We start from the raw sequence: 72,089 nt of genomic DNA, 5'->3' as shown, positions 1-72,089 counted from the left end.
CAATGATGACCCCGAGACTTTTTACTGAAGCCACGGGGGAGGGAGGAGCACCGAGGTCTCCCGGCCAGAAATGCGGGCCCCAGTGAATAGAGCTCTTGCCGGGGAGAAGGAGTTCCTTCTTCCCGGGGTTGAGTTTGAGCTGGTTCTGGCTCATCCACTGGAGGATATGGGTCATGGCCGCCTGGAAGTTAGCGACGGCAGAAGAAGAGTCAAGAGGAAAGATGAGTTGCAGGTCGTCGGCGTAGTTGAATACGGTGATGTCCCACTGCCTCAGAGAAAAGAGAAGAGGTTGAAGATATAGATTGAAAAGAAGAGGGGATAAGGAAGAGCCCTGGGGGACCCCGCAAAGTGAACACTCCCTGGAAGACCTGAAAGTACCCAGGCTAAGAGTCTGAGACCTCCCGGACAAGAAGGATTTGACCCACGTGAGCGCCAGGCCCTGGATGCCGGCCTGCTCGACACGGTGGAGTAAGATGTTATGATCCACCGTGTCGAAGGCGGCCGACAGATCTAAAAGAACCAGGGCCTGGGGGGTGCCCCTGTCCACGCCAGCTCGAAGAGCATCAAGCACGGCCAGGATTACTGCCTCCGTGGAGTGTCCGGGTCTGAAGCCGGCCTGATTGCCTTCGAGGAAGTTGGAACTCTCGATGAACTTCGAGAGACAGGTGGTGACGTGGGCTTCCAGAATTTTGGCGAAGTAGGGCAGAAGAGAAATAGGCCGATAGTTCGCCAGGACCGTGGGGTCCGCTCCCGGTTTCTTCAATAAAGGCACTAGAACAGCAGCCTTGAAGGAGTTAGGTACGGAGCCGGACAAAAGAGAAGAGTTTAGCAAAGAAAGAGCATTGTCAGGGAGATGGAGACAGATGTCCCGTAGTACGGAAGGTGGACAACAGTCGTCCGGAGAGCCAGATTTAGCCCGAACGGCCAAGGTGGCCAGTGATTTTGAATCTAGAAGGGGAAAGTGTGTGAAAGTGAGGGCGTTGGGAGGGGGACAGGTGAAATTGGCGCCAGGAATGGTGACCAGAATAGTGTCCTTGATCAGGACAATTTTTTCCAGAAAGAAAGAGCTGAGGGCATTACAGGATTCCTGAGTCGGAGCCTGGGTAGGGAGCGTCCTAGGATCGGAGGAGAATTCTTCAAACACTCTGAAGATCTCCTTTTATTTGTAGGGGGCGGAGAGGATCCTATTAGAGACAAAGTTAGTTTTGGCCATAGCAATGGCTTTTTTGTATTTATTGCGAGCAGTAACGTAGATGTCTCTGCTCATCGAGCAATAGGTTCTTCTCCACTTACGCTCCAGCTGGCGTAGCTCCAAATGTTGGGTTTTAAGTTGATGATCAAACCATTTGTGGGAGTTGCTATGCCTTGAGCGGGGGAACTTCGTGAGCGGGGCAAAGATGTTACTGGCAGACGTAAGCCAAGCAGAGATATTACCATCTAGCTCATCAATACAAATGTCGCTAGGGAGAGAGGGGCAGGAACGGGACAGGTGAGAAAGAAAAGCAGAGGAGTCGACAGACCTCAACTTGCGGGCCACACCACCCTCTGAAGGGGGGGCTCTGATGTTATCACTGACCGAAATTGTAATATCGATCAGGAAGTGGTCAGACCACACACAAGGAGAGATCTGCGGACGAGAGGACTTCACCCCCATGGTCCATATATGGTCAAGAATATGGCCGGCGCTATGCGTGAGGAGATTGATAAGTTGGGTAAAATTAAGACTAGAGAGGGTCTCAAAGAGCTCAATAGCGTGCGGCCCGGCATCTTTGTGTTGGAACCAATAATTAAAATCGCCAAAGATGGCGACGCGAGAGGTAGATGTAATGAGATTGGCGAGCTGCTCAGTAAGGGAAGAAGGAAAGGAGGGCATAGGAGAGGGAGGGCGATAGAGAATTATGACCGTAACTGCGCCTACCTCGGTACCTAGGCTGAGAACCAGATTATCCACTTCAGGGAGGATCAAGGAGGTGGTGGCAATAATTTTAAGGTTCTTACGTATGACAGCCGCCACCCCGCCGCCGGACCGGCCCCCAGGACGGTTGGCATTCAGCAGATAGTAATTGGGGGGTAATGCCGCCAAGATATCCGGAAGGGAGTCATCGGTTAGCCAGGTTTCGGAAAGCAGAAGGACATCCGGGTTCTCAACCGAAAGTAGGAGAAAGATGTCGGTTTGATGTTTAACAAGGGAGCTTGTATTGAGATATAGAATCCGGATGTTGGATTTGCTAGGGATGGGGGAGGTGTGAGGTCCCGAGAGGAGAGGGGTGTTCCTTAAAAGTCCCAAGGCGGAAATAAGCGCTTTGACATCGGGCGGGGGGGAATACAAGTTACATTGTAAACTCGTTAATACACTGGGGGAGTAGGATATCCCAGCGGCAGAGTCCCTAGCCCCTGGGCCCGTCCGGCCGCGGACGGGCGCAGACGGGCTTAACTCTGGCGCAACTCCGGCGCATGTGGGACGTTTAAGTAGGCGGATGACGAGGGGGGTGGGCGGAGTCAGCAGGGCGGGTTGGGAGGTGATTTTAAAAGATTAGAATCAAGTCCACCGCTCGTAGTCAGCAGGACAAGGGAGCTAATCTGCTTACATTCAGCAGAGGAAGGCGCAAGGTATTTAAAATAGGACTGCAGTGACAGCCTCGCGCAAGCCCTCTGCCACAGAGCTACACGCCAGCACTGAGGAAGAAGGGGGAGAAGCCTAAGTAGGCGGATGACGAGGGGGGTGGGCGGAGTCAGCAGGGCGGGTTGGGAGGTGATTTTAAAAGATTAGAATCAAGTCCACCGCTCGTAGTCAGCGGGACAAGGGAGCTAATCTGCTTACATTCAGCAGAGGAAGGCGCAAGGTATTTAAAATAGGACTGCAGTGACAGCCTCGCACAAGCCCTCTGCCACAGAGCTACACGCCAGCACTGAGGAAGAAGGGGGAGAAGCCTAAGTAGGCGGATGACGAGGGGGGTGGGCGGAGTCAGCAGGGCGGGTTGGGAGGTGATTTTAAAAGATTAGAATCAAGTCCACCGCTCGTAGTCAGCGGGACAAGGGAGCTAATCTGCTTACATTCAGCAGAGGAAGGCGCAAGGTATTTAAAATAGGACTGCAGTGACAGCCTCGCGCAAGCCCTCTGCCACAGAGCTACACGCCAGCACTGAGGAAGATGGGGAAGAAGCCTAAGTAGGCGGATGACGAGGGGGGTGGGCGGAGTCAGCAGGGCGGGTTGGGAGGTGATTTTAAAAGATTAGAATCAAGTCCACCGCTCGTAGTCAGCGGGACAAGGGAGCTAATCTGCTTACATTCAGCAGAGGAAGGCGCAAGGTATTTAAAATAGGACTGCAGTGACAGCCTCGCGCAAGCCCTCTGCCACAGAGCTACACGCCAGCACTGAGGAAGAAGGGGGAGAAGCCTAAGTAGGCGGATGACGAGGGGGGTGGGCGGAGTCAGCAGGGCGGGTTGGGAGGTGATTTTAAAAGATTAGAATCAAGTCCACCGCTCGTAGTCAGCGGGACAAGGGAGCTAATCTGCTTACATTCAGCAGAGGAAGGCGCAAGGTATTTAAAATAGGACTGCAGTGACAGCCTCGCGCAAGCCCTCTGCCACAGAGCTACACGCCAATAGTAATTTTTACCCCTATGTTATCCAACACTTTCCCTACTGTTGCACTCTTTGGAGTGGGAATAGTAATTTTTACCTTCCCGGTATCCAATGCTTTCCCTACTGTTGTACTCATTGGAGTGGGAATAGTAAATTTTATGCCTATGCTACCCAACGTTTTCCCTACTGTTGCACTCACTGGAGTTGGAATAGTAATTTTTACCCCTACGCTATCCAACGCTTTCCTTACTGTTGCAGTTTCTGGAGTGGGAATAGTAATTTTTACACTCCCGTTATCCAACGCTTTTTCTACTGTTGCACTCACTGGAGTGGTAATAGTAATTTTTACCCCTACGCTATCCAACGCATTCCCTACTGTTGCACTCACTGGAGTGGGAAAAGTAATTTTTACCCCTACGCTATCCAACGCTTTACCTACTGTTGCACTCTCTGGAGTGGGAATAGTAATTTTTACCCTCCCGCTATCCAACGCTTTCCCTACTGTTGCACTCACTGGAGTGGTAATAGTAAATGTAACCCTCTCGCTATCCTATGGTAAATATATTGTATATTTTTTATTAATATTATGTTTATATATATATATGTGTGTGTGTATTAAAAAAATATTTGTATTTATATTAATTATTTATTAATTTTAAGTATTTTAAGTATGTATAAGTTAGTTATATTTATTATTTCATTAATTTAAAATTACTTTTAACTATTTTAAAAATTCGATATTTTGACTATCTATATTTTTGTAGGTCTATATTTTTGATTCGATATTTTTGTACTTACCTGTTTGAAGCTATGAAGTCGATATTTTGGCATTCTATATTTTTACTCGATTTTTTGTAGGTCTATATTTTTGCCATCGATATTGTTTCAGTGATCCGTTTCCAAGTTATCATGCAGGGACATCTTGCCAATACATATTTCATAAGAAGCAGGACATGAGGGGTCCTGAAGGGGCAGTGGAAAGAGCGAGCAGTGAGAGTTGTGCAGCAGGGCATGAAGTGGACCAGGGTCTGCTGGTGGTTAGCACCGGCAGGTCAAAAAGCAGAGGCACAGACGCGTTCCATCGAACTCTCCATATTTGCACTCACCCTCAGTGTGCAAATTAAATTCAACTCTGCAGCAGTACCACCTTCCCCTGCCTCAGATGCAACTGCAAAGAGACTCGTACTACGCCATTCCCAGTGTTGTCAGGTCAGAACTGAAGCATTATCATAATATTATGCAATGAGGTTGCAGTTGTTGCTCAAATAACTAAAGTAAATGAAAGCCATTGGCAAATTCATTAGTCCAGGCTTCTTGTAGGTGCGATGTTACTCGTTGTATCAGATAACTTTGATGTTGTGCAATGACAGAAGAAGGAAATCATTGTTTGTGTGGGATAATATGTCAATTGCAGCTGTACCGTGTAATTGAAGCAAACCTCAACCAATATGCATGTCTTTTCCCTTTTGCGCCAACCCCAGGTAAGAAATGAGAGTGGGTAGGCATACCAATGAGAGAGCTGCTTCTGACTTGACCTCATGGCTATTCCTGGCATTCCACCAACCCGCCTGTATAGTTCCCAATGCTTGTTCAATCACAGCAAAGAGGAACCTATCGAGATTTTAGCAATGAGATTGCTTGTGCAGGCTGTAAGGGAAAGCACAGAAGAGTTCAGCAATAGTTACAGCTCAGTATTTATATACAAGACTGACTTATATACCCCGCTGTGGTCTGTGAAACCTAAAGTCACCTGTCTCTCAAAGGATATAGAAATATTTGAAGGGGGGGTGTTCTTCAATGACATTTAAAGCTAGAAGAGGGGGACATGGATTAAATGCAAAGATAAAAAAGAAGCACAATAATTCACCAAGAATCTAGGGAAAGACTTGCGTTCTGCCTGCTGATAGGATATGAAATCACCTCAGTGTACAAAGTTGGATGTAGAAAAGGGTGGCGATTTTTGGTGCATGCATACTTTTGTAATTTGCATTATGTGCTCCTATTTATTGGACATTAGAACATTGAATATGTTGAGAACTCTATTGAAGGCACTAAAGTTGCTCAGGGCTATGAATGGCTGGTATAAGCCTTCTGCTCCAACATTCCAATGTTTGTCTTTCTGTTTCTCCCTTTTTAATTTAAAGCATTCTATCCTCGGTGGATGGAATGTTCTGATAGCCTTTTAGGATTTCTGCCTCGGGCAATACCTTTTGTTAATAGCCCTCACCCTCGTGATAGGCCCGAGCCACCGGTATAGCCCTCGCAGCTGGCCAAATGGCTATGATGTATGACACAAAAGCACGCACACTAAATATCATAAAATTCACCAAGTAGTACGCCTTCCTTGGCAGGTGTCATGGAAAAGAAATGCATGTCATATCTAATTAAACAAGCTATCCAAAGAGTGGGCAGAAAAAGTAGGCAATGCCCAAACAGACTTTTTTGGTGTCATTAAGCAGCCACAGAAGAAACGTTCACCTGAATGGGGGTCAAGAGCGACAAAAGCATATCTTTGAAAGGTGGAGAAGAAAATAAGCTAGAACAGAAATATATGTTAATAAAAGTACTGAAGAATCAGCTATTTTCACAAATGGAGGATCGTCTATTTTTCAAGCAGAGGATTTGGGACACTTGTTAGTATGTTTAGTCCAATAGAATGTTGTGGGACCATCTCATTTTAATCATTGCTCAAATAGAAAGAGTAATTCCACTGATAGGGCCCAAATAAGTGGTTTCTGCCTTGGTAGTACAATTACAATTTTATAACAGCCATTGCCCTAGGTCTTTAAAGATATTCAGAATTTCGAAATGCCCCTATTCCATGGGGCAGACTGTCATTGTAATCTTTCTTTGGCAAGAGCTTATAAAGTGACCATTTATTGAGGGCACATACGGATCTTCAAGGTGAGACTTTTGGAGCTTTTTGAATTGATATAAATAGTTTTTGCCCTGCAGCACTTACTGCATTCTGAGGAGCAGATGTATTAAAAGGTTGTGCAATGCAGCACAGCATGCAAAGTCGCTAGAAAGGGTACCCTTCCAGTACACAATTCAATGCTTAGACATACTTTAAATCTTTTCACACATTGTATGTATGCTGTACAATCCAGCACTCATGCAATTTGCAAAACTTTAGGGGTAATAAAATAATTTTTCCTCCCTAGCACCTGCATTGAAGAGGCCTTATTTTCTGGCATTAAGCCCTCTCAAGCATTGTTTGCAGATAGGGCTTTGCATCAGAAACCATGAATGGTAGTTGGGAATGCACCTACACCTCCCATGGGCCGCCCCTTTTACCCAAAGGAATGCAAAGCACTATATGGGGCCGATTCCGATCCTGGAAAAACGCTGTACAAATCGTGGTATGGAGTGTTTTCCCCATACAACTCGTACTTGTAAGGAGGCCCCTACAACCTAGGAAGTACGATGCATACAAATAGACGCACTCCATACAAATTGTAAAAAAGACCATACAACTTGTATATACAAGAGATTCCGATTCGGATTGCTCTGTACACGATGTTCCCATGTATTCCCGGCAGCAGTTTACAACCCGGCAAGTACGATTCGTACAAACAGACTCCATACAGCTCTTTTTTTACAAGAGCCAAAAAGTGCTGGAAAAACCTTGTACGCCCCGAAAACAGTACGAGACAGACCCCCTCATGTACGCGTCATACACCCCATGAATACAGGGGTACGGTGCGTATGTACGGTGCGTACGGATGGCACGGAAAGTGGGGTACGGTGCGTACATACACGATGAAGGGGTACTGGTCGTGTACGCACCGTACAAGCACCGTACCCCAAAATTGCATATGTACGCACCGTACCCCAAAATCGCGTATGTACGCACCGTACCCCAAAGTCGTGTATGTACGCACCGTACCCCAAAATCACGTATGTACGCACCGTACCCCAAAAACGCGTGCGTACGCACCGTACCCCAAATACACGATTTTGGGGTACGGTGCATACGTACGTGATTTTGGGTACGGTGTGTACATACGCGATTTTGGGGTACGGTGCATACGTACACGATTTTGGGGTACGGTGTGTACATACGCGATTTTGGGGTACGGTGCATACGTACGCGATTTTGGGGTACGGTGCATACGTACGTGATTTTGGGGTACGGTGCGTACATACGTGATTTTGGGGTACGGTGCGTACATACGAGATTTTGGGGTACGGTGCGTACGTACGCAATTTTGGGGTACGGTGGGTACATACGCGATTTTGGGGTACGGTGCTTGTACGGTGCGTACACGACCAGTACCCCAAAAATCGCGTACGTACTTTGTGTACATGCACGATGTTGGGGTACGCACCATACACACGCCTCGCATGTGGGGGGACCCCTGTACGCCTCATACCCCTATACGACCCGTACTCCGGTATGAGTCGTACCCCCAGAACGAGTCATACCAGGGTACGAGGCGTATAGGAGTTCGCTTTGTTGCCCGGTATGAGTCATTCCCCGTATACAGGCCATTTTCCATACAAATCGTATGCTGACAACCCGGTAACAATCGTACTTGACGGGTTGGACAGCCTTTTTACAAATTGTATGGTCTTTTTTACAAGTCCGTGTCGTACAGCTTTTCCCGATCCGATTTGTAAGGATCGGGCCGATCTGTATGTATTTTTCCCATACGAATCGTACTACACGGGTTGGAAGGGAATTTTACAATTTGTATGGAAAAAAATACAAATCCTATTTGTATGGAAAATAAAAATCCAGGATCAGAATTGGCCCCTGTGTTATTATAAGGCTATTTTAAAGCGCAAATATTTTTTTTCACTCAAAAGTAAAATATTTACGGACATTTTGTGATGCTTTCTGTCACATTACTTTGCCACAACATAAAGGCCCTGATTACGATGCCAAAGTCCGTTTCCGACAGCCCTTCAATGGTCGGATCACCATTGAAGGGCTGCATGAAAAAATCCCTATGGCGGTGCCCGAGCAGGCACCGTCCCATTGTAAGGGATTACATTTAGACTTAGAGCCGGACGGGCTCCTTATGCTTTACAGAAGCATTGGTCAGTCCCTCGGCATGCTGGGCCTGATTCACAGAACTAACTTAAGACAAAATCCTAAACTTACTACCATTTTGGTATTCACAGAAGGCACTTACTCATTTTGGTATTCACCGAAGGCACTTACTCATTTAGGTATTCACAGAACACACTTACTCATTTTAGTATTCACAGAAGGCCCTTACTCATTTTGGTATTCACAGAAGGCACTTACTTATTGATGAGTAAGTGACGTCTGTGAATTCCAAAATGAGTAACTCATTCATTTTGAGTAAGTTAATCATTTTGAGTAACTTACTTATTTTGGTATTCACAGATGGCACTTACTCATTGATGAGTAAGTGCCTTCTGTGAATACCAAAATGAAGAACATACTCATTTTGAGTAATTTACTCATTTTGAGTAACTTACTCATTTTGGTATTCACAGAAGGCACTTACTCATCAATGAGTAAGTGCCGTTTGTGAATACCAAAATGGTAGTAAGTTTAGGATTTTGTCTTAAGTTAGTTCTGTGAATCGGGCCCATAGCCTCCGACTGCCGTGCATCATAATAAGGCGGTCGGACCGCAGCACTAGATAATGAGGGCCAAAGTGCTGCTAACTATGCACCTGAAAGTGACTTAACTTGTCTTTTTGACTGGCAGTAGTTTCTGTAAAGGCTTTTTTTAACCTTCAATAGCCAAAAATCTTATTTGACATTACCTGGTCAGTGAAGACAGAAACCTATTATTATTAGTATTATCATTATTATTAATAATAATAATAATAATAAAACAAATGTTTGATAATAATAATGTCACTAATAATAATCCATATAATAACAATAATAATAATAACAATAATAATAAGAATAATTATTGTTATTATTATTACTCTTATTATTACTGTTACTGTTATTGTTATTGCTAGTATTATTATCATTATTATTTTTCTGATGTCTGAATGGGGAGTCTTATGCAAGAGTCCCTTGCCACTTAAGGCACAATCCCTGATTGCACTGATTGTCTTTTATAGTGGCAGGAGTACTTGAGGTGAAGGAATTATAATTGGTAGGAGCTGCTCTCACAAAGTAGAAAGGGGAGAGAAATGTATGAGCCATGATCATGTTTTCGAGGTTAAGAGGGCTTTAAATTGCAATTGCTATTCTTTTTTCAAACACATTGCTCTAAAGATTTGTATTTCTCTAACTTAAAAGCAATGAATAGTTTGTAATTGCGAAGCATTGCATATCAGAACCAGAGACATTGATCAACAGCTGTGTACACAATAAAAACTAATGTTTGTATAGATCACATCAAGTTCTACCCCTTCGCAAAAGAGAGGGAGGGTTTTTAATATTGATAGTAGAAGAAATACATTACAAGTTACAAATAAAGAGTATTTAGAAAGCATAGACAGTTATGCCACATATAGATATGCCACATGAGTGATATCGCCAATGATGTAATCAGTAATTTTGTGTATGATGTCACTAATGATGACATTTGTTGTTCCAGGTAATACATCATACGTATTACATTTGGGCATTATTGGTGTATTGCGTACAGCGGCGGGCAGCAGGGATCTGGGGTGGCATGGCGGGGAGACAGGGGGAAGAGGCTAAATTAAAAATAAAATTAAACTTACCTTATCTGCACTGTGTCCTCCTCGCCGCATCTCTCCTCCTCGTCCCACTGGCCGGAACAAAGAACAATAAGCACCCAGGAAGGACCCAGGCTCCCCTGAGCCAATCACAATGCTGCAATGCAGTGTTGTGATTGGCCTGAGAGCTGTTCTTCGGCGCTCAGACAGGAATAGGAGCATGGGCATGTCCTCACCCAGGGTGTAATGCAGCCTGGGTGGAGAAAATGCTAAGTGTGCATCAAAGTTTGGCCAGCCCGAGACTGCAGGTCAAACATTCATGCACACTTAGGGAGTGAAAACCACTCCTTGGCTCCTCTGTCAGCGGAGCTGCCCCGCCCTGCCTCACAATGCTGCCGCACCCTCACAGGAAAAAATAAAATGATAATAACATTGAGTTATTATCATTCTATATTTCCTTACACTGCTGAAAAGCAGTGAGGCAATGCTCCTCTGCCTTAGAATTGGAGCCACCACTAATTGCGTATAGAACTTTGAAAGTGCACCAGGAGAGAACCAGGATCCTAGTTTATAGAAAGCTAAATGTCTCTAACCACCCAACAGTTTACTGAAGCTGAACCACCATTACTCTGTTAGTCTGTCTCTTCAACTTTGGTTTGAGGCAGTTTTCTTTCAGAACAAAAATCCAGGACCCCATTCAACAGCTGGAACCAATCAAATTGACAAGCACCAAAGAGTGTTTACTATAGCCTTATAGCCCACTGCAGAGGGCTATACCAGTTGTTAAAGGCCCTGAACCTGAATTATAGGCCCGAGCTGTTTGCGAGGGCCTATAACGCTGGTGAGTGCCTTTAAAAAACCTTATAGCCCAATCCATATGAGCTTTAAGGCTATTAGAACATTCCACCCACTAAGGGCAGAATATTCAAAGTTAGTAAGGGAGAAACAGAAAGACAAACATTGGAATGTGGGAGCTCGGGGCTTATAACAGCTATTATAAGCCCAGAGCTACTGCATTGTCTTCAGTGGAGCTCTCAACATTCCAATAGTCTAATATAGCTTTATAGCCTGCCGTAGCCTTTAATGGTCGCTATAGTCCACTACGGCAGGCGACAAGGATGTTAGAACATTCTGCCCATTGAGGGCAGAATGTCCTAATTACAAAGCAACAGCCTCTCAGAGCTCAAGGGGTTGAAATGCCTGAGGCTCCAAAGTCACACACACCACAGCTGTTAGTTGTTACTCATTCACAGTAATAACTATGAAATGGGGCTGAAGTCAGCCCCTAGTTTTCCTTGGTCTTGGCTACATTGATATTTCTCTTTCAACTGGGCCAGGGAGATCCAGGAGCTGAGAAGCATACCCCCCCCTCTTTCTGAGGCTCAAGTGATTCTGTGAGCTACAGGAGGGAGGGGGAATGCTGTGGTGTGCTCTGCAAAAGAAACAATTGATGGATGGAATGCTAGACAGTGCAGACATTCACCCCCAGTCACAAGGATCTGGGTTAAATCCATCATTCTTTTGCTCACGACCCTACCCCAGTTTGGTCCCAGCCATATGCAAATCAGTCTTGACCCTGTGGTGTGCCCTGCAGCACAGTCTTTGCCTTTCACTTTCACCTGCCCCGTCCATATATTTTGGAGAGGCAGGGAAAAGAGAAAGGCAAAGGCTGTGTATTAGAAAATTGAAATGTTGAAACCAGTGGGCCTATATCAGTTTATATCGGCTGCTCTTCTCCATTTTCTTCAATGATGTTCTAAACATTACAATATTCTAATATACCCTTATAGCGTGCCGTAGCGGGCTATACCGGCCATTAAAGGCCCGATCCAGCATTAAAGGCCTGAGCCGAATGCCAGTATAGCCTATCTATGGAGGACTATAAGGCTACTAGGACATACCACCACTAGAAGCAAGAATGTTCTTACAAAACAATGGCTCACGGAGCCTGAGGGAATTGAAATCCCCTAGGGTTTCGTGAGGCATTTGTTCATAGCAACAGCTGTGAACTACAACATTGGAATGTTGGAGATCCGGACTTCTTTTGGCCATTAGAAGCCTGGAGCACTCCATTGTTTTTAATAAAGCCCCAAATAATCCAATGCTCTTTAAAGCCACGTACTTCCTGTTTGTGGATACATGTGATCTCGTAAAATGAGAGAAAATATAAAGAGATTGGTATCTAACAGAAATTTTGAAGAAGGCAATACAACCTACATATGTACAGCATTATCTAGGAACCTGTGATTGCTACATCAAGAACATGTTTTTTGTTGTTTGTGCATATCTGTTTCTTCAGTATCATGCATAACAAGGCTGCCTTTATGGTCTGAATGCTAGTCAGGGACTCTGAGATGCTTTATACACCCATACATAAGGGCTGAAAGTAGGGGCCTTGGGAGAGCTGGAGCACCCCCAGAAAGTGAATGACAAGTAAATATGCCTTTAAATGTTGTGTTTGTCATGTCACATTTGCTGTGTGTTCAAAGACAAAGGTCAATTGTCAGGCCATGCACTTTTATTTCTGTGACTGCAAAGTGAGAAGATTTTGTAAGGATGAGCTAGGTGACAATCCCGCTGGGGTACAGGAAACGAATGGAAAGACTGTAGAATGCCAGTTTTTATCTAACAAATAGTTTAAATATCAGCAAATTACCTATACACATAATTCAAATTGTATCGGCAATTAGGAAAGCACAAATGAAGCACTTTTTTGTAAGTCTGAAGTGTGATGGAAAGAAAGATTTGTGTAAGTTCAAAACAAATCTAGACACTTTACTTGGTGATAAGCAAATGATAAATAGTCGTTGAAACCAGTTTTCCACACATTATCTTTTTTTGTGCAATTACCAGTAAAACTAAATATTTATGCAACTGTATTGGCCATTTCAGCGGAAAATATACTGTTTGTAAATAACAGTGCGCTGCACGCAAGTGCTCCAAAATGCACAACCAGTTACTTTGCACACCCTTCCTATTCTCCTGCTAAATGGGTGTGGAACATTTGCTGCAATTTTATTTTTGTATGACGCTTGGATTTTTCTGTCCTTGTGACTTGGCGATTTAACATTAATGGCAGCATCCTCACTCTGAAAAATGTTCCAGTAACATTTCACCTATATATGTGGGGATCTATACAAGACCATCCACATATATGCTGTTGTCCGCTTGTCTTTGTAGTTTTTACAATAGTGTCACTGTTTTTAACAGTGTTACTAACAATAGCTAAGCATTACTTGCTAATATTAGTGACTTTTAAGGTTTGCATCGTGGCCATAAAATACTTATGATCTGAATTGATATGTTTCTTCCATATGTCAATCTGTGATCATAGTAGAGAACCCTCATGCGTCCCTTTAGCAAAAGGGCAGGGTATGGTTGGGGGCTGTCGAGGAGATTAAGTGACCTATTGACCAGAGTCACATGGTGCTGAGCTGTCGCTGGGGATTGAACCGTGAGCCCTGCGCTCGGAGTCAACCCCTCTGGCCACTGCGCCATACCTTTCCCTTTAACTTAAAGCAGTGCACTGTAGACATTGCCTTTGCCACACACGGTATGTCACAGTGCACAGTGTTCAATAGACATGGCCTTCATCCATCGCTTTTTGCATTCTTGCTTCCCGAACATTACCCATGGGTATTTGAGAAATCTGGATTAACTCTTTCAAATCATATGGTCACATTTTATTTTGGAACATTTTGTACAGATGCCTTAAACAGGTTGAACGTGATAAATGATCCCCCAAAGAGTTGTATGCTGACTGCCTAAATAACTAGCTTTTAGTAGAATATATAGGGCTAGATGTAGGTAATAGCAAATTACTGAATGGTAAATACCGAATTTTACCGATTCGGTATTTACTAATCGGTAATTGCTATGTAGGAAAGAAAATCGGTAAAAACACCGATTCGGTAAGATTCGGTAATTACCGAATCAGTATTTGCCATTGATTCCTTTGGGCCTTGAAGCCCATAGGATTCAATAGCAAATACCGATTTGGTAATTACCGAATCTGTAAAATTACCGATTTTACAAGGGGGACAGGGTGTCACTTAGACACCCTGTTGCACCCCTGTTTCTGGCTTGTGAGCCATGTGACTGTGTACATGCACAGATGTGCATGTACACTGGAATTCGTTATTTACCATGTAATAGTATTACATGGTAAATAACAAATCGGTAATGGCCTGTGGCACTGTTTTCAGTGCCACCTACATCTGTATTTACCGATTCGGTAAATTTACCGATTCGGTATTTTACAGAATCAGTAAATTTACCAAATCGGTAAATATACCGATTCTGTAAATTAAGCCTACCTACATGTCAAATCACAAATACCGGTCGGTAACGGGCGAAATCGGCCGTTACCGACCGGTAATTGGCGACCTACATCGGGCCCCTACTACCTTAAAAAGTAAATACCATTCCTAGGACAAGAAATACCTTTACAGGGAGAAGAATGTGGCCTTCGAACATACCCTGCACACAGTGCATGCCGGCACCAGTAAATTATGGTGGTAAATACAGAGGTAGTGCTGGATTTAAGATACTAGGGATATGTAATGTCCCCTCATCCCATTCTGCATATCTGACTCCCGAGCCGAAGTTAGATTTGCTGATCTTTTGGGCAAATCTAGCAATTTATATGTGAAAATATGCATTTTATCAAGCACTTGGGCTCATCAAAGCCCCCAAATGTATCCTAAACATGTTTGTCCCTGTGCAAAACGCAAATCGACACACAAAGTAAAGCTTTTGAGCTCTCCTCAGTCTTCATGATGTCCTGTTACGATAAAAAATGAAATTCACTAGTTAAACTGTCAGATATCTTCAGATTTTTTATTTTAGTTTTCCAGAGATTTTCGAAAACATTTGAGTGGATTCATACCAAGAGAATGTGGCCCCAGTGCTAAGTAATTCAAGTTTGATGTCGATTTGTTTACAGGTGTTTGCTGTGCCAGTGAGCAATATTTTCTTTGGGAGCTTGAATGGGTGATGTGAGTTTTGGAACCTTCCCTTTATCTTCTCCTCCCTAAACATTTTGTAGAAAACCTTCCATGATCAAAGTTATATGCATGACTAATCTTTTTGGGTAGTTTTAATCAGATTCATCAAACGGGGACTAAGGGGCTGATTTATATCACGCTGGGTGGCCCCCGTTCCGTCATGGGGACAGAGTAAATTACTCCATCGTTATGACTGACACAATGCCTCCAAAGCTATCAATGACCGCCAAGCAGGTGTTCATTTATAGAGGCATTGGCAGGAACCACTGTCATGCCAGTTCCTGTCAATGGATTTTACTCTTAGCTACAGGACTGCGTGTCCGGATGCAGCCATGTAGCAAACAGTATTCTTTTTTTCCTTTTCAAAAAGAAAATACCCACACTGGATTTTCTTTTTCAAAAGAAAAAATATAATGCTCCTTCACCATGCAAGTCTTCTCCCATGGTGGGAGGAGCATTATAACGATTTTACTGTTCCTTGCCTCCAGGTTTTACCTGATAGTAAGAAACAGTAAAAAATGACTACATGTTCGCTCATCCAAATTGGGTGAGCCGACATGTAATTAATTCTCCAATGGCCCTTACTCCAGAGTACAGAAAGAGTAGTCTCCGCTGAGGTCAAACTGAAGATCCTTCCGCATTTAAATCGGGCGAGTGGACCTTCATGTTGGTAGTATGTATACCTCTTCGCCGTTACTATGGAGTTTGCATACTGTCAATATATATATCGGGATCAGAGTTATAAGAGTTATAAGCAAACAAAACCACCATTGCCCTGGACGGATGTATGACGTTACAACGCATACTTTTACCACGCATACCTTTACAACGCGGTTTTTACATCGCATACCATTACAACGCATAGTGCTTTGGGGCGCTGGATAGTGAATAGTTTAATTTACTATTCCAACTCCAGTCCCCGTGGACACTAGGGAAGGTTATTGGATAGTAAATTAACCTATTCCCTATCCTAGAGCGCCCCCCAGCGCAATGCGTTGTAATAGTTTGCGTTGTAAAAGTTGCGTTGTAATGGTAGGTCGTTGTAAAAGTTTCGTTGTAAAGGTTGTATACCCCCTGGACTAATGGTTTTAACTATAACTACAGTGTTGTTATCACTGATTATTAAAATACAACTTTACCTCAAAATTAAGTTATTTTATTTCTTTTTGGTTATGTTATCCTGATTTGACGTTTTCTTTCTTTGGGTGATAGTATTGGATGTTTCAATATTATGTTGTCATAATATTTTATCTTCTGCTTGTAGTTACATCTAAAACGTTAGCTTCAGTTAAACGTTATACTAGTCTTATAAAAGCCATATGAAGTGTATTAACATTACTAATTATGTCTGGATAATTTTCATAAATAGAAGTTAATCCTTGGTCTTTCCTCATGTACAAATATAGCATGGATAATCTCTAGGTATCGATGTAAAAAGCTGCTTTTTTCAGATAACAGCATAAAATCCTCATTTTGTAAAATTAATAAAATTGTGTATCATCATGTTCTGGGCAACAGCACACCACAAAAAAACAAAAAATGTAACTCCTTCCATATCGTATATACTCTGCCACTAGCACGGGGTATCTGCCATTTGCCCTTGATTACCATATCATGCATTAGGAAAAAATGCATAAATACCCATGGAGTGTTTTTCTCAAAGCCCCAGGCCCAGATGGGGTACCAGCTGACCTTTACATGACAGAACCAACTTTATGGGCTAAGGTGCTCACTAATGTTTTTAATTCAGCTGGTACCAATGGTTTTCCCCCTTCATGGTCTACATCAACCATAATACCGGTGTTTAAAAAAGGCTCGAGATGTGACCCCTCCTGCTACAGACCAATCTCCTTAATCGACTCTGCCGTCAAAATCTTGGGCAGAGTGATTCTTTCAAAACTGGAGGATTGGCTGAAAGACGGAGGGGTTCTCTCTAACCTTCAATATGGTTTCCGTGCTAAAAGAGGTACATTAGATCAATGCCTCAACTTGCAAATGCTTATTAGCAAGTATACCCAGGCGAAAGAAGGCATGCTCTATATGGGGTTTATGGACTTATCATCAGCCTTCGATCTGGTTAATAGGGGGAAACTGTGGGCAATTCTGAAAAACTTGGGAATTGACCCTTGTTTAGTGAATTTTCTGGATACTCTCCACCAAGGACTGAAGGCCAACATTCGTGTTAACAGGGAAGGAGGATGCACCCGTTATTTCGACTCTAAGCGGGGCGTAAGGCAAGGGTGCATCTTGGCCCCTTTACTTTTCACACTTTATATAAATTCCATTGACAAACATTTGATAAAAGCCACTCAGGACATTCCGCTTGTGGGAAACTCTGCGGTCCCGGTCCTGCTCTATGCCGACGACGCGGTATTGTTGGCACGTACAGGACTGGGGCTGCAGAGACTCTTAGACTCCTTTGGTGGCTTTATGGAATCGTTAGATCTAAGTGCGAACAGTAAGAAGTCCCACGTCATGGTGGTAGGAAAGCGCCCAAAAACATATAGAATACAGTCTTTCTCTTGTAATGGTGTTGCCTTGTCAATTGTCCCCGTGTTTACGTACCTTGGTGTGATTTTTGATCTAAAGGGAAGCTGGGCTCCCCAAATTAATGCTAAATGCCTTGCAGTTGCCAGATCATCATCTGCTTTAATGGACTTTGTTAAGCGGTTAGGATCCAGGCCTATGGAGGCACTCCTATCCATCTATAAATCAAAATGTATATCTATTGCACTGTATGGGGCTTCATTATGGGGATATTTGCAACAGGAAAAACTGCAAAAAATTGAGAATAAGTTTTTAAGGAATCTCTTAGCAGTTCCCCAATCAACGCCTGTCTATACTATTCATACGGAGTTGGGGCTGAGTTTCATCTCCGACCTTATTCACTTAGCCCCTATAGCGTGTTGGGTTAAGACATGGACCAACAAGGAGATCTCACTGAACCATGCCATCCTAAAAGACGTAATGGCACTTGATAAAGCAAATAAAATACCCTGGCTATGCTATATAAGAGATGTCTTTGCCAAACTGGGACGACCAGAGCTTTTTCATTCCCCGCATTTGTTGCAAAAAAAAGATTTGAAGTGGGTGAAGACAAACTTTTTGAGGATGGTAGAGCAAGAACGAGAACAGCTGGAAATGTGTAAACCCCGTGTGAGAGCAAATTATGTTCTGAAAACTACTTCACAAATAGAACCATACCTCAGAATTGTTTCCATCCCACAGCATAGACATCTCCTGATCAGATTTAGACTGAGTATTGTTCAATACACTTTGGGTATCTCATGTGTGCGGGGGAATCCAGACCTTACACCTCCTTGTAGCTGTGATAGTGTCTCCCCCCAAAGCCTCTTGCACTTCATCATGTTTTGCCAGTACTTTTCGGATTTCAGGAAGCGACATCTACTGCCTATACTTAGAGAAGCGGGATTCACCCAGGTTAAACCAGCACTGATGTTCTTACAAATGTTAAGTACACCGAGGGTGATGTTTGGGGTTGCAAGCTTCCTGGTGGCTGCTGTACGTAATAAGAATAGGAGGTATGCCCTTATGCAATTGGAGATCTGATTACACCCTTTTTTTCAATGTACAGTTTATATCCCTCTGTTAATGACTTATGTGATTTTTTATCTGTGGATGACCGCATCACCAACACTTGATTTTATGTCTCTTATCATGTATAATACCGTATACCATGTAAGATTATATCTTTTTATGTATTTTTTTTATCAATATTGTGTGTAATATTATTGTGTGATCGCTTTTATGATTTTTATTAATCGAAATAAAGTGCTATTGACTTGACTTGTTTTTCCCAACTTCAATAATATGAGATTAGGCTATTACATACTCTGAAATTACTTTCAATAATCAGAATATATTTTAAAGGAAATCTAAGCCAAAGCCTCAATAATAAAAAATGATATCATTTTGTTATCAATCGGGTTCTTAGTTAGACCTTTCTTTACCCAACCTGTCACAGTAGAGTTGGTTTGTCCCAAAGCAACCGCCCAACCTGTTGTTTAAGCCTATCAACAAGTTCTATGATCTTTTTTCAGAGGTCAGATTTACTTAACTGCTAAATGTAAGAGGGTATCTGTTTGCTTATTGAATGTCATGAAAAAAGTTACCAAGTGTGAAGGGCCAGCTCCAATCTAATTGTCTCCACCTGGGTGTTGGGCTAAAGAGTCAGTGCCTTGTGCAATAGTTCAAGGCAAAAAAGTGAAAATAGACTCCTTACATCAGAACAGGTTGGACCTCAATAAAATAGGCCTAAATACTTGGGACCTTATATCGACCTTCATAGAGCAAAAAGAATGTGATAAACCCCCTCAGAAGGGAAATTAGTCATGCTTTCTCGTGCCTTGTGAGAGGTGCCAGGGCCAGCTTTCTGTCCACTAAAATGCCCACATAAAGACATTTGGTAACTGAACCCAGTGGCTCAGAATTCGAATTTCAAGATTCTTTGCCTGCAGAAAGGACCATAAGTCAATATTTTTATTTTGGAAATGTTCACAGATATACCATTCTTTTGACAGTAAGAAGACAGTAGATCTTTCTCTCTGTGGAAGCTCACATTCATGTAGCTAAACTTAATGGGGTAATTCACAAAGAGCCTCTGCACTTGTGGCAGAGGCCCCAGAGTCATAGCAGGGACCCTGCAATGGGTAATTGTAGTACTAAGGTCGTGCCATGAGTATTTGGCCTCAACCAAGAGTACGGAGGACCTTTGTGAAGGGACCAAATGTGTCATTCGTGCTCTAAAGGGAAGAAATGTGTTTTGATCACAATTTTGGATGGAGCAGCCTGGATTTCCCTAAAATTTGTCCATGCCAGAAGGGTATTGATAGATCAGGACAGGTGTTAGGACATCCATTTGTTAATCTTCTTTTTCAGACCACAGTTTCCTTATTTTACAACTGCTTTCGTTTAGCCATACATATTATGTTAGGATTAATGTTTGCACTCTTTTTTAATCTATTTGATGTACATATTTGAACGTCTTGTAAGTCTTGTGTTATTTGCTTGTATCTCTCCTTTGTAAAAGCTGTGCATTGTTTTTTGTTGTTATTGTTTGTTACTGATGTGTGCTTTGTTTCTGCCATTTCTTTTTGTATGTCTGTTTTGTTATTGGATATATTTATTTTTGAGTGATGTTTGTGTGACGTTAGTAACATAATGCATTTATTTGATCCTAAATATACATTTTGCCTACTATTAATAAGTGAAGATGTGTTAAGACTGTATAATTTCTATGTAGCACGACACTTTAGACGTTACCATTTTAACGGCTTGATTTTTTGCTATACGATTTTTCATGTAACTTCCAGTAGCTGCCGGCATCTACGGGAAGAGTGGGCACAATAAATAAATAAATAAATAATACATTTGAAAAAACTTGCTGGGTGAACGCGACGTCCTCCGCTCTGGACCTCCACAGGAACTGAAAGCTGAAGCCTGGAAGTTCCTTGACCAATCAGGGTCCTGCTCTCATTCTGTGACAGCAGTACTCTTAGTGGAGGCAGTGGCCACCCTCGACACTCCATAGTGCCCTGGAGGCCTGCATTGACTCTAACCTAGCTGTTTTATGACAGCTGGGTTAGCAATGTTAAAAGTGCGCATGTCAGGCCAGCTGTCCGAAGACGACTGGTCAAAAAGATGTGAACTTTAAACATAGGTGCATAGACAGTCCACCATCCTCCCTGCTTCTGTCACTCAGCAGTGACCCAGCCCCCGTCCTGACGCTTGGCTCTGGACAGGGATAAAAAATAAAATAGTGATAAAATGTCATTTTATTTTTCATGGGGTTTTGGGGGAATTTTAAGTGGGACGATGCTCCTCCACTCTAGCAGAGGAGCTGCCTCCGATAATTTCTTTGTTTATTTAATACATCAATCATATCAAATTTCCTATTAGTCTTCACTGATTGTTTATCCTTTGCTTTGATTTTATTAATCCAATTTCTGAAAAGTAGCAATTCAGAAGGTGCTTTAAAAAATTGGGAAACAACGAGCTATGGAGCATTTACTTTAAACCATTTTACATTGTAACTTACATAATATTTCTTCTTTCCCCCAATCATTGTGGATAAAGAATTTATTTTATATTTGTAAAAAAAATGCCATTTGCTATGTGTGTCAAACTAGTAAGTTATTTGTATGCTGTTTAAACATGTTTAAACAAAAAAATAATTCAAAGCAACAGTTTTGAAAGTATTTGCACTGGCCACTGTCCTTACCAGCAGTCCCTATGTAGCATGGCCCTCATCCCTGCACTATGAGTCCTGTTGTAGTAGTTTTTCTGCAATGAGTACCTATGGCCACAATACTCATTGGTTTATACTGTTGGTGTACTTCGGGCCCCTTTGGTTCCTCTTTCCAGCAGATACTGTGGGCCATATTTAAAAAAAAGGGGCTCAGCACAGCGTCACTTTGCTGCACTGCATCACTGTGAAAGGGCAGGAATGAGCTGTATTTAAATTCTATGTCTAATAACTTTGGCGTTTGTGGACGGAATTGCCTGAAATTTTCTGGAAAATGGAACATTTTCTTTCTGAGCAGCCCCTGGAAATTTGGGGGGGGGGTTCGTCAAGGGGGGGCCGAGAAAAAAGGGGGGTCCCAAAACGTGTTTTTAACATTGAGTTTTCCATAGGGCGGTTGGCCTCACTTTTAGCCCGAACGGCTGAATGGATTTCCACGAAACTTGGCAAAATTGTAGGGACTGGTAGCCCGATGTGCCTTTGCTAGGTCTCAATATATGTGCTCCAGTGGATTTTGAGAAATTAACGTTCAAAAAAAGATATATATCTGTAACAGCGGACCGGGCAGCGCTCCGGTTCGCGTACTTTACGCGTAACGGAACTTCGCGTAGCGAAGCTGATTGGCTCTCCGGTGTCTGTCAACATTCTAAACAGTCCGGAGCGGCCGCCATCTTGTCTCTCGGTAGGATTGAGAGACAAGAGGAGGCCAAAACAAAGGGGGAAATGACCATAAGGGGGCATAGTAGATCCTCCCTGACCCCCTAGGTTTAATGTGGAGGCTTTAAAAGGGCCCCGCGGGGCAAAAAAAAATAAAAAATTTTTTTGTTTTTTTTGCGTGGGTAGCGCCCGGTTCGCGAACCGGGAAGCGTTCTGGGCAGCGTACTATAAGGAAAAAAGAATGATAGACTTTCCAAATACTGTATGTTAATTGATTGTTGGTTTTGTTGATTATTTTTTAATTTTTTTTATTTTTTAAGCAATTATTTATTATTGTGATTGTGTTTGAAAATGTAATAACATTTCTAACATTTAACTAGTTTATGAATTACATATAAAAATGATTAAAGACTCAAACAATTTTTTAATATTACATACAATTTTATTTTTCGGATTGTTTTTCAAAATTTAATACAACGTCTAGCATTTGACTGTCCGATATGTCCTCTTGTTGAGTGAACATAAGTTCCCACATTTGACCGTCATCATAATGAAGTAAATGATCCACAGATTCTACACATTGAACTAATTCATGGTCCCGTGATTCATCCATGAAATCTGAGTCATCATTTTCCTCAATATCTTTTTCTGTGTTGTTCTCCAGAACAATTTCGAAGGAAACATTCTGCTCACCTTCCATTTTATTGCTGTAATTTGCATAAAAAATAAATATATCAGTAGAGATAGGGCACTGTTGGGTTTAAGTTCAGACAGGTACTTGTGAGTTTATAACAGAGAAGTAATCTATGGGCACTGTATGGTTTCAGGCGTGAAGTAGTACTATTAAAAAGTGCCTGTGAAGAAGCCTAAGTAAATTCATAATTATACCACAGAAACCTAAATCAATCCATAATTATAATAAAGAAGCCTTTCTCAATGTCTAACTCTTACAGAGGGATAGTATATAACTATCTGAAAATGTTTTCAAATTTATAAAATAATATCTCACCTTCTAAAAAGAAGTTTAAGTTGTGAGTGAAAATGATCTTGCAATGTAGTTCAGGAAGTAGTAGTCAAAATGGCTGTGTTTCTCTCTCTTCCTTTATATATATTCAGGTAGATAACCAATCAAATGTCAAGTAAAAAAAGTAGAAAATGAAAGTAATATTTTAATTGGTTGTGAATTCCAACACTTCAGATGTGTTTTGTGAAGTAATTTACCTCAGGGTATTTAGAGAGGTCTACAGGCTAAATGGTTAAATGGAATTTCAATCAAATTTGTGAAAATGGTAGGCATTGGTATGTAGTATGAGCTAATCTATATTTGGTGAAATTGTCTCCAGTCGCTTTTCTGTAAACTACTTTCCCACCTTTTTTGATGGTGCGCTTCCCAGGGAGCGACCCGGTACGCGAACTGGCGAGCGCCCCGGTTCGCGAACCTTAAGCGTTACGGGAGTCCACCATTTTGTGTTTCGGTCGAATTAAGATACAAGATGGAGGGCAAATAATGTTCAGAATGGGTAGAAGGGGGCACGGTAGACTTATCTTGACCCCCTAGGTTTTCTGAAGGTGGCTGAGGAGGCCCATATGTGCGAAAAAAAACATTTTTTTAAAAATTTAGCGAGGTTAGCTCCCGGTTCGCGTACCGGGTAGCGCCCCAGGGAGCGTACTTTGTTGAAAATTAGTGAAAAATGTTAGAGTAAAATAATAATTGTGAGTGATCAGATGTAGGGTAGCTCTGAGAAGAGCTTTTGGGTTTATGGTACATTTAGGTACTTATAAGTAGGTACCAATGCACAGTCTTAAATTCAGAATGAAAATTCTGTTGCCCTCATCTGAGAAGTGAACTCCATCTCCTCTGTAGATATCTTGCATGTAGTAACGCAAGTTATTGTTGTACAGGGAGCCCATTCCATGGTCTCTCATGTAAGCTGAAACAGATTTGTTTACATGCCTCCTCGACTTCTCAATTTGTGGACAAAATTGGTTTGACCACCTCCATTTCTGTCTTTGGCATATATTTGAATATACCAAGGCAGTCTGAGGAAAAAGTGCCATCAATTGCTCAAAGGTGTCCTTTAAAAGCATTTCCAGACCTACCCCAGTCAAAGTGCCCAAATCATTACCTCCACAGTGCACAATTAACAGGTCAGGTTTTGGCAAATGCATAAAGGTTTTCACCAATGGTATCAATTGGTGACATTTTAATCCTCTGTGGCCAAACCACTTAATTTCCACATCTTGTAAATTGAGGTTAGGTAAATTCCTGTTCTCAGCATACCTCTGAGCCCAATAGATGTAACTATGTCCAACAATCCAGACAGAAAACATGGTGAGAGAAGGTTCTCCTGCAGTCAGATGAAGTGTGGCAATGAAATGGCAGTTGAAAAAATAAGAGTTTAAAATGAAAAAAACTGTGGAGTTTCTGTGTTAATGAAGCAGTAACAGTGATTGGTGGATTTTGATTGCTGAAAACAGAAAGTTAGGGTGCATGGATGAGTTGTTTGAAAGATGTATTTTGAGTGGTCAAGAAAAAATCATTAAATGAAAGAATGCACTGGATATGAGGTGCACTGAGAGTTCAGAGTTCAATTGCAACATTGTTGTGTGAACTTGCAAACACCAGAGGTCTTCCAAGAGGTGGTTGCCATGCAGAAAAGGCATGAAATGGCAGAGGGGGGAAGGGTTTTCATTTGAAAAAAAGTGAGGGAAGAGTTTTGATTGGGTTGTGGAAAAGTAAATTTTACCATGTCATATGTGCCTACGTGTTCCCCATGTTATGTCATATGTGCATGATCGATATGCATGTATCCCCTTTCTGATCGATTAAAGACGCAATTACAGTTGTGTCCATCTCTAGTATGCCAGTTTCCAGTCCTCGTGAAAACAACGAATATTAGGCCTATGTAAACCTACGTTGCCACGTTTTACAGTGTGCACGTTAATTCATTGAATTGTCCCCGTTTCTAGGCCTCAAAAGGGCCCGGACTCAGATTCAGCTCCTGTCTCCTGAACCCTCTCCGAGGAGCGATACAGCCCCCACCTGTATCCCTGACCCTTCACTTACTTCATGCCTCGCAGTGCCCGGCCCGGCCTGGCTCTGCCTCCCAGTCTGTCAAGAGTATGTTATGTTTCTAGTTATCAGTCCAGTCCTCCTTCTCTGCATTCCTAAGCTACTGAATCGCATCAATAGTTTCCGTCATGGTCTAGCCTTTATGTCTCCATGTAAGAGAAATACTGTATTAATATTCATAGAATATTCCTCGCACACGCACTGCATATAGAGTTATGCATGCACCAGTCTTAAAGTCTATTAGCCTTTGCCCTGATAACTTTTGGATTCTATCAACATGTACTATAAACACCAGATACTAGATATGCCTGGGTACATGTCGCTCTGACACTCCAGACTTTAGTCTCCTCTTCTAGGGCAGAAGTCATAGCCCCCAGTTCTCCCTGGTAACACGTCATTGCCAGTTTGCGCGCACCACTAGGTTAGAGGTCCCAGCTGCTCAGGTAGCCCCCTCCATGTTTCCGCCCCTTTTTATGACATATTCTGTTACGTTTACATCACATGTCTATGTATACGCCCTGTACACGCCTTCTTGTTACATCATTTTGCCCTTATCTTTCGCGACTGCTACAAACCACGCCTACTGCTACGCCCCCTGTATTGAATGTAATGTATTTGTTTAACTATAAATATTGTGCACTGTTATTAAAAGCTAGCCAATTCCCAGATCCTGCCCCCGGCAGCTGCCATCCCATTCCCATGCAGGCTGTCCTGTTCCTGTCCTTTATGTCTGATTAAAGCCTGTAGACTCCAGCTACCTCGAATCTTGACTCTTATTTATTGAGCTATCTGTTTATATGAGTATCCTGAAAAAGAGAACCGGTAATTAATTATTTATTTACCACATAATGGCGCCCGAACAGGGACTTGCCCTTTCCCCACGCGCCGGAGAAGCCACGCAGGCCCCCTGATCCTCTGCAGCCGTGACGGAACCATACCGGCCACGTGCAGATATTTCTGCTTCAAGTATCCCTCAGGCCCACGGAGGAGACGGAGGTTGCGGTCCAGCGTCCAGACGAGGCGGTGGAGGAACGCGGTGAGTCCCGACCAGAGCCCAAGCCGAGAGTCCAAGGTCCGAGGTATCCGGAGGCCCACCTGTAACTGAAGTCCGAAGTTCGTCCGTCCGTCGTCGTAGCAGTCCAGTCCAGTCCGAGGCCTTCCGTTCTTGCTGCCCGGTGAGTACCATTGCTGGGGTAGTATCTAGACAGGGTCAATTAATTTGTCTCTGGTCCGTGGGTTTGGGTACACAGATCCAACACGAAGTGTCCACCTAGGTGGATGCGGGTCCTGACGTGTCTCTTTATGAGACCGGTAAGTTTCGTACTGTTTTAGCAGTGCATCTAGTCATTCCAGTAAGTTCTGTTCTGTTCTCGAGAAATTCATGTGTTCTGTTCTCAGTATTCCAGGTGATATTCTGTCCGAACTGTTAAATGTCAATTCATGTGTTTTCAGTGTCGTGGTATGAGTGATTTGTTTTTCAAGTTATTATTGTGTTTATCGTGTATTGTATTGTGTCCAGATTCCAGTCTAAGTCATGCCTCTGTTCTCGAAATTACGTCAGTTAAAAACCAGAAAAGGTCTGCTCGAAGAAGCAGTTCCTGTCCCGCCTAGGGACAGTCCAGGTCATTTTATGTATCATAAACATGGCATAAGTGCCATATTATATCTAGACTTATGGGTCGAGTATACTAAAGATCTAGAAGAGAAATATAGATGGCCTGTATCAGGTACATGGGATGCCGAGTGCATCATGCGAGTAGAAGAAGCATTATGGAAAAAGAAATCCAGACAGTCCCAGAAAGATGCCATCGAGTTATGGCGCAAAGAATCTCATAAAAGAACCGAAAAAGAAATCAGAAAGTTAGAATTAAGTAGGGAATCCTCAGAAAGAGCCCAAGAAAGGGAATTGATCGAAGTAGGTGAACGAGTTAAAGCCGAACAGTCAGACAGACAGAGAAATGCCCTTATTAAGGGTATGTATCCTCTTCTTGCCGAGGGCTTGTCGAAAGCAACCCCGGAAGCACCATGTAATTTCCCGCCGCCATTAGTTCCGATTAAGCTACGTCACAAACCGACCGCAGCTGATATTTTTCTCTCGTCCTATTTGGACGACACGGTCCCAGAATATGCAAATCCTGTTCCGCCCGCTCCTGTAAATAATGTAATTCCTGTTCCTCCAGCCACCGGGGCACCTGTTACAGCACCTGTTACGGTACCCCCGGTCCAGCCCACAGTACAAGTACCCGCTACATCAGTCACTCTCCCAGCACGAATAGTACCAGTCGACGATTCTAGTTTAGGAGCCGCGGGGGGAGGTCCTCCTGGTACCCCGCCGCCACACAAACGTGTAACGTTAGTCGAGTTACATGAACGTGCGTTACAGCGTACGCCCAAACATCAGTCCGTTGCAGATATCAAGCGAGCTCTTACCGAATGCCGTTATGATCCAGTCCCAGGCGATGATAATATGGTTATATATTCATTGCGCGTAAGACGGGTGACCAAGTATTTGGACACCCTACCGAATATGAAAGAAGATGTAGACAGAATATATCGTTTCATCCGTACAGGAGAGGATCCAGAAAGTATTGGCGAAATCATGTCTCTAAGGAAAGCTGAGACTCAGCTCATGCTATTAAAGTTTCTAATTAATTGTTTAATAAGGGAACAAGATTATCCGACTAAAGATCCGACCGAAATGAGAGTCCTGACAAAGTGGAGGGATAATATAGCCGAGGGAAGACACAGGACATTAAGTTGTATAGAGAGTATGTACAAGAAAATTCGTAAGGAAATAATAAGGTTGCACGAGAAACGCAAAGCAGCACAAGTAAGCGAGAAAGAAGACGACTCTGATACTGAAGAGGTAGACGACGAGAATCCTACCAGAATAGCGTATGTAGGTAGATCTAGACTTCCCGACCGACATTCACGCCTAGAACACAAGAAAGTTTTTCCTCCTCCAGCACCAGAACAAGGTTCTCTTGAGCAAGTATTTCAAGTTACCGATCACATTCTGAAATCACGAATCGGTTATAGTGAACTTAGTACTATGCATGAACAAGAACTAGCCCGATCAGCAGTCCGATGGATTACGGATTCTACCACTTTTCCAGACGAAATAGTGGCACAAATGTTTCTGAAACTGCCCCCAGCCGAGCAGCGACTGGTGGGTATGTATATGATCCAGCACCTCATTACACTGTATGAGGGGCAACATTCTGACCCAGGTCCGTTACACGATGTTCTGAACGAGTTACTCCAATATAGATGGAGAGGTTTAGGTACCGATTTAATTAGTGTCATTCTAGAACAGCGCCACAAATATAGAACGTTACTGAATCCGCATTTTGTTCACGTCTCACCCCCAGAAAGTAAATCATTCTACATAGATAGACAGCAGCCGTTACGAGAAGTACACCCAGTTAGGACAGCGGGTGGTGAAATGCAACGAGTATTTGTTTACACCCCTATCACAAAGATGGAACTCTTAGAGATGAAAAAGTTAATTCCCTGTCACGACAAAGACCCAGCAGGGTTCCATCGAGAATTAAAAGACATGCTCCGTATGGGAGAATACACGTATCCAGATATCATTAAAATGCTAAAAGTCCTGTTGCCCGCAGGGGTATATGAAAAACTCAAGGAAAAAGAATGGGAGGTGGGAGAGAAAAAGATAGATTGGACAGCTCTAGAAGCTGAAGATAATATACGAGTACCAGGTACCGGTCTTGGGGACAAATGTAAAGAATTGCCCGAGTTATTGATACAAGTTTTGCCAAGGTTACTAGCCACGAAAAAGGAAGATTGGGATGCAATCTCAGCATGCAAACAGAAACAGGATGAAGACACTAGTGATTTTTATTCTAGATTTGAAAAATGTTTTATTATTAACAGTGGTTTGAAGACGAGTAGCGAGTCATACCCTCATCTTTTTGTTACTAAACTAGTCGAGAATTCAAGTCCACAAGTTAAAAATCGAGTTTTGAAAGTCGAAAGTACCTGGCAAGCTAGTACCCCGTCACAAATGCTTCAGATGCTCCAGTATCACCAGAATAGAATCAGGGAAGAGCAAGAACACGAAAAGAGACGTATGAAAGACACGAAAATGAAAGTATTAGTTGCACAATCTGTTCCACAAGACAGTCAGAAGAGGGGTCCGAATCAAGCCAGTCATCCTGCAGCTCCCGTTAAAGGGACATGCAATTATTGTAAACAGCCAGGTCATTTTATAAACGAGTGTGCAGTTCTGAAACACAATATAGCAACTGGTAAGACTAAAGAAAGACCACGTCCGCCTAGACAAGAACAAGTTTCACAGACTTCTCAGTCACCACAGAATGCACAACAGACAGTTCCAGCACCGCAGCCTATCGCTGCAACACAGCATGTTACACAGCAGATGTACCAGTATGCCCAGACAGAGTATCCAGAGTATCAACAGTATTCATGAAACAGCCTAGAGAGGGAGGTAGGCTTGCCTCTCATCGAGATACCTGTAGATCAAGAGGGTCCCTATGTACACGGTCAAGTATTAGGGAAAGACAGAAAGTTTTTGATTGATACAGGGGCAAGTAGGACTACTATCAGTCATGACGAGGTTCCAGGGGCTCCGCTCTCAGGCTCTAGAAATGTTTCCCTTGGATTTTCAGGAAAGCCTATTGTTAACGAGATTTCAAAACCAGTTTCCCTAGAAGTTGGTCCATTGTCCCGAACTACTGATTTGTTACTCACGAAAGCATGTCCAGAAAATTTATTAGGCATTAAAACATTGAAAGAATTAGGTGCAGTGATATGCTGTTCCCCAGAAGGAGTCCGATTGTTTTTGCGTGACTTTAAAGGTCACTATGTATTGCGTGATTTTGATCCAAGACTATCAAATGTACCGCAGCATTTATGGGCGCAAGGTCCAACTGATGTAGGTTTTATGCACATCACACCCCATCGTGTGACTCTCAAGCAAGGTATAGTCTTGCCACGAATCAGACAGTACAGATTGCCACCTGAGGCTGTAGAAGCCTTATCCAAAATTATTGATGAGCGCATTGCTCAAGGAGTGGTTGTAGAAACTGACTCCAATGTATGTAATTCTCCTATCATTCCAGTCATGAAACGTACTGATCCAAATGCACCTCCAGTATATCGATTAGTGATTGACCTTCGAGAACTTAATAAATGTATCATACCCCAGTACCCAGTAGTCCCAGATATTTCATCCCTATTGACAGCTATTGATTCTGAAGCTACGTTTTTCACTGTTATCGACCTCAAGAACGCATTTTTCAGTGTTCCCATTCATCCAGACAGCCAGTACCTTTTCGGATTCTGTTTAAATGGAAGGAGCTATAAATTCACACGAGCTCCTCAAGGTTTCACAGAAAGTCCTAGTATTTATAGTCAAGCACTTAAGAGACAACTAGACAATATTCACATGCCAACTGACACTGCCCTGCTCCAGTATGTCGATGATCTACTGATCACAGCCCGTTCTGAACGTGACTGCGAGCATGCGTCACTTACAGTCCTGTATTTTCTGGCCGAGCAGGGTCACAAGGTGTCCCCTTCCAAATTACAATTCTGTGTCCAGCAAGTGATCTACTTAGGCCACTTACTGTCCAAGTGGGGTAGGCAGTTGACACCAGATCGTATCCAGTTAATAGCGAGTCTTCCACAGCCCAAGACACAGAAGGAGGTACGAGCTTTTATTGGCCTCACTTCTTACTGCAGACAATGGATTCCTCAGTATGCATTTCTAGCTAAGCCACTGATACAGTTAACGACACAGGAGGCAGCCGTATCGACTGTCCTCCCTTGGACATCTGAACATACACTTGTTTTTAATGAATTAAAGAAAGCCTTATGCCAAGCACCTGTTCTAGCAACACCGAACTACTGTAAGCCTTTTACACTCTTTGTCACAGAACGTGATGGTACTGCATTATCTGTTCTCACACAAGATCAAGCAGGACAGTACAAGCCCTGTGCTTATTTTTCGAGCACACTAGATCCAGTAGCCCAGGCTTTGCCTGCGTGCCTCAAGTCAGTTGCAGCTACAGCTCTAGCTATCAGACAAAGTGATTCCATAGTATTAGGACACTCCCTGACAGTACAAGTTCCACATTCCGTGGAAGTTCTTTTAAACCGAACACAGACTCAGCACTTGACAATTGCACGTTTAACAGGTTATGAACTGACACTGTTCCAGCCACACATAGAAATCAGACGCTGCAACATTCTAAATCCTGCTACACTGTTACCGTCAGTTACTTCAAATCCTGCCACACATAACTGTGTGGAAGTCATTAACACTATGACTAAGCCAAGACAAGACCTGACAGACATTGCATTACCTAATCCCGACCTTACACTTTATGTGGATGGTTCATGTATGAGAACTAGTACAGGAGAACTAGTAGCCGCGTATGCAGTGACTACTGACACCGAAGTTATTGAAACACACCGTATTGACACCCTGTCTGCTCAAGCAGCAGAGCTAGTTGCTCTGACCCAAGCCTGCATACGTGCCAAGGACCTGAAAGTAAACATATATACAGATTCACGTTACGCATTCGGAGTTGTACATGACTTCGGAGTGCTCTGGCAGGAGAGAGGTTTCATGACTTCTCATGGAACCAAGATTCAGCATGGTCTCCTCATTCAAGCTCTGTTAGATGCAATACATTTACCGACAGCTATTGTTATCATGAAGTGCAAGGCACATACGAAAGTTACTGACATCATTTCCCAGGGCAACGATCTAGCAGATCGAACAGCCAAGCTTACAGCTCAGACCCCAGACATTCCAGTTAACACGACACGGACACTCACTCTAGATCCGACTACTTGTATGACAGTTAAGGACCCTACACAAGATGTCATAGACATACAGTTACATGCTACTCCCGAAGAAATCAAGAAATGGTCCGAACAAGGAGGGGTCCAGACAGATCAAGGATGGGTGACGAAGGGAAAAGCCACATGGTTTCTCCCCGACTCTATGGTTCAAGTCATTATTAATACCGCACATAGTCCAGCACATCTAGGAGAAAAAGCTATGTTAGACAGTATACAGAACCTTTGGTTCAACAAGCACTTACGAGCTGCAGCCAAGCAGAAAGTCCGTACTTGTATGATATGTTGTCAATTCAATCCAGGTAAAAGTGTCCCGGTGGAACAAGGTGGATTCCAACCTCCTGACCACCCTTTTGAAGTCCTCCAGATGGATTATATTCAGATGGAGCGATGTCGAGGTTTCAAGTATGTCCTCGTAGTTGTATGCGCTTTGTCCAGGTGGACAGAAGCATATCCAGTTCCAGATTACACCGCTGCGACCACTGCCAGGCAGTTGGTTCGTGAATTCTTTCCTCGTTATGGACTCCCTAGGGTCGTGTATTCAGATAACGGCCAGCCATTCTCATCCGAGTTAATGAAACATGTTTCCCTTCTGTTAGGATACCAGTGGAAGTTCCATTGTGTGCGCCATCCTGAAGCAGCCGGTCTCGTAGAGAGACATAATCAAACTCTGAAAGTCCGTATTGCGAAAGTTTGTAAAGAGAAAGGTGTAGACTGGCTAGTTGCCCTGCCAGTTGCTTTATTCTTCATAAGGATGGTTGCACATTCCAGATCAGGTCTGTCCCCTTATGAGGTCGTATTCGGCCGCCCCCCAAACATGTGGGGTACACCTAGACCCCGCAGTATTACAGATGTTTCTAGTAATATGCTGACAGATTACCTAGCTTCCTTGATGTCTGCCCTACACTCTTGTCGTTCGCAGGTTGCCGCTGCATTTCCAGACAATACTGAAGTGAAACCGCATGAGGTCATTCCAGGCGACCTCGTCCTTGTAAGGAACTTTGATCGTTCAAGTCCGCTGGAGCCTCGTTGGAAGGAGCCGCGACTTGTTCTCCTGACCACCCGCACGGCCGTGAAGTTGGAGGGCCGCAAGGGGTGGGTCCATCTGTCCCATATCAAGAAATTCCATGGACTTCGTGAAAAATCTTTTGCAAAGGACTGTTCCATTTCTAAGGACTGCCTAAAAACAGACTCTGAACTCAAGCCTTCCCTGTTAGAGGAAACTCCGCAACAGGAGTATAAAAAGAAACTCCGGTCTAGCAAAATAAGTCAGCCAGTTTAATTGTCTAAGTCCCTCTCGGGTGAAACGGTTAGACAGGTATCTGACATGTATGAGATAGACCCCCATAGTGAGAGAGTTAGTCAAAACTCTATACGATGTATCGTCATTTTAAGTTTCTTATTGTTTCTAAGTTTAATGGTTACCTGCACAAGTTATGCATTACATTTATGTTTTCCAATTTCTCATGTAAATAAGTTTGCTAATGCTACAGTAGAGCACACATTTAGTGATCTGCCCCCTCACGAGCTATCCTATCGTCTTGCTATGCGAAACAATACATTCATTAGAATGTTACACTATTCACACCAGACCAGCAATGCCACTAATTGTTGGGTGTGTGGTCGACTCCCCCCTTTCCAGACACCGAAGGGAGTTCTGCCACTCTTTCCTTATCCGTTTTCACATAATGGTTCGTGTGGAGCATGGTCCACGTTAACGTCATCCTCAAATGATATGTCCCTTCTGAATAGAACATGTTTTCCAGACAAGCAAGGTCTCTCCCATAGAACAGGGTTAGATCTAGAAAATGAAGTATATGATCTAGGTAATTATTCTTCGAATTTTAAGGTATTGAATGTTCAGTCTGATACTACTCCAGACTTACCTGCTATTTCAGTACTACCAGTCAAAGGCGAATTATGTGTCAGAAAGAATGGTTCCGCACATGTAGGACATAGTGATTGTACTATTACTGTCGAGTATAGTGACAGTGGGAAATCTATTTTCAAAGCCTCACGTCATTCTTATTTTGTTTGTGGTCAGACCGCATATATTCGTCTGCCCCTCGATTGGGATGGAACATGTTACATTGCCTTCCTACTGCCACCAGTTTTTCTAGCCCCATCTGATTATCATAGAAACACACATCTAGTACACGTCAGACATAGAAGGGAGATCGAGTCCCCGATTGTCGATCAAACTGAAACTACTCTAGAACAGTATCAAGACTTCAATAAAGGTTTCTTCTTCTTTATAGGCCCTGTCCAGAATAGTAAGTTAATACGTAAGTTAACCAGAACCCTCGAAGCAGTAGTGAATGAGACTACTTCTGCTCTAGGTAACTTAACCGAAGAGCAATCTGCTATGAGATTTGTCGTGCTCCAAAATCGTCTCGCTCTTGACGTCATACTGGCCGATAGAGGAGGAGCATGTAGAGTCATCGGATCTAGTTGCTGCATTTTCATTCCTAATAACGCGCCGTCTGTTTATTCAGCTATAACCAGACTTCATAAAATTGCCCATCAGTTACACCAGAATCCAGGCACCTGGACATGGTCCGGTTGGCTCTGGGATATCATATCTGCTTGGGGATGGAAAGTATTGTCATTCCTAGGTATTACAGTAATGATCATATTCAGTTGCTGCCTCTGTATACAATGTGGCCCTGCGATTTGCGGCATGTGCGCTACCTCTTGTATTCCTAGTCCTAAATCCCGTTCCAAGACAATTCGAGACGAGCAAATGATGCTATATGAAATGATAGATGGTATCATGAATATAGATGTTTCCTGATGGAAACGTAGGGCACAAGGAGGGAATGTGGAAAAGTAAATTTTACCATGTCATATGTGCCTACGTGTTCCCCATGTTATGTCATATGTGCATGATCGATATGCATGTATCCCCTTTCTGATCGATTAAAGACGCAATTACAGTTGTGTCCATCTCTAGTATGCCAGTTTCCAGTCCTCGTGAAAACAACGAATATTAGGCCTATGTAAACCTACGTTGCCACGTTTTACAGTGTGCACGTTAATTCATTGAATTGTCCCCGTTTCTAGGCCTCAAAAGGGCCCGGACTCAGATTCAGCTCCTGTCTCCTGAACCCTCTCCGAGGAGCGATACAGCCCCCACCTGTATCCCTGACCCTTCACTTACTTCATGCCTCGCAGTGCCCGGCCCGGCCTGGCTCTGCCTCCCAGTCTGTCAAGAGTATGTTATGTTTCTAGTTATCAGTCCAGTCCTCCTTCTCTGCATTCCTAAGCTACTGAATCGCATCAATAGTTTCCGTCATGGTCTAGCCTTTATGTCTCCATGTAAGAGAAATACTGTATTAATATTCATAGAATATTCCTCGCACACGCACTACATATAGAGTTATGCATGCACCAGTCTTAAAGTCTATTAGCCTTTGCCCTGATAACTTTTGGATTCTATCAACATGTACTATAAACACCAGATACTAGATATGCCTGGGTACATGTCGCTCTGACACTCCAGACTTTAGTCTCCTCTTCTAGGGCAGAAGTCATAGCCCCCAGTTCTCCCTGGTAACACGTCATTGCCAGTTTGCGCGCACCACTAGGTTAGAGGTCCCAGCTGCTCAGGTAGCCCCCTCCATGTTTCCGCCCCTTTTTATGACATATTCTGTTACGTTTACATCACATGTCTATGTATACGCCCTGTACACGCCTTCTTGTTACATCATTTCTGCCCTTATCTTTCGCGACTGCTACAAACCACGCCTACTGCTACGCCCCTGTATTGAATGTAATGTATTTGTTTAACTATAAATATTGTGCACTGTTATTAAAAGCTAGCCAATTCCCAGATCCTGCCCCCGGCAGCTGCCATCCCATTCCCATGCAGGCTGTCCTGTTCCTGTCCTTTATGTCTGATTAAAGCCTGTAGACTCCAGCTACCTCGAATCTTGACTCTTATTTATTGAGCTATCTGTTTATATGAGTATCCTGAAAAAGAGAACCGGTAATTAATTATTTATTTACCACAGGGTGACATGAGAGATATGTGTGAAGAATTACAGCATTTCTGTGCTTTTGATAGCTGCAGACTCTGGAGTGCATACCTTTTGCTCTGCTGAAGACAAATTGGTGTGTTTCTGAGACTGTTTTGAAACTCAAAGTATTTGCTAAGGTGAGAAAAGATTTCTTTAATTTAGATAGAGAATAGTGTGCTTTAAGGAGAAAATTATGAAGAAAGTTGTGTTCTTCAAATGTTGCTTTGTCTCAAGTGTTTTACAAATAGATTTTGTTTCTTTGAGAAAATGTAATTGGAGAAAATGTGAAGTATTAGTACTGACAGGGTGTTATTGTGCATAGGAGCTGTGGAGTCTTTTCAAATTATGATTTGAAAATCGTTTTTGAGGAAAATGAATGGTTATAATATTTATGACAAGGACATAATGGTGTATGCTTCATTATAAGGCAATTGAGTGTCTCTGATGTTATTTTTCCCATTTTAATGTAAGACCTTTCTCTGTGGAGCAAATTGCTTGTAAATATGCTCCCACCTGTGCATGGCAAATTTAGATTTTGAATGTTTGTGTTACATGGCTATGTTAAAAGTGACCCAACCATGCTGCAAAGGCAATCAAAAAATGCTTTTATGTGTCTTAAGGACATTTTAAGTCATTTCCCTATGTGCAGTGTTTTCAAATTATGATTTGAAAATCGTTTTTGGGGAAAAGGAATGGTTTGTAAATTTATGACAAGGATATAACGGTGTATGCTTCTTTATAAGGCATTTCAGTGTCTCTGATGTCATTTTTCCCATATTACATTAAAAGACCTTTCCCCGTGGGGCACATTCCTTGTAAATATGCTCCCACCTGTGCATGGCAAATTTAGATTTTGAATGTTTGTGTTACATAGCTATGTTAAAAGTGACCCAACCATGCTGGAAAGGCAATCAAAAAACGCTTTCATGTGTCTTAAGGACATTTTAAGTCATTTCCCTATGTGCAGTGTTTTCAAATTATGATTTGAAAATCGTTTTTGGGGAAAAGGAATGGTTTGTAAATTTATGACAAGGATATAATGGTGTATGCTTCTTTATAAGGCATTTCAGTGTCTCTGATGTCATTTTTCCCATATTACATTAAAAGACCTTTCCCCGTGGGGCACATTACTTGTAAATATGGTCCCACCTGTGCATGGTAAATTTAGATTTTGACTGTTTGAGTTACATAGCCATGTTAAAAGTGACCCAAAAACTTGCAAAGGCTTTAAAAAAACACTTTCATGTGTCTTAAGGACATTTTAAGTCATTTCCCCCCGGGTGCAGTGTTTTCAAATTATGACTTGAAAATCGTTTTTGATGTAAAGGAATGTTGTTAAAATTTATGTGCGCCATATGCCCCCAAATTTCTTGTTCAGGGGTGCAGCAGGGTGTTATTGAGACACCCCTGCACCTTTGGAAAAATTCCTAATTTGCGATGAGCTAATTGCTAATCGCAAATCGCACCTTCATTCCTATGGGCCTCCTGGCCCATGGAAATGAATGGGTAATTTGCAATTAGCAATTTGCTCATCGCAAATTAGGAATGGTAAAGAATCGCTATTTATTCCTTAAAATTTGCTATTTTGGAAATGCAAAATAGTTTGATGATACATATGGCGGTTCATCTCTAACAAGATAAGAAGCTTAGGGATACATTTATGATGACTGGCGCAATGAAGTGGACATCACTTACTTCATTGGTAGAGCTTTACATGTATTATCTCCTCTGTATTCTTCGTCAAGCGTAACTTTCATCTGCAATCCTGAGTAGGCCTCACCTTAAACAAACCTCTGGATAGGGCACACCTTATCGTCATCCTGAATTAATCATTTAAAATGCTAGGGACAGATTTATGATAGGTGTATGCCTCTTTTGCGCCACTGTGCATCACTTTTGTGATGCAGCGGCGGTGCAAAAGATTTGCTATGAGGCGACAAAATTACAAATTGATGCATTTAGGCAGATGTGTCATGGTGTAAAAAACACCGTGCCACATGAAACTGATGCAGCAGTGATGCAAAAGATGCACCATGTTGCAAGACAGGCCTCACTTGGGGCCATATGTATGAAGCTAATTAGCATTTGCAAAGGTCGAAGTTCTGTGAATTTTGGCCTTTGCGAATGCAAATTAGACAAATGGTATGTATCAAACAAGTTTGATGCAAAATAAGGAATAGCAAAATTTGCTATTCTTTATTTTGCGATTGCACTGAAGGATTTGCAAACTTTGTGATTTCTTAAATGCAATGTATCAAACAAAAAATATGCAAAAAATGCCATTAAGGATTTGCAAATTACCACCAACTTCTAGTTGGTGGTAATTTGCGAATTCTTTTCAAAAAGCTTTTTTTCCAAAAAACAAAAGGTGCCATATGACGCCCATACATGCCCTTAGGGCATGTATGTGCGCCATATGCCCCCAAATTTCTTTTTCAGGGGGTGCAGCAGGGTGTTCTTGAGACACCCATGCACCCTTGGAAAAATTCCTAATTTGCGATGAGCTAATTGCTAATCGCAAATTGCACCTTCATTCCTATGGGCCTCCTGGCCCATGGAAATGAATGAGTAATTTGCAATTAGCAATTTGCTCATTGCAAATTAGGAATGGTAAAGAATCGCTATTTATTCCTTAAAATTCGCTATTTAGGAAATGCAAAATAGTTTGATGATACATATGGCAGTTCATCTCTAACAAGATAAGAAGCATAGGGATAGATTTATGATGACTGGCACAATGAAGTGGACATAACTTACTTCATTGGTAGGCCTTTACATGTATTATCTCCTCTGTATTGTTCATCAAGTGTAACTTTGATCTGAAATCCTGAGTAGGCCTCACCTTAAACAAACCTCTGGATAGGCCACACCTTATCGTCATCCTGAATTAATCATTTAAAATGCTAGGGACAGATTTATGATAGGTGTATGCCTCTTTTGCGCCACTGTGCGTCACTTTTCTGATGCAGCGGCGGTGCAAAAGATTTGCTATGAGGCGACAAAATTACAAATTGATGCATTTAGGCAGATGTGTCATGGTGTAAAAAAAACGTGCCACATGAAACCGATGCAGCAGTGATGCAAAAGATGCACCATGTTGCAAGACAGGCCTCACTTGGGGCTATATGTATCAAGCTAATTAGCATTCGCAAAGGCCTAAATTCTGCGAATTTCAGCCTTTGCGAATGCTAATTAGACAAATGGTATGTATCAAACAAGTTTGATGCAAAATAAGGAATAGCAAAATTTGCTATTCCTTATTTTGCGATTGCACTGAAGGATTTGCAAATTTTGCGATTCTTTAAATGCAATGTATCAAACAAAAAATATGCAAAAAATGCCATTAAGGATTTGCAAATTACCACCAACTTCTAGTTGGTGTTAATTTGCGAATTCTTTTCAAAAAGCTTTTTTTCCAAAAAACAAAAGGTGCCATATGACGCCCATACATGCCCTTAGGGCATGTATGTGCGCCATATGCCCCCAAATTTCTTTTTGAGGGGTGCAGCAGGGTGTTCTTGAGACACCCCTGCACCCTTGGAAAAATTCCTAATTTGCGATGAGCTAATTGCTAATCGCAAATTGCACCTTCATTCCTATAGGCCTCCTGGCCCATGGAAATGAATGGGTAATTTGCAATTAGCAATTTGCTCATTGCAAATTAGGAATGGTAAAGAATCGCTATTTATTCCTTAAAATTCGCTATTTAGGAAATGCAAAATAGTTTGATGATACATATGGCGGTTCATCTGTAACAAGATAAGAAGCTTAGGGATACATTTATGATGACTGGCGCAATGAAGTGGACATTACTTACTTCATTGGTAGGCCTTTACATGTATTATCTCCTCTGTATTCTTCATCAAGCGTAACTTTAATCTGCAATCCTGAGTAGGCCTCACCTTAAACAAACCTCTGGATAGGCCACACCTTATCGTCATCCTGAATTAATCATTTAAAATGCTAGGGACAGATTTATGATAGGTGTATGCCTCTTTTGCGCCACTTACAAAACACTGCCCACGGGGAAATGACTTAAAATGTCCTTAAGACACATGAAAGTGTTTTTTTAAAGCCTTTGCAACTTTTTTGGGTCACTTTTAACATGGCTATGTAACTCAAACAGTCAAAATCTAAATTTACCATGCACAGGTGGGAGCATATTTACAAGGAATGTGCTCCACGGGGAAAGGTCTTTTAATGTAATATGGGAAAAATGACATCAGAGACACTGAAATGCCTTATAAAGAAGCATACACCATTATGTCCTTGTCATAAATTTACAAACCATTCCTTTTCCCTAAAAACGATTTTCAAATCATAATTTGAAAACACTGTACATGGGGAAATGACTTAAAATGTCCTTAATTCAAAATTTGCTCTTCCTTATTTTGCGATTGCATTGAAGGATTTGCAAATTTTGCGATTCCTTAAATGCAATGTATCAAACAAAAAATATGCAAAAAATGCCATTAAGGATTTGCAAATTACCACCAACTTCTAGTTGGTGGTACTTTGCGAATTCTTTTCAAAAAGCTTTTTTTCCAAAAAACAAAAGGTGACATATGACGCCCATACATGCCCTTAGGGCATGTATGTGCGCCATATGCCCCCAAATTTCTTTTTGAGGGGTGCAGCAGGGTGTTCTTGAGACACCCCTGCACCCTTGGAAAAATTCCTAATTTGCGATGAGCTAATTGCTAATCGCAAATTGCACCTTCATTCCTATGGGCCTCCTGGCCCATGGAAATGAATGGGTAATTTGCAATTAGCAATTTGCTCATTGCAAATTAGGAATGGTAAAGAATCGCTATTTATTCCTTAAAATTCGCTATTTAGGAAATGCAAAATAGTTTGATAATACATATGGCGGTTCATCTGTAACAAGATAAGAAGCTTAGGGATACATTTATGATGACTGGCGCAATAAAGTGGACATTACTTACTTCATTGGTAGGCCTTTACATGTATTATCTCCTCTGTATTCTTCATCAAGCGTAACTTTAATCTGCAATCCTGAGTAGGCCTCACCTTAAACAAACCTCTGGATAGGCCACACCTTATCGTCATCCTGAATTAATCATTTAAAATGCTAGGGACAGATTTATGATAGGTGTATGCCTCTTTTGCGCCACTGTGCGTCACTTTTGTGATGCAGCGGTGGTGCAAAAGATTTGCTATGAGGCGACAAAATTACAAATTGATGCATTTAGGCAGATGTGTCATGGTGTAAAAAAAACGTGCCACATGAAACCGATGCAGCAGTGATGCAAAAGATGCACCATGTTGCAAGACAGGCCTCACTTGGGGCCATATGTATCAAGCTAATTACCATTCGCAAAGGTCAAAATTCTGCGAATTTCGGCCTTTGCGAATGCTAATTAGACAAATGGTATGTATCAAACAAGTTTGATGCAAAATAAGGAATAGCAAAATTTGCTATTCCTTATTTTGCGATTGCACTGAAGGATTTGCAAATTTTGCGATTCTTTAAATGCAATGTATCAAACAAAAAATATGCAAAAAATGCCATTAAGGATTTGCAAATTACCACCAACTTCTAGTTGGTGTTAATTTGCGAATTCTTTTCAAAAAGCTTTTTTTCCAAAAAACAAAAGGTGCCATATGACGCCCATACATGCCCTTAGGGCATGTATGTGCGCCATATGCCCCCAAATTTCTTTTTGAGGGGTGCAGCAGGGTGTTCTTGAGACACCCCTGCACCCTTGGAAAAATTCCTAATTTGCGATGAGCTAATTGCTAATCGCAAATTGCACCTTCATTCCTATAGGCCTCCTGGCCCATGGAAATGAATGGGTAATTTGCAATTAGCAATTTGCTCATTGCAAATTAGGAATGGTAAAGAATCGCTATTTATTCCTTAAAATTCGCTATTTAGGAAATGCAAAATAGTTTGATGATACATATGGCGGTTCATCTGTAACAAGATAAGAAGCTTAGGGATACATTTATGATGACTGGCGCAATGAAGTGGACATTACTTACTTCATTGGTAGGCCTTTACATGTATTATCTCCTCTGTATTCTTCATCAAGCGTAACTTTAATCTGCAATCCTGAGTAGGCCTCACCTTAAACAAACCTCTGGATAGGCCACACCTTATCGTCATCCTGAATTAATCATTTAAAATGCTAGGGACAGATTTATGATAGGTGTATGCCTCTTTTGCGCCACTTACAAAACACTGCCCACGGGGAAATGACTTAAAATGTCCTTAAGACACATGAAAGTGTTTTTTTAAAGCCTTTGCAACTTTTTTGGGTCACTTTTAACATGGCTATGTAACTCAAACAGTCAAAATCTAAATTTACCATGCACAGGTGGGAGCATATTTACAAGGAATGTGCTCCACGGGGAAAGGTCTTTTAATGTAATATGGGAAAAATGACATCAGAGACACTGAAATGCCTTATAAAGAAGCATACACCATTATGTCCTTGTCATAAATTTACAAACCATTCCTTTTCCCTAAAAACGATTTTCAAATCATAATTTGAAAACACTGTACATGGGGAAATGACTTAAAATGTCCTTAATTCAAAATTTGCTCTTCCTTATTTTGCGATTGCATTGAAGGATTTGCAAATTTTGCGATTCCTTAAATGCAATGTATCAAACAAAAAATATGCAAAAAATGCCATTAAGGATTTGCAAATTACCACCAACTTCTAGTTGGTGGTACTTTGCGAATTCTTTTCAAAAAGCTTTTTTTCCAAAAAACAAAAGGTGACATATGACGCCCATACATGCCCTTAGGGCATGTATGTGCGCCATATGCCCCCAAATTTCTTTTTGAGGGGTGCAGCAGGGTGTTCTTGAGACACCCCTGCACCCTTGGAAAAATTCCTAATTTGCGATGAGCTAATTGCTAATCGCAAATTGCACCTTCATTCCTATGGGCCTCCTGGCCCATGGAAATGAATGGGTAATTTGCAATTAGCAATTTGCTCATTGCAAATTAGGAATGGTAAAGAATCGCTATTTATTCCTTAAAATTCGCTATTTAGGAAATGCAAAATAGTTTGATAATACATATGGCGGTTCATCTGTAACAAGATAAGAAGCTTAGGGATACATTTATGATGACTGGCGCAATAAAGTGGACATTACTTACTTCATTGGTAGGCCTTTACATGTATTATCTCCTCTGTATTCTTCATCAAGCGTAACTTTAATCTGCAATCCTGAGTAGGCCTCACCTTAAACAAACCTCTGGATAGGCCACACCTTATCGTCATCCTGAATTAATCATTTAAAATGCTAGGGACAGATTTATGATAGGTGTATGCCTCTTTTGCGCCACTGTGCGTCACTTTTGTGATGCAGCGGTGGTGCAAAAGATTTGCTATGAGGCGACAAAATTACAAATTGATGCATTTAGGCAGATGTGTCATGGTGTAAAAAAAACGTGCCACATGAAACCGATGCAGCAGTGATGCAAAAGATGCACCATGTTGCAAGACAGGCCTCACTTGGGGCCATATGTATCAAGCTAATTACCATTCGCAAAGGTCAAAATTCTGCGAATTTCGGCCTTTGCGAATGCTAATTAGACGAATGGTATGTATCAAACAAATTTGATGCAAAATAAGGAATAGCAAAATTTGCTATTCCTTATTTTGCGATTGCACTGAAGGATTTGCAAATTTTGCGATTCCTTAAATGCAATGTATCAAACAAAAAATATGCAAAAAATGCCATTAAGGATTTGCAAACTACCACCAACTTCTAGTTGGTGGTAATTTGCGAATTCTTTTCAAAAAGCTTTTTTTCCAAAAAACAAAAGGTGCCATATGACGCCCATATATGCCCTTAGGGCATGTATGTGCGCCATATGCCCCCAAATTTCTTTTTCAGGGGTGCAGCAGGGTGTTCTTGAGACACCCCTGCACCTTTGGAAAAATTCCTAATTTGTGATTAGCTAATTGCTAATCGCAAATTGCACCTTCATTTCTATGGGCCTCCTGGCCCATGGAAATGAATGGGTAATTTGCAATTAGCAATTTGCTCATCGCAAATTAAGAATGGTAAAGAATCGCTATTTATCCCTTAAAATTCGCTATTTAGGAAATGCAAAATAGTTTGATGATACATATGGCGGTTCATCTGTAACAAGATAAGAAGCTTAGGGATAGATTTATGATGACTGGCGCATCACCACGGATGTGCCAGTCATCCTGCGCCGCTGTTCCGCCACCCATGGTTTGCTGCATTTACAATGCGGCGCAGCATGGGGCAAAAATGTCACAGATGCGTGACGCATCTGTGCCGTAAAGGTGGCGCATTGCTGGAGTTGTATCGCAAGTGCGATGCAGCTCCAGCAAGGCTCAGGGGTGCCCCATCTCCACAATGTTGCGTCAAGACCTATGCCTGCTTAAAGCAGGCGCAGGGTTTTGACGCAGCTTTTTCCTATCTGATTGTAAATGCGGCACACCATGGGTGGCAGAGCAGTGGTGCACGTTAACTGGTGCATGCCTGGGGATGTGCCATTTAACATAAATCTGCCCCTTTACATTTAAGTATGTGCAGGGGACACAGAGTCGGTGAGGCTTATCCAAGGTTAAGAAGAGATGAGTCCTGTTCACTGAAAAATTAGACATAGGCTTCACCTGCTCAGCATCGCTGGACATGGCTAAATAATAGCTGCAAAATGTTACTCTTGTTAAACAATTTTACTATTATAAGCTCTGAGATTTGTCTCTTACTCTGCAACATCTCATTGTTGTTATCTTTCTTTAAAGATAAAGACAACATCAACATGAGCGACAATCAGCAATCAGTTGATTTTGACCTCATCATTGAACTCGTAATTGAAACATCAGTGGATGTTGATCCCTTGGATGATTTAAATCCTGAGGATGAAGAAGAACGTGATGAGGATGCAGATTTGTCCGAATTATATGACATAGGGTGGGAAGCTGACCTGCTTGAGCCTATGGAACTATAAACATTTATTTTTAAAATTTATAATAAATAAAAAGTAAAAATGTAAACCGTTTAATTTAAAAATAAAGACACCTTCAAAAACAGGTTATGTGTAGTGTCTTCAATAAAATATTAAAATATGCTCATAAAATTAGATCAGATTCACATATAAAATAGCACAGGTAACATGAATATAAATTCCATTTCTTTTCTGCTATTTTTGTATTCTAAATTTGCCAAGCACTAAAAAATCTTCTATGTAAAAATGTCAAGTAGTGTTTTAAGTTTTTGATTACTGTTATTGATGTACTGTTGGGTAATAGTGGTTAATAACATTTTTTAATATATTTTACCACAGATTCAACTGCAGATCATTTCAACATTTCACCATGCCAACGAAAGAAAGAGTGAGAAAGGCTGCAAAACGTCAAAGACAGCAGGTGAATGAAAAAAAGCAGCAGTCCTCTAACAAAAAGATTTGTAAAGTCACCAAGAAAGCACCGGGTAAGAGTACAAAAACATTCATAAGAAATATTTGTAGTAAAAAAAATATTACTACAGAAAATGTTTCAGTCCAGAAAAAGAGAAGCAATTCAAACGGAAAGGAAAGGCCAATCAAAAATGTTACTGCTAGAGCAAGAGATAACTCTGTGCATGATAGTAGAAGGAAACAACAGTTTAGGGACATTCGTAAACGAATGTTCCGCAACAGGATAATTGGCAATTTGTTAAAAAATATTAAGAAAGGTCAACAGAAAGTGCTTTTTTATAAGAGAAAAAAAAAAGTTGAGAAAGTTATTGATCAGGCATTTGAAATTAAACGTAAGTTATTTATTTTGATAATCAATAGAATTAGGAAGCTAAACAAGGCAATTTATGATTTCAAAAGAAATAGTAGATGGAAGAGAATAGTTAATCGTAGTAATTTTTGTGAAGTTTTTTCTGGAGAATGGATGCATAGTTCAAGCTGTGAGGCATTTTTTAATGAGGAGAGTTATTTCCAGGATAATGATTTGGTGCATGCAGTTGACACCAGTGGTCGTGCTTATGAAGTGAAAGATGGTTGTCCAGTTGAAAAAGAAAAACTTGTGACAACAGAGGCAGAAGAGGTGTTAGGTAATGAGGTTTTAGGAAGACGTGCTAAGGGTCCTGTGTACACCTGGAAGTGTAGTAGTATTTGCAGTGTGCGACAGGATTCCATCAATTTGCTTTGTGATTTTGTACGGTCATTTAATAAGAAAAGTTTGAAGCAGAAAATGAGGTTGTTGCAAGAATTAGATCCTTGCAGAGTGAGAGAAGTGACAGGTTTGCATGGTCATTCACTGGCTTGTCTTTCCAGGAGAGTATGCCAGAGTGTTTTTCATCATTTCAGGATGCTAGCAGTGCATCATAATAAAGTGAGGAAATTAGTTAGAATGTTGTATTATGCTAAGAGTCCAGCAATTATGCTTAAACAATTATGCGCTGCTCTTTTGCATGGTTCTGAAATAGATGTGAAGAATATATGTGAAGAAATTGAGTTTTGTTACTTTGGAAGTAAAGAGGAGAATGTTGAAATTGACCAAGAAGAAGCGGGTAATATGGAAGATAGTGTACAGGTTTCCAGTACAGATAATTTCCAGAGGGAAATTGCGACGTTTCAGGTCAAATCAAGTGAGAGGCCAAATTTCACTTGTGTGTGTTGTCGACGCACTTATTATAAGAATCAGACTAAGTTAGTGGATTTATATGCAAAAAGTGAAAGGGAAAATAATAGTGAATGGAAGGATTTCACAACATACTTGATGGTAGAAAATTGTTTTGATTTGGGATTGGATCAACGTGTGTGTACTTATTGTTGTTGCAAATTAAATCAAAACCAGATGCCTGCTAGAGCAGTTCATAATAATCTGGAATTGGTTGAGATTCCTTCTGAATTGAAGGATTTAAATACTTATGAATCTATTTTGATTCAAAGTATCCATCCCTTTCAGGCTATTGTAAGAATGGAGCCAAAGACAGGGAAATTGCCTCCATCAGATTTACAGAGAGGATTAAAGGGAAGAGTTGTTTATTTGCCTCTAGATTTGAAGAAAAACATTAACACAATTGGAGTAGAAAAAGTGGAAGAGGAACCTCTGGTTATCTTAGTTAATGGGGTTCCGACAAAGAATAAGAAAATATGGCAAGATTTAGTGGATGTTAGGAAAGTTAAAAAGGCAACATTGTATTTGAAAAAAAATAATAAATACTATAAGAATGTATATGTTGCAGAAGAGGAAGTAAGTGAGGAAGAGGATAGCGATTTGTGTGCTGGTCAAATTGAGAAAGTAGAACCCTCTACTAGTGAAGAAATATATGAACATTATAGTGTTCATCCTTTGCATTCCAAGGAAGTCATGGGGAATGCTATTGAGTTGTTTCAAATGAAACAAGCCAAAGGGAGTCCCATTAGTGTTTGGGAGGAAAGTTTGGAAGCTCGGTGTTTCCCACAGCTTTTTCCAACAGGTCAGGGAGGAAGATATGATGAGCGACCTCATCAAATTCCTGCTTCTGAATACCGGACTTTGCGATTGTATGCAGGAGATGCTAGGTTTCGACAATGCATTCCTTATTTGTTTCATCTCCTGTTTGAAAGCGATCTGTCTGGACTGTCATATGCAGTGAACCACATCTTGAAAAGTGGTATACACATGCAAAACATCTCGGCAAGTGACTTTATGGATAAAGTCAATGTCCAAGACAGTATTTTGGATTCTCAACTGATTAATCTCATGGCGTGTCAGCGTGGTACTAATGAGTACTGGTACCGTCGTCATGGTGATTTAAAATGTATGCTGAGGAACTTAGGAACTCCCACATGGTTCCTCACTTTGAGCTGTGCCGAGTATGGCTGGGAAGACTTACTTGAATTTCTACGAGAGGCAAATGCTAACGTAGAAAACATCGAATTCAAGACACCCGGAGAACTGTGCTCTTTGGATCCAGTCAATGTATGTAGGTACTTCAATCATAGATTTGAAGCTATGATGTCTATCATCATGAATAAGAAGAATCCACCTCTTGGAGAGGTGTTGGATTTCTTCTGGAGAAAGGAGTACCAAGCAAGAGGTGCTCCTCATATACATATGTTGCTGTGGATCAAGGATGCACCTAAATTTGGAACGGATCCAGAAGACTCAGTGATGAGTTTTATACAACAGTATTCTACGTGTGCTGTTCCAAACGCAAAGGAGAAGAAAAGCCTAAGAGAAAAAGTTCTGCGTTTCCAAAGCCATCGATGTGGAAAGTACTGTCGTCGTAAATTCCGAAACAAGGACAAGTTCTACACCAAATGTCGTTTCGGCTTTCCACGACCGGTGATTTCTAAAGGAAGAGTAAACAGTTTGATGTCTTTGCTGTGACATAATGTGATGAAGAAATCACCTAAAAACACATACAATTTGAAGAGGAACGAAGAGTCCAAGTACATCAATGACTACAACCCGGTGATTTTGTCCATGTGGAATGCTAACATGGATATACAGTTTGTGGCTGATAACTGTATGGCTGTGGCTCGGTATGTGACGTCTTACATCACCAAAAAAGAGAAGACAGAATTGAAGGATATGTGGGAGGACATTTCCCATGAAAAGAGCCTCAGCAAGAAGTTGTACAGTTTCAGTCTGAAGATGTTGTCGCATCGAGAAATTGGAGCGTACGAATGTTCTGACCGGTTGTCTTCAGCAAGTCTCTATGCCAAGTCCAGGAGTATTGTTTGGGCGAGTCTTGGTCTTGCTGCAACGCGTAATCGAGTTCTCAAACCTGTGCGGGAAATTGAGTATTTGGCGGAAAAGGAGCCAAACAGTACCGACATTTTGAAGACCAACATGTTGGATACATATTATCCAAATCGAAGCATTCACCTCGAGAATGTTTGTTTATATGAGGTTCTTCAAAATTACATATTCAAGAGGAACATCAAAGAAGATACTGAGAAAGGAGTGTATGCTGTAATAGGAAGTGAGGGATGTCTGGTCAAGCAAAGAAAATGCCACTTGGTAAACCATCGAAAATTGAGTGGCGAATCTCCTGAAAAAAAGGAGTTTTTCTATTTAGCACTTTTGCAACTTTTCAAGCCTTGGCGTGCAGAAGAGGAACTGCTTGGAGATTTTCTCTGTTACGAAGACTCTTTCAATGCCGCCAAGGAGACCATAGAATGTCCTGCTTTTCCCAAATATGTAGAAATGTTGAATGCGGAAATTGAGCAGGAAGCAATGATTGCAGCCGAGATTGCCAGAGACAGTTCTCAGGACAGTCAGAGTTCTGCTTCATTGAGTCAGGATCCACTAGGAGGACCTGTTATCGAAAATGAAGCTGCCACTGCTATGAATGAAGTGGAAAGAGCCATGGCACATGCTCAGGAGGATGCGGTTAACTTAGAAGAGTTGGAAAGACAACTCAACGTTGAGCAGAGGAAAATATATGACGAAGTTACCATGCAAATTGATCATGGATTAAGTCATGACAAGAAAGAGTGCTCATGTACGTCGTTGAAGCCTGTCCGACTGTACGTGAGTGGAGAAGCGGGAACTGGAAAAAGTTTCCTTATTAAAGCAATTTCATGTTATTTGCAGGAAAGGACAGAGTCATCGCTGTCTTGTGTTGTCACCGCTCCAACTGGACTGGCAGCACATAACATTAAAGGGATTACTTTACATCATTTACTGATGCTGCCAGTGGAGCATGACAACAAATTACAATATCACAAGCTATCTGGAGATGCTTGTTTTGAAGTTTCAAGAATCTTGAGGAAAATGAAACTTCTTATCATTGACGAAGTAAGCATGGTTTCCAATGTCATGCTTGCCTTTGTGCATTTGAGAATGCAAGAAGTTCTCAAAACAGAGTATGATGTGTTATTTGGTGGCAAACACATCATTGTTTTCGGAGATCTTCTGCAGCTGACACCAGTGAAAGGGCAACCTGTGTTCAAAATGCTCACGCATGAAGATACCAGGAAGTGCCTAGGCAGCATTGGCAACGTCAATATATGGTTAAACTTCAATTATGCTGAACTGCATGAAAATATGCGTCAGGCGAACGATGAAGTTTACAAGACTATTCTACAAGATGTTAGAATTGGAAAAGTGACCGAGCATGGGAAAGAAGCTTTACATGCACGATTACTGTCAAATTTATATCCAGAACAAGATGTTGTGCCTGAGAATATTTTTCAGAAAATTACTGAGAAGAAATCTGGAATATGTTTGATGCCAACTCTTGCAGAATGTGCCAAATTCAACAACAAAATGTTGCATTTAGAAAAGCAAGAGATTGTGAAACTGGAAGCTATTGACAGAGTAGAGCATATGGGATCAACAATTATTTTGTCTGAGAATCTGAAAACAAAATTGGATTCATTAGAGAAGAGTATATCTAAAACTGCAGGTTTTGAAAAGACTCTGAATGTGTGCTTGAACTGCCGTATAATTTTAAGAAGGAATTTACATGTTGAAAGAGGTCTGGTAAATGGATCAATGGGTAATGTTGTTGATTTTGTAAAATACAGAAATAGAGATGGAATTGAATTTTTAAAAATTAAATTTGATGGCATTGAGGAAGTACAGCTAATTGGTCGTTGTTCTGCTAGATTTTTGCTTGTAAAAGACTTATATGTTCGCCGTAAGCAGTTTCCTGTTTGCTTAGCATATGCGGTGACAATCCATAAATCGCAAGGTTTAAGTGTAGACAGTGCATTGGTGAATATTGGCAGTTCTGTGTTCAAGGAGGGTATGGCATATGTGGCATTGTCACGAGTTAGAACTTTATCGGGATTGTACTTGATTGAGTGTGATGTCACAAGCATTTGTGCGGATCTAGATTGTGTTAAGGAATACAATAGGTTAAGAAGAGAGTATGCGCCACATTTGCCTAAATATCCTTTGTTTGAGAAACGTGTGGTAGGCCGGAAACGAAGAAATGTGACCAATACTGGGGAGGTTGTAGCAAAAAGACGAAAAGTCGATGAACCTGAAATTATAAGCAGAAACAAAAAGGATTCTGTTGAAGATGTTGTTGGTTTTCAATTTGAAAACAGTTCTGGTGTCAACTGCTATGCTAATGTAGTGGTTAATGTTTTGTTTTCTCTAGAAAATGTAAAAGAAGAGATTGTGGTCAATTCTGATCAAAGATTTTGCAGTTTGTTAAATTCTGTCTTCGAAAAATGTAGCACTGATAGAACAAACATAGAAAGTGTGTCTGAAATTCGAAATCTGTTAGACAGATGTTCAGGCCAAACACAATTCTCTCAAAATATTCAGCAAGATTGTCAGGAGTTTTTAATGTATATGCTTGATGTATTGCATGCTGAAGGTGTAGATGTAGATCACCTGTTTGGGCTTTCTTATCAATGGCAGCATGACTGCGAGAACTGTATGGTATCAAGTACTACTAGTGTAGACTCAGAAAGATTTATATATTTAACTTTGCCAGACAGTAAATCAGTCTCCTTTAATAAGCTAGTAAAAGCAGCTGATCACAACATGGAGTGTAGCCAATGTAAATCTGAAATGATGTCCACATTATTTATACGAACATATGGCCAGTATGTCATTTTAATGTTCCAACGATGTAGGCCTGATGGAACAAAATTGACAACTTTAATTAAAAATTTTGTAGCTTCGCAGTTGTCAATATCAGGAAGGACTTTTGTAACTGCAGCAATTATATATCATGACGGTCCTTCAATAACATCAGGACATTACACAGCTTATTTAAAGTCTAGAAAGGGCTGGTCATTCTGCAATGATTCTGTTTTAATTTTCAAAAAAAAATTGCCGTATGACCTTAAAAACTCTTACCTGGTGTTTTTAAAACCAAAATTTTAGGGAAAGAATCTCGGGATGTGCTCTGAGGAATTTCAAGAAGTTCTAATGGCTCCTACACGATTTGGCCTTGAGGATAAGTGTAGTTCAGAGACATAACTTCTAACCATAAGACTGGACGTCATGGAGAAATAAGTGCACTTTGAATGAGTTCAGAAAAACTATTTCTTTTTATAAGCTAATTGAAGCAGCCAATCAAAACATAGAGTAGAGGGAATGTAAGTCTGCAATGCTGTCTACTGTTTTACATTGCTTTGTGATTAAAAGTGATGTAGAGAATTAAATAATTGTAGTAGTCATAGAGGTAGTGTAAGTCTGCTTCATAGTAAGCAGTATCAGTGTCATAGGAAATGTAGAACATGACTGAGGAAGAAGGGGAAGATATTACTAGTCCAGGATTGTGAAAATGATCTTCAACATTTTAATTCTGAAAGTTGCGGAAATGCCAAATGACGGGATTGGCTTACAAGAAATCCAAGAGTTATAAATGGCTCTGACAAGATTTGGCCTTGTGGAAACTTGTGGTAGAGAGCAAGAAGTCATTTATTGTATGTAACATGTTTTTCAAAACGATTGAGGTTTTCTTTCAGAAAGTGGCGGGCTGAAAGTAATAACAGCACAACAGAGTGTAAGCTGTTCATAGGACATCCTTTGACGTCATGGAAAGTAAGTTAACTTTAAGGAGTTCTGAATTCTGATTTGTTATGTTGTATGGGTTTTTTAAACACAATCATTTTGATTGTGTTTTTTTTTCCCCGCTGTTATATGATGAATACCTTCAAGTCACTGTTTTTAGTGAAATTTGATACATTCTGAGAACAGCAAAAATAAACCATTTAACATGTATAATTAATTCTGTACTGTTTCCATTTATGATGTACATTTAGAACTGTGTAGGAGGCATGGAGAAGGAGAGGCTTCTGTAAGTGTCAAAGTTCTTGCATACAGTGCTCATATTCTACGTAGTCTTTCATATGATAGACTACATTTCCACAATGAGATACCTAAGCAAAGGAAACACAGGTCATATGATTGTGGAATGAGCAAAAAAATTTGCATGTTTTTCAATTATATTACCTGTGTTTCCTAACATTACACACCACATTGTGTAGATGAGGTTTAGGCCTGTTCCTGGAGACAGAGGAGGTCTGACATTTGTTCAAGAGTGCAGTGGACATTAATCACTTCGTTGGTAGGCCTCCACATGTATTATGTCCTCTGTTCTCTTCAAACAACTCGAAATTTCATTTGGAACCCTGAGTAGGTCTCACCTCAAACAAACCTCTGGATAGGACACATCTTATTGGCATCCTGAAGCAATCATTTAAAATGTTAGTGTCTTGCGACACTTTTCTGAGACAACAGCAGTGCAAAAGATGCACCATGTTTTAAGATAGGCCTCACTTCATCTGCATCAAGATACTGTTAGTTTAAAATGTATATCTTTAGGACTGTGTAGGGGGCCTGGAGAAGCAGAAGCTTCTGTCAGTGTCAAAGTTGTTGAAAAACTGTTTGTCCTTCAATCTTTTCCCTTGTCTTTTGTAATTTTTAAATACATGTTTTAATATTTTTCAAATGTCTGTTCTCTCTTTCACAGATTGAAAGTATAAAAACAAAAAGTGAGTAATTTAACGACAATTATAAGGTAAATGTTTTGTATTCTTTTCGTTACATTTCTATCACATTCACCTACTATCAGTTCCACAGCTTTATTTCTTTAACCCTCAGTCCTTTCTCTTTTACCTACTTACTCAACTCCTTCCACTCTTTTTCTCAGTCCCTCTCTTCTCATAGTTCCTCACTCTTGTTCACTCACTCCGTCTCTATTACTCTTAGTGTCTTTGACTGATCACTTTTTCACTACTTGTTCATAATGCTTTCTCTGTGTAGTTGAAGCACACTAAGGGGCATATTATGAACACAGCCAATAAAATTATTGCTGTTTTTATTGGCAGAAAACTGGTGCAAAAGTGGTTTTAGCGGCAGTTTTCTGCCGCAAAAGCGGCTTTGGTGACATATTTCTGCCGATAAAAGCTGCAAAACTTTTATTGCCTATGTTGATGATATGGCTCTATGTTATTTACATTTCTTTGCTGTTTCAATTAATCTTTTTCTGTTATTTTTTGTTTTCTGTTTTCTATTTTTTCTCTCTGTTATTCCCCATGTTTTAATCTTATTTTGAACATTCACTCACATTCTCCAAGAAACTCTTCTTTGTTATTGTTCTACTCTCTTTTTTTTCTTTCACTTCCTTATCTATTTTGTTTTCCACAATTATACCCTCTTCCGTCTTTTCTTCGGTAAATAGATCTATTAAACAGTATCTCTGGTTTACTCCCTATAGCTGTCTTTCTTTTAACATCACTCTCTGTTTACTTTCCTTATACTTACTCTTCTTTTTAAAAAAAAAAAAATGTTTTTGGTTCGCTCCCGGTTCGTGAACCGGGAAGCGAACTGGGAAGCGAACTAAAAGAAATAGAGCTTGCTAGAGTGCTAAACATTCTAGCAATTTTTTTTGAAAGGGGAGGTAGTTCTGAAAAGAACTTTTTTTTAATGTTTTTGTTGTTTTATATATTTATTTTGTTTTGAACATTTTTTGTTTTTTTGTATTTTTTGAACAATTTTATATTTTTTTTGGTTTTTTGGGGGGGGAAACAACAAAAAACAGGCATTGAAAAGGGCTCAACAGGAGCAAAAAAAAATTACTGTGTGGGGCGGTTAGGGCAATTATGATTGTTATAAGCCAGGTTGATGGAATTAATACTCATGTTGCCACATGATATCAATGCACCGCAGTGCAGACAAGTAAATTTCATATGCCCAAAATTATCCTGGATGTTTGGCACGGTTTCCCGTGCCTCTGCTGCTGTCAATGATATTAACGAGGTTGACCTGGCCACAGGAGTTGCTGTTGGGTTTTGTTCCATGTCACGAATTTCCGCCCGGCTGTAATTGAGTGGATGCCACCTGCTCATGTGCCGAGGCATGGTATAGTTCCCATAGCTATACTTTTTTATCAGTCCCTCTTGATAATTTGTCTTTGCAAATGAGGCAGGTGACATACCTCGCATTCACTTTCTTCTGCCCTGGAGGGAGTGAAAAAAACTGCCAAATGAAACTGGCTTTCCTATGGGAAACCCGGGGCACCTCTTCCAAGAACTGTGGTCCTTCTCTCTCCTCTTCCTCTATTTCTTCCTCTTCCTCCTCTGTGTTGGTGATGACCTGGGGAGGTGGTCCTCTCTTCCCATGAGGAGGTGGAGGTGGTGGTGGGGGTGCACCAGCTGAAGCAAGTACTGAAGCCATTGCTCTATTATGAATAAAGGTCTTCCTCTCACAATGATGAAAGTCAGAGTGAGGAAAGAAGGAGGGGTTTTCATCATTTGGGAAAAACAATAGTTCTAAACCAATGAAAAGTGTTATTTTTAGGTCACCTGACCTAGCCTTACATGATTATGAAACCAAAAGTTAAATGAACCAATGAAAAGTTTTATTAACAAGTCACATGACCTCTCACGCTTATGTTACGCGCTGCGGAACGCGCCCCGGATCGCTTCCGGGTCGCTGCGCTTCGCGCCTCGGTTCGCGCCTCGGTTCGCGCACCGGAGCACTTCCGGGTGCGCTAACGCGGTGCGTCATAAGACGCATTACGCGGTAATGCGATACGTCGCGCTTTCGCGACGCGCCGCGGATCGCTTCCGGGGAGCTGCGCTTCGCGCCTCGGTTCGCGCCCCGGAGCACTTCCGGGTGCGCTAACGCAGCGCGTCATAAGACGCATTACGCGACAACGTGATACGTCGCGCTTCCGCGACGCGTCACGATCTTGATTTCTAACGCGGCAGTTGCGCTAACGGAACGTTTACCGGTTCGCGGACCGGGTCGCGGCATCAAATTGAGCTAACGGAAAGCTTCCCGGTTCGCGAACCGGGAGCGAAACAAAAAAAATATTTAAAAAAAAATTATTAATAAACATATAAAATATATTTTTGGATGTAAAGAAGAATACATTTTACAGCTACAGATATTAGCTTTTAAAAAACCAATGAAATTCACTGAAAAAACCATAGGTTATAGACCATATATAGTTAGGAATTAGCATTTACAAAACCTTGAAAATTCACTGAAAAAACCATAGGTTATAGACCATATATAGTTAGGAATTAGCATTTAAAAAACCTTATTTTACTCGCACAAAACCATTGAAATTCCATATATAGTTAGTTGCACTAACTATATATCGCGCACCCGCAATCCACTGCTGATGATGTCACATATTACATCATTCATGACATGGTCAGTGACATCACTGATGACATCACTGATGACATCTCAAATGACATCACGGATGACATCACTGATGACATCTCATTTGACATCAATGACCACATCACTGATGATATCATTCATGTGACAATACAATGCATCTCCTCACATTTTAATATAACCTCTGTTACACTCAGTGTTAAATACAGAGTATAATTTTTGAAACCATTGACACACCAATACTAGTTACTACATACGCACTCACTGATTCCTACGTCTACACACACATTCACTCATTCACCCATACAATCATTCATACATACAATCAATCATCTTTACAACACTATCATATGCACTCCTACACCTATACAGACACTCACACTCTGCCACTCATCCATGGAGTTACTCACACACCTAGTCAGTCCTGTAAAGAATCAATCACACTTCCATTTTCTAATCTATACAGTTAAACATAGAGCACCTTACGTTTTCAACCATATACTAACACATACTTACTCTCTTATACAATCATTGATACAAGTACACATTGATCTGCACAGAGTCACACACCTCCCAGCCAGCCACACACACACTCAGTCTCCCATGCAAATACTTGGGCAATCAATCAATAACCCATATAGTTACTCATATAGCTACTGATCAACACATGCTGCAGTTTACAGAACAACAGACATAATGATGCACAAATTAAGACAGTTTAGTCACTAACCCATGCACTCAGTGAGACACATTTAATCACTCACTCATACATTCAGTCATGCACCTACTAAATCCTTCGTCCAGACACTTATACTTCCACTCATTCTTCAATATGTAAGACATATTTTAACTTTACAGAAACACACAGTCACTGGATGTTGTCATCAGTGATGTCATCCGTGATGTCATTTGAGATGTCATCAGTGATGTCATCAGTGATGTCACTGACCATGTCATGAATGATGTAATATGTGACATCATCAGCAGTGGATTGCGGGTGCGCGATATATAGTTAGTGCAACTAACTATATATGGAATTTCAATGGTTTTGTGTGAGTAAAATAAGGTTTTTTAAATGCTAATTCCTAACTATATATGGTCTATAACCTATGGTTTTTTCAGTGAATATATATATATATATATATATATATATATATATATATATATATATATATATATATATATATATATATATATATATATATATATATGATACTGGCAATACTGAAATATATGTGCCAAAGAGAAATTCTGGATGCACAAAATAAACCTATTTTTATGAACACCAAGAATTACACACAACTGTGCTATTTTAAGTAGCCAGAAGTCCCCAGCTTGATTAACCATCCTTTTTTTGGTAATATCAAGACCTCTTCAATGTTGGGATCTTGATAATTTACACTTTCACTCTACATCCTCTTCTGCTAATATCCAAATCCCACAGAGAGATCTGAAAAAGATATCAGTTAGATTCACTCACCCACATTTCCTTTCTTGATAATACATAGACTTGTTTACACCTCTACTTTGGATTATGCTCAAATTGTGACCACGTAAAGAATGTATCTAATACTTAATTATTTCCCACAGTGCATCAGATGCAACTCCAAAAACTTCAGTATGTCAATTAGAGACATTGAGTGACAATTTGGAACCATGAATAGCAAAAATGCGTGTATTTGAGTAACAGCAGAAAAGTTGTTGAATTGAAACACTGAACAATATCATACATAGTGTATAAAGAAAAGTTGCCCTGAAGGTACACTGGCCCTCATTACGATGGCGGTCGGTAGAAATGCTGACCGCCATCGCATCGGGCAGGAGACCATCTGACAATGAGTCAGTTTATAAATACACTCAAAAATATATAATAACTTATTTTTGTGTAGCTCATAGTACCGTGAATTTGCTATCCCTAGGCACTGATGTGTGTTAAAATTGTAACAAAATAATGGTACTCAATGCAGTGAACTCAGACAGATAAAAGGTGTTGGCCTTGCTGGAATTCTGATTTGTGATCTGCAGAGTACCCAAATGTAGGTGTAGAATTCTTAATTCACGGACGTAATAAATATATGCTAATGGGCTGGCGTTACCCTTAATTTATTTATGAAACAATAAAAAACTTATAGTCATCGAACACTTGTTTGACTAAGCTTCTTGCCCAAGAACATACATTTAAAATGATTATCCTGAATTTTTCGCAAATGCACTTCAGGTGGCGGCAACTATTATTTTTTACTGTATGAGAAACATTTTCTTCCCCACACCCTGTGCATATAATACATAACATATGCAGCATACCAATAATGCATCGGACCTGCTATATTGTAACAAAATATGATGAAGGTGTCCCTTCGTGTACAAATTAATCATATCTGTGACACAGGCACCTTGCACCATGGGGCAAGGGTGTCTGCATCAGCAAATGGCAGCTAATTGTGTCCCAGCGCAGGGGAGAGCAAAGGGATCCATCATATCTTTGTAGATGTGACACATTCCTTTGGTTCAGAATTAACGCAGTACAGTGCAGCCAATTGGCTTGCGGCACTGCGCTGCATTAATTCCTTGTAAATACGGCCCTTAGATTTTAAAACAAGCTTGTTCTGTATATTAAGGATGAGGCATCTAGCAAGGCTAAACCACCAAATGATGTCAGATGCTGGAGGGATCACTGACATTATATAGAATGCCAAAATATCGACCTACCAAAATATCGAGGTAAAAATATAGAATACCAAAATATCGACCTCCTATCTCCAAATAGGTAAGTACAAAAATATTGAATCAAAAATATCGATGTAAAAAAGTATAGTTAGTCAAAATATCGAATTTTTTAAGATGCTTTAAATTAATAAAAAAAGAATGAAATAATAAATATAATTAACTTAAACATACTTAAAATACTTAAATAACCTTAAAAGTAATAAATAATTAATGTAAGTAAAAAAAAACATACAAATTGATTTGTTAATACATATATATTTATAAACGTAATATTAGTAAAAATGTACAATATTTCTACCGTAGGATAGTGGAAAGGGTAAAATTTACTATTACCACTCCAGTGAGTGCAACAGTAGGGAAAGCATTGGATAGCGTAGGGGTAAAAATTACTATTCCCACTTCAGAGAGTGCAACAGTAGGGAAAGCGTTGGATAGCGTAGGGGTAAAAATTACTATTCGAACTCCAGAGAGTGCAACAGTAGGGAAAGCGTTGGATAGTTTAGGGGTAAAAATTACTATTCCCACTCCAGAGAGTGCAACAGTAGGGAAAGCGTTGGATAGTTTAGGGGTAAAAATTACTATTCCCTCTCCAGAGAGTGAAACAGTAGGGAAAGCGTTGGATAGCGTAGGGGTAAAAATTACTATTCCCACTCCAGTGAGTGCAACAGTAGGGAAAGTGTTGGATAGCAGGAGGGTAAAAATTACTATTCCCACTCCAGTGAGTGCAACAGTAGGGAAAGTAAATACTTCATATATGAATAAAAATAAAATAAATATTAATACCAATTACAAATGAATTAAAATAATTAACACTTTTATATCATATATTAATTAATCAATTAAAAATACAAATACAAATTAATTAATAAAAATAATTACCTACTAATACAAATTATTTACCAATTAACAATAAATTAATTAACAATTCAAAAAGAATTAAAAATTAGATTAAAAAAAAGATTTTAAAAATAGAATTACTTACAATTAAATTACTCCCCACCCTATTCCCCTATAAACCCACAACCCACTACAGAAAATAAATTAATAAAATTAACATAATTATCAATTAATACATTAATTAAAATAATTACCCATTATATTTTAATTAATTACCAATTAATAATTAATTAACAATTAATTCAAAATAAATACCAATACATAAATTAACATATTTAATTAATTATAATTAAATTAGTTCCCACCCTATTCCCCTATAAACCCACAACCCTCTACAGAAAATAAATTACTAAAATTAACATAATTATCAATTAATCAATTAATTAAAAGTAATTACCAATTATATTTTAATTAATTACCAGTTAATGATTAGTTACCAATTAATTAAAAACAAATACCAATAAATAAATTAACATATTTAATTAATTATAATTAAATTACTTCCCACCCTAGTCCCCTATAAACCCACAACCCGCTACAGAATTATATTACGCAAAAATTAAATACCATACAAATAATTAATTAATATAAATAATAACATAAATATACACTTTTCAAACATATACTAACATAAAAAACACTTTAAAAATTGATTTTAACTTACTTACCTCAAATTCGATATTTTGCAGTCTATATTCTGTCCATTCTATATTTTTGTAGTCTATATTCTGTCCATTCGATATTATGTCCATTCTATATTTTTGATTCGATATTAATGCTATCCTATTCGATATTTTTGTAGTCTATATTCTGTCCAGTCGATATTGTGTCCATTCTATATTTTTTATCAATATTAATGCAAATCGATATTAAAAACTCGATATTTTGACTGTATACCATGCTGGAGCTGCTCTGTTTTCTCCTCCCCTGACGCTTTTTTAAACTTCTTAGAATGAATCCAATTCCATCAAAAAGCTTCTTCAACTGGGCCCCAGACCAGTCCCCATGAACATGTGCCACCCGGAGCCCCCTACTTGACCCTTCTAAAGTTGCTACTCAGCTTAGGTAGTGTTGCTGGTTTCTCTTCCACCATCAAATGCCCTTTGCCCTCAATTGCACCCAATGTAGGCCAAGATCTCTGTACTGGGGTGAATGTACGACATTGTTCTGCATTCTGTCCATCAATTAATCTTTTTGCATTTGTCACCCCGAGGGGGAAGGGTATCCCCAGACGTGGGTCCCGTGCTCTCCATGCCACTGGAGTCAAGCTATCCTGGCTGATGAGGACTGAAAGCCCGAAACCGGTCCTAGGATGCTTGTTTCCAGTCCAAGTAGCACCTGGCCTGGCAATTCGGGCTGGACTGTTCCCATTGGGCACAGGGTCAACACTGATTTGCATTTGCTTGGTCCAAACTGGAATAGCATGGTGAGCAAAAAAATGATTGATTTAGGCCCAGATCTCTGTACTGGGGTGAATGTATGACATTGTTCTGCATTCTGTCCATCAATTGTTCTTTCAGCATTTGCACCCAATGAGCATGTTTTTCTACTGATACAAAATTGAGCCAATGTAAAATAATCCTTTATTTACGCTTACACACTTCAATCAGTTTCACTACAAAGTAAAACAAACAATTCAAGCCTGACTCCAAGGCAGTTTAATTCAATACTTGCAACACTTTCACTTAATATAACGTTTTGTACTTTCTGCACGACTGCTTATTGTACAACCAGCCTTGTTTCCTGCGCCACCTCCTATATTTCTTTGCAAAACACCACAACACATTATAAACTGATCCCTAATGTGGCAGTATTCTTGTTGGATACTATTTATGTATTGCACCATTAGTTCAAAACTGAAAGACGTTTGTGTACATTCGTTTCAGCAAGTGAGGGTGAGCATAAAGTACATTTTTCTCCTATACCTTGATCGAAATATTGGCGATTTTTTTAACTCCAGTTCCACAAGTGGAAAACCAATTGTTTAAATGACCGGTTCTGGTATAAGCACTACTCTTCCCATTTTCTTGATTAAGGTTCTACAGTGGACAGCTAAGAATTGGTAAGTGTTTTGAAGATGTTTGTTTAGGACTATAATATTATCTAAAGAGAGTTCCCCAAGCTGTACTTAATTCATGCAAGTGACGATAACAAGGTGCTTTGGCCACCAGCATGCCCCACCAAGGAGCACCTGAGTCCTTAGAGAAAGTGTCTGTAGGGAACCTTAACTATTACTTTTGTCTAGAGGGTTTACTCTATAATTAGTAACACAGCATAACTAACAGATAACTAACCAACTGATCTATCACTGCCCTACGTCTGTTGTCTATGTCGCTACTTACGAGTTTCACTGCCCTCACTCCAGTCTGTTTCAATACCTAGGAGTCTCAGGAAGCACAGCAAGCCACTATTCCCATCTCAAACTACAGCATCAAACCAGCTGGGGTTGTGGGTTGTTCGAACTGTCTCCATCTCAACAGGATACTAGTGCAGAAATTAGAGAAGTTAGAGAGCGAAATGGCCTTCATTAAAAACACTCTGAAAGGGATTGTTCAGAAGCAGAAATTGGACACGACCAATGATCCTCTGGATAAAGTTCCCTTACCTTTGCCTAGGGCTGCTAAGAGGGGACCGATCGCTCCCACTACTCTATTACAAGGTGGGGAGGCCAGATGGGAGGGAGCTTAGGGCAAACGCCTTCAAATGAAAATACTGTAACGGGGCAACCTAAACCGAGCACTTATGTGGGAATGGTGAAATCTAGATTAGAGGAAGACAAGCGCAGGGGCTGTCATATAAACAAAGAAAGAATGTCAGGAGGAATGAACTCAGGAATTGGGCAGGTTATTCCATCAAATCATCACACTCCCACCAGAAACAACCCATTAGTTGTTTACATGACCAAAGTCCCAAAGCTTGGCATAAGTGCTATCAAAGAGGATAGGGAAGCAGTTCATAATAAAGCCATACATTGGCTGCGTCACGTGAGGGGGTGCTGTTCAATTATTAGAGAAGACATGATTAAGGTCGAAAGAATGTCCCTGTTCAGTTCCCAAACTGATTGTATTAAAATGGAGTTATGTAACAGAGAAAGTGTGGAGAATTTGCTGGCCCTTGAGTTTCGGTCTTGCCCTCCCATACATTCAAATATCCAAATTAGACATATGCCACTTTGGACTTTTGATAGGAAACACAACGACTCCGAGCTCAATAGAATAGATTGACTAGCCAGCGATAGTGACATTGCCCTGATCCCCCCTGCAGAAACACTTGCACTCGAGAAGCAAGAGCGTGTATCGTCCATAGTGCAGATGACCACGAGTCCCTCCTGTGGGGCATCTCATGGCCAAGCTGCTCAGGGCACCCTTCTCGAGGAGAGTAGCACTGCTAAAGTAATTCAGCTCATTTCCTGGAACATTGCAGGGCTTGAGAAAAAAATGGTAATCCCGGAATGGAATGGTTTCATCTCCAATTATGACGTCTGCATGTTCCAGGAAACCTGGAGTACGATCCCCCTATATAAATCAGGGTACACTACCTATTCTACCCCGGCGTCGAGCTCAGGGAAAGGCTGGCCAGCAGGGGGCCTCACCATTTGGGTTAATGTGGCTCTAAGTTGGGCCATTACAATGAATGACTCTGGATCGGAAGATATCCTACATTTATCAATTAAAGGGTCCCAGAATAATTATAAGATGGAACTCTTCAATGTGTATGCTAGAGGTACGCCGGGCGCCCAAATATCGGGCACCATATTCCTTTTGGAATCAGCTCTGGCGAGTATCCAGCCAAAGTCCAAAGTACTTGTGGGAGGAGATTTAAATAGTACTTTTGAGCCCCTGAGTGAAGATGACTTACTGGGAACCAGTGAGGATGATGCAAAACATTCTATACCTCTGCTGAGTTTGCCCCCAATAAAAAAGGGGTCACCCAGGGCGATCCAAATCAATTCCCTGACTAAGGAGTTTAATTTGCGAGCACTAAATGGCAGAACATTATCGGACCCAGAAGGTGGCAATACTTTTAACAGAATAAGCAGCCCATCGCATGTCGATTATTTATTGTTGGATATGCATTCATGGGGGGGCCTAGTGGATATGGAGGTTAAGCATTCACAGGATAGCGACCACAATCCACTATGCATGAAAATCTGATGGGGAGCTACCGGGGAAGCTCCCAAAGTCCCGCTCTTTTCATCAAAAGAAGTAGTCCTTTCCCACTGCAATTGCAGATTGATATGGAACAAGATTGTGAGCCGAAAAGACACACTAGATAGTATTAGAGATACAGTGCTCTTAGGGAACTTAGACCTCTTTCAATGTTTCCCCGGGCATTAAGCAGAGTTCACATGCATGCATCCTTTATAGGGAATTGGTGGTGAAGTTGGGTTTGTTTTTCTCTACAAATGTTCCAAGAGGACACAATAGTAAAGGATTGAAGCAGGGAAATTTATGGTATACTCCCCTATGTAGGAAAATGGGACAGGCCATATCCTTAGCACTATGGCAAAAAAACATGGAAGCAGTAAGGGAGGCTAGGAAGGACTACAATAACATCTTAAATGTGACAAAGCGGGAATGGGAGGAAGACCATTGGCAAAACTTAAAAATTGCAGCTCAAGCAAAAGATTCAACCAAATTTTGGGATTTAATTAACATTTCTAATAGGAGAGGTTCGGACCCAATTGTAAACCATATCACCGCACAACAATGGCATGATCATTTTTCTAATTTATATTGTGGCGTTGCGGTCCTGGAGTTAGAATCAGAGCCAGTATCTGCGACTTATCTAGAATCTGGCTCGGAAAGCCTTCTTGACCCTGACCCCTTCACCCCAAAAGAGGTCGAACGAGCCATTAAGAACTTGGCCCCAGGCAAGGCTGCAGGTCTGGATGGCCTGCCAGGTGACCTACTCTTACAGGACCCTATGACCTGGGATACCTACATTAGTCTCTTATTGAACCTAATTGTCCAGGGCCAGGATGTCCCTGAGTCGTGGCAGGTGGCCGAGGTGGTAACAATTTACAAGAAGGGGGACAGAGAGGACCCTGCCAACTACAGGCCGATTAGTTTAATCGACGTGGTGCAGAAGGTAGTTGGCAGGGTCATTGTCTCCAGAATGGGAGCATGGTTAGAAGAAGGGAACATCTTGTCACATTTCCAGGCAGGTTTCAGGCGGGGAGTGGGTATGATGGACCAGGTTTTCAGATTCTTTGTGTTTTTTTGGAAATCTGTGTCCATTGGGAGGGGTTCCCTTTACCTGGCCTTTATTAACCTGAAAACCACATTTGATCTGGTGCCCCGCAACAAACTGTGGCAGGTGCTACATGACATGGGTTTTCCGAGCTATCTTCTTGAACTAATAAAGAGATTACACAAGGGTAATTATGCCAAGATTAGATGGGGGAGCCAGGGAGAGATGACTGAGGGGGTACCTGTGAATGGAGAGGTGCGCCAGGGCTTTGTGAATGTGGTGGTGGACTATTTGAGGGAGGACCCGGCAGACGCTCCAGTCCTAGCGGGGGAGAAAACACCAACCCTCCTCTTCGCAGATGATACCCTCCTAATGTCTAAGACCCCTATGGGTCTTCAGAAACTCCTGGACAGGTTCAGCTTGTTTTGTGAAGAGCGTGGTTTAACCACCAACACCTCCAAAACAAAGCTGATGGCACTGTCCTCATCTAAAAAAGTAAAAAGGCTAAACATTTCACTTAATGATGCCCCCTTGGAGGTAGTCGAGGCATTTGATAACTTGGGAATAAGAGTAAACAACAAAATGACCTGGAATTCCCACGTCTCGAACATGCTCCTGAACCATAAGAGAGTGTCAGGAGCTATCTCAAGAGACCAGCGAGGCTCAATTAGTAGACCCATAGCCCCGGCCCTGGCAGTTTACGAAGGGAAGGCATTGGCCTCAGCAGTTTATGGCTCTGAACTGTGGGGGTTTGAGAATATCTCGGATCTGGTCAGGGTAGAGAATAAGTTTTTTAGAGATCTAGTCTCCCTTCCTGTTTCAACCCCTTTAAAGCCGCTTTTTCTTGACTTGGGCAGACGCTCAATTAAGGATATAGTCCGCCTGCACCCATTATTGTTCTGGGTGCGCTTATGGGGATCACCAGATCTGGCCAATTATGCTGCAGTGTTCGACGAACTCATCAGCTTGGGAGACTGCATTAAGATCCGATGGCTTGCTAAGTTGAGGGAGTTGGTCACACAGTTAGGTTTGGGTGAGCTTTGGCGGACGCACCCCCCCCCCCAACAAAAAATACTGTCAAGAAAATGCACTGGGATTGGGTGCAGAAGGAGGAATTACAGGGACAAAGGTGGGGACCTCTGACCGACCAATTTTTGAACAACAAATCTGCCAGAAAGCTTGAACGATTTTTGGATTGTATCCTATCACCCAGTGATAGAACTCTCTTCCTAAAATTTAGGTATGGAAGCCTACCATTAACCTCATTCACTGAGAAGTGGAAATCTTCCCTGTCTGTTTATGCTAAATGCCCATGCTGCCCATGCCCCTAAGAGTCTTTAGCCCACTTTCTATTCGCCTACAGAGCCTATAGGGGGGCAAGAAGACGGTGGCTAAGGCCGATTTGCAGGGAGTTGGGCTTCAGACAGCACCTTAATGCCCTACGCATCCTTACAACAGAGGTAACATCACTGTCTATTGTGTGTGGGGTTTCAAAATTCTTGGGAAGAGCCTGGCGGACACGATCAAAACAGATAAAGATGAATTTGAGCGAGAGTAACAAAAGATAAGGTAGGCTATCTGTGTCCGACTCTGCAGCTACTCCATTTTTAATGGCCCTCCTGGCCTGTTCACTTTTAATTGTACATATGTCTTTTATTGCCTTTGTGATTTATATTCCATTTTGCATGAATTTTTAAGGGTTGTTTGTACTTGAAATAGGCTTATACTTTTATGATAAATGTTTTATCGAATAAAGTACTACAACAACAACAGCATCACACCAGAAAGGGAATCTCTCTAGAAAATAACAGTAAGACATTACCTACCCAGTGGTTATTTTGTCTTTTTGTCTTTGAGAAAGTATGTCCCACTGTGACCTTTGTTTTTGTTGGTTTGCTTGGCCACTTTTAAGGCACAGCTCAGACGTGCCCTGAACCAGATACTGATGAATCAACAGCTAATACCAAAATACAGGCTTGATTATGAACATGAAATTAACCTTAGGAAGCATTTTCTTTGAGAGAAAGCATTAGAAGAACTTTTATGGCCTCTTCGTTAGGTGATTTTGCAGCTTTTTGGCATTGTGTTCTGACCGTAGGGGTGGACGGAATTTGCATAGTCGCGCTACGTAAAGCTCCGCGAAACAGGTAAAAAATCTCTGCGAGCCCGCACAGTTCCGCGAACACGCGGAATTGCTTGTTCGCAATGTTTTTTCCGGTTTGAGAATGCTGTTTGCGTGCTCGGGGGGAAATATCTGACTAACATGCATTTTGAAAGCGCAAACAAGCAAAAAATCCCGCGAAGCTGTGGATCGTGAAATTTCTGCCAATTTCGCGTTCTCCACGAAACGCAAAATTACCCAAATTCTGCAAATTCCACGAGCGGAATGGAATTTACCGCCCAGGCCTAGTTTTGAGGTGGGCTGAAGTGGATTGCCCCATAGTATGAGATTCTTGCTAGAAATGACGGAAGGCATAGTGTAATGACTCCAAATGTTTAATGTGCAGCCTGGACGTCGATATGAGACATTGGCTGCTTCTAGTCTGCCTACTTGAAAGTTACAGAGAATGATTCAAGACTAAAGAACACCGTCTTGCAAAATGGCTCTGATTTAGTCCAATTCTATAGGATCAAATTGAGGGACTAACCAACTAAGTTCAAGCGCGCTTTGGAGCAGAGAAATGACACGCGTTCAGTTTGCGGTTTGGCTGCGGGAGCATGCAATAAAATAATGGGCCTCTCATACAGGGTAATCAACTGCAAAGTCTTCTACAAACAGTAATGATGAGAAGAAATTAAATTAAATTAAACTGCCCTCAAAGTTTGCTCTAACGGTTGTTTAGTTTCGCATGTCAAGAGGAAAATGAATGAATTACAGCAGTGTAGTTTACATTTTGATCCTTGTTGGTGATCAGATCTGCAAGATGACATGTATGGAAACGTTGACAATATACTGTGAGTAACCCAGCATAGTTCAATAGCTCGACCTCATAGAAATCACCAAGCTAATGACAGTAAGAATAATTCAAATCACTTACTAGCTTGGTCCTGGTTGTCAAGTTAACCAACAGAGTAAATAAAATGGGATTATCATGTTTCCTCCAATAGAGACTGTGTACACTTTTTTAATTAAAATGTTCCAGCTTTATCTTTTCCAGAATACAATTAAAAAAATTAAAGGATCAATAAAAAGTTTATGGGGTGATTTAATTGCACATCCCAGAGCAGGGATGCAGGCCACCTAAAAGGAAATATTGGGGAAATCCTAGCTGATCCTGCTATATTAAATAATAAAACAAATAATGCATTGGAAGCATTCAGCCAGACATTAATTACCAAAGTGACAAGGTAAATATATGTTTTTCATCTGCCTGAGGACACTAAGGGCTTCATTACAAGGTCCCCGTATTTGGGCCTCTTAACTCTTTCTCAAGAGTGTGGTGTTAACAGGTATTATTGGGTGAAATCAATAGGTTCAATAGGTCAAAAAAATGGAGAATTACCAGGGAAATCAGTAATTTCAAGTTTGGTTCCATTGTTAATTGCTTAATTTACCATTGACGTTATCCTGGGGATTTTGGAAGAAACCAACTTCTACTTCACAAGAGTCTCACTTGCGATCTAGTGGTTAAGGGGTCCCACTCTTCGTCTGAAAAGTAAGGTTCATGTCCCACTGAGCATGGTACTGTGTCTGCCGGAAGGTCTCTTCAATAGTAAGTTGTTTCAAGGAACCCTCAAATCATTGAAAAGTTAAAAGTAAACAAATCAATGGAGTTGTTCCGGGTCTTCTAATTCTGATGGGGCAAGTATATGCTGCCACAGTCCCCATTAGAGATCAATTGCCACTTATAATGAGGGCCTAAATGGTCAGGCAACAACACTGCGATTAGAGTGCTTATGAGATAATCCTAATAAAAGTTGATATTTTTGGACCTCTTAGCAAGAGGGTCAGATTGATTTGAATGTTTATGTATTTGTTGGGGGACCAATTTATCTGCTATTAGATTTGAACTGTGCTTAGTTAGAGCATCATGCAGTCCAATGTTGATAATATGTGACATATGGGGATGGCAATCAGGACTTATACAAGGATCTTATCCTTTAGGAGAATTTGAATGGTACAGCACTTATATCTCAAGAATCACGTGGTGCACCTATGTACTGTCCATGTACTGTCCACAGTAAATTGAGAAAAACAAAAAGTAATTGATGGAATACTTAAATTAATATCTGCCACTGCGGTGGTACATAAGAAACCTGAGTTGTGTTTCAGCCTTGGTCAGGAGCAACTAAACTTCTATGGTACAGCGAGCAATGGTACACCTAGCTGTGCCTTGCTAAAAATTGGGTTACTGGTTGACTGGGGTGTGAGCGCCTTTAAAGCTTCAACTACAATCCTAGTCAGGGTAAGGCACAAGCAAACCCCAAATTAACCTCTGCTCAACCCCCTGGTAACTTGGCACACAGCAGTCAGGCTTATCTGAGAGGTAATGTGTGAAGTATCTGTGCAGCACTTCAATCAGCAATGCAGTGAAAACACCACACACACAAAAAGATCCCACATGAAGTTAGAAAGATAGAGCACATTTTAATAAATAAAACAAGACCAAAACGCCAAAAATCCAATTAGTAGAACAGGAGTTAAGACTTTTTAAAGAATAAACTGTTTAATAGAGCCTTAAAGCATAAAGTGCCAACTGCGCCCATCTGGTGATGCTGGTAAAGTAAAATGTTGAGGCTGACCGTGATGGATTGCAGAAGGGATACAGTCCCAGATTAGTCCTGCTGAAATGTTACCTTCCTAAGTTTTGTGCCAAGAGTCCTGTTCATGTTGGAGAGGGTCGCGAGGACCAATGAGTGTGTCACGGGCAGTGGTTGGCATGGTGCGATTAGTAGGCCGGGGTCATGGATGGGCTGGCTGGTGCTTCATGTTAGCTGTACTCCGCGGGTGATTGATGGTTGCTGTGTGAAGAGACAGGCTAGCGGTGGCTCCTGCTGAAGTTAGGTGCAAGCAGCGCGGTCTCAGTGTGAACTGACCAGTTTGCAGTCACGAAGAGCCCAAAAGCTTGATTTTAAGAACGCTGAGCCACACCAAGGATCCAGGGCCTTAGAGGCACCACTTGGGGGTCAGGAACTCAATGTAGCTGGGTCCAGGAGCCAGTTAGGGAGCGTTTTATGTCCCTGAGGCTCAGATGAGGAGGCCAGCAGACCTGCACTTTGAGTCACTCTGGGGTCCTGGGTTCAAGATAAAGTTCCAGGTCCAGTTCTTCTACCCCAGTCAAGAGGGTAGCAGTCAGCAGGTCAGCACATCAGGGCAGCAGTTCCTTTAGAGCATCAGTCCAGCAGAGTGTCAGTCATTGTAGCAGCACGGCAGCCCTTTTTCCTGGCAGAGTATCCACAGGTCCAGAAGTGTACTGAAGAGTTGCTGTCTGAGGTCCCCTATTTAGGCCCGGGTGTACTGGTTCTGAAAGGAGGGATAAGCTTCTAGACAGGGGCTTTGAAGTGCATGGAATTCCCTTCCTCCCCTGCCCTGGCTTCAAGCCGGCGCAGTAATAATGTGGGATCATTAGGCCCTTTGTATTAAGGCAGAGAATCAGCTATTCAGATGTAAGTGGGACTGTGCTCAGCTCTGTCCCCACCTTCCTGTCAGCAGGTGACCCGTCCAGGCACACCTAATCCCTCTATTGTATGGTTTTCTTGAAGGAATTCATTGAGTCTAACTGTCAGATGTACTCAATCATGTGCTCCAAAAGAGGCTTCAGGCACAACAGGGCTAAGAGCAGGAGAATGCCAACTTTTTTAAACAAGTGAAATTTTCAGACTTACAATTGAAAATCAACTACACCATAAGTTATGATTTAAAAATTTGATTTCAGAGACACCAAATACGTACTGGTTATCTCTTCCCATTAAAAAATTACACAAATAAAATGTAATAAGGCAACTCCAATGGTATCCTATGGGAGAGAGAGATCTTACAGTATTGAAAAAATTAATTTAAGAGTTTTTTTACTACCAGGACATGTACAACTTAAAAGTATAAGTCTTGCTTTATAAATACATTACACCCTGCCCTCCTTCAGCTGTCCAGATCTTTCATAGGGGTATGGGTATATTTACTGAAAAGGAAGGTTTAGGCGTGGCAAGAGGTTTACCTTGCCGGTCAAAATGGCAGTATAAAACTGCATACACAGGCTCTGCATTGGCAGGCCTGAGACATGTTTAAAGTTCTACTTAAGTGGGTGGAAAAACAAGTGCTCCAGGACCACTAGTAGCTTTTAATTGACATGCCTTGGGCACATATAGTACCACCATACTAGAGAATTACAAATAAAATAAATATGGCAATTGGGTATAAGCCAATGTAATTCTTTTAGAAGAGAGAGCTCAAGCACTTTAGCACTGGTTAGCAGTGGTAAAGTGTACAGAGTCCTAAGGCCAAAAAAAACAAATTCAGCAAAAAATGGGACAAGGAAGGCAACGAGTTTGGGATGACCCTGCAGAGAAGGTCAGGTCCAATATCATTTCATGATCCCTTCTTGCTTAGAGTAACTCCTTGAAAACAACAGGATGTGGCAAGTAGACTGCTTGAATTGTTCTTAGCTCCTGTGCTTACTCAAGCTGCATTGCAGTCAATTTTTTGCTCTTCTCTGTACCTTTTCAGAGAGACATCAAACATATACAACTTGCTTCTTATATCTGCCCAATGTCTCAGTTAAATACCTTGAAGTTTAAAATGTCAGTTCGTTTTTTCATGCAGTGTGTATCTTAGTTTTGGCACCCCTAGCATATAAAACAGTTGGGGTGGACTGGAATTTAGAGCAACACCTATCTTCCACATAATCAGTAGGTCTAATTTAATTGGAGATGGGTTAATAACGTGTTGCTAATTCTTGTGAGGCAAGTAACTTATAATACCAGTGCTGTTTAGCCTTGAAGGTAAAGGTTGAGGCATGACTACTATGGAAGTTTTAGATCTGATCACATTGCTTGTTTGGGAAGTAAGGCATGCCATCAGTGGTTGGATTTGTCTATGATTCCAAATATATGAGCACACCCATTCACTCCCACCCCACATTCTTGCAGCAAGCAATAACCTAATTTGTAATCCATTTTGTTTGGTGTATGCATCTCCCCCTGT

The sequence above is a fragment of the Lissotriton helveticus genome, chromosome 4_1 (assembly GCF_964261635.1).
Source record: "Lissotriton helveticus chromosome 4_1, aLisHel1.1, whole genome shotgun sequence".
NCBI classification, from domain to species: Eukaryota; Metazoa; Chordata; class Amphibia; order Caudata; family Salamandridae; genus Lissotriton; species Lissotriton helveticus.
The sequence above is the reverse complement of the archived record's forward strand: the minus strand, read 5'-3'. Positions refer to the sequence as shown.